Source organism: Pelodiscus sinensis, chromosome 15, assembly GCF_049634645.1.
Source record: "Pelodiscus sinensis isolate JC-2024 chromosome 15, ASM4963464v1, whole genome shotgun sequence".
Lineage (NCBI taxonomy): Eukaryota > Metazoa > Chordata > Testudines > Trionychidae > Pelodiscus > Pelodiscus sinensis.
The window spans coordinates 2723728-2794303 of NC_134725.1; the positions used below are offsets into that span (position 1 = coordinate 2723728).

Sequence of the window (70576 nt, forward strand, 5' to 3'; positions counted from 1 at the left end):
CAGCGCGGGCGACGACTCTGGACCCAGCAACTGCAAGAACTCCGGTCCGGCCTGGTCTCCTCCTTCTCCCTGGGGCCTCTCCGCCTGCGGGGCTCCTCCTGCCTTTATACCCGGCCGCTGTTGGGAGCATGCCCAGCAGGGTCGGAGGGGCGGGGCCTTCTCTGCCAGCTGGGCCTGGGCTATCTCCTGCTCGTTAGTGCGGGGCCTGTCCGCCCCGTCACAGCATATTAGGTTGCATTAAGAGGAGCATTTCCAGCAGATCCAGAGATGTCATTATTCCCCTTTATTCGGCTCTGGTGAGGCCACATCTGGAGTACTGTGTCCAGTTCTGGGCCCCCCACTACAAAAAGGATGCGGAAGCATTGGAGAGGGTCCAGCGGAGGGCAACCAAAATGATTAGGGGGCTGGAGCTTATGTCTTATGAGGAGAGGCTGAGGGACTTGGGTCTGTTTAGTCTGCAGAAGCGAAGAGTGAGGGGGGATTTGAGAGCAGCCTTCAACTTCCTGAAGGGAGGTTCCAAAGAGGATGGAGAAAGGCTGTTCTCAGTAGTGACAGATGGCAGAACAAGGAGCAATGGTCTCAAGTTGTGGTGGGAGAGGTCCAGGTTGGATATTAGGAAAAACTATTTCACTAGGAGGATGGTGAAGCACTGGGATGGGTTACCTAGGGAAGTAGTGGAGTCTCCATCCCTAGAGGTGTTTAAGTCTCGGCTTGACAAAGCCCTGGCCAGGTTGATTTAGTTGGGATTGGTCCTGCCTAGAGCAGGGGGCTGGACTTGATGACCTTCTGAGATCTCTTCCAGTTCTATGGTTCTATGATAAGGGGATGGTTTGATGAGATAACATGATCTTGGTAACTAATTGACCATTCATTATCAGTTGGAAATAGGTCAATGGAGGGATGATAGGAGTTACTATAGAGAACTTTCTGGGTGTCTGGCTGATGAGTCTTGCCCACATGCTCAGGGTTTAGCTGATCGCCATATTTGGGGTCGGGAAGGAATTTTCCTCCAGGGTAGATTGGCAGAGGCCCTGGAGGTTTTTCACCTTCCTCTGTAGCATGGGGCACAGATCACAGCTGGAGGATTCTCTGCATCTTGGGACCTTCAAAGTATTTGAAGGCTTCAATATCGGAGATATAGGTGAGAGGATTATTCTAAGAGGGGTGGGTGAGATTCTGTGGCCTGCACTGTGCAGGGGGTCAGACTAGATGATCATCATGGTCCCTTCTGACCTTAAAGTCTATGAATCTATGAAAGAGGCAATCAAGGGAACAATGGCAGGCTCTCAGTCCCAACTGCCACAGAAGCTGAAACTGAAACTGCTAGCACTCACCTGGAATCAGACTCTCAATTCACACTTCAAACTGTAAACTTCAAACAGTCAGGCACAGGCACACACTCACACCACAGCTTGTACTCTCACCGGGTAGCCTCTTCGGCGGTGGGATTGCTTTGCTCTCCCTCTTCAACTCCCCTGTCTGCAGTCCCCTGTCCGCTTCGACAAGTTCAGCAATATTGACAATTGAAAGTGCCTCTTTCCAAAATCGACGAGGAGTCCTGTGGCACCTTATAGACTAACTGAAGTGTAGGAGCATAAGCTTTCGTGGGCAAAGACCCACTTCGTCAGATGCATGTAGTGGAAATTTCCAGCGGCAGGAATAAATATGCAGGCCAGGATCAGGCTGGAGATGACGAGGTGGATCCAATCAAGGAGGATGAGGCCCACTTCTAGCAGCTGATCTGGAGGTGTGAATTCCAAGAGAGCAGAAGCTGCTTTTGTAGTTAGCGAGCCATTCACAGTCTTTGTTTAATCCAGAGTTGATTGTGTCAAACTTGAAGATGAACTGTAGCTCAGCAGTTTCTCTTTGAAGTCTGGTCCTGAAGTTTTTTTGCTGCAGGATGGCTACTTTTAGATCTGCAATTGTGTGTCCAGGGAGATTGAAGTGTTCCCCTACAGGTTTTTGTATGTTGCCATTCCTAATATCAGATTTGTGTCCATTGATTCTTTTACGTAGGGACTGTCCAGTTTGGCCGATGTATATAGCAGTGGGGCATTGTTGGCACATGATGGCATATATTACGTTGGTGGATGTGCAGGAGAATGTACCAGTGACAGTATGGCTGATCTGGTTAGGTCCTGTGATGGTGTTGCTGGTGTATATATGTGTGCAGAGTTGGCACCGAGGTTTGTTGCAAGGATTGGTTCCTGAGTTCGAGTTATTATGGTGCGGTGTGTAGTTGCTGGTGAGAATATGCTTCAGGTTGGCGGGTTGTCTGTGGGCAAGGACCGGCCTACCTCCCAAGGCCTGTGAAAGCGAGGGATCATTGTCCAGGATGGGTTGAAGATCACTAATGATGCGTTGGAGAGGTTTTAGCTGGGGACTGTAGGTGATGGCCAGTGGTGTTCTGTTGGTTTCTTTCTTGGGCTTGTCCCGTAGCAGGAGGCTTCTGGGTACACGTCTGGCTCTGTCGATCTGTCTCCTCACTTCCTCGTGTGGGTATCGCAGTTTACAGAATGCTTGTTGAAGATCTTGTATGTCAGGGGTCTCCAAACTACGGCCCGCGGGCCGGATGTGGCCCGCGAGGCCCTCTCATCCGGCCCGTGGAGACCTTTTTGTCTACGGAAAAAAAATTACGGAAATTTACGTGTATCCTGCCAAGATCAGCCGCCGCTTACGTGGACGTTATGTTTTTACCGAATTAAAATAGAGGCACGCAGTAGTGCGTTATGTTTTCCAACTGATCATTACATTGCAAAACCTTATTCGCTGCTTACTTTTTCTACTTCCGTTCACAGTCAATGAGATGATATAACGCCATCTAGTGGCGGAGTTTTTAAATGGTTTGCTGCTGGTTCAAGACTTGATTATTTTGATCACAGTTTGCCAGTTGCGGTTGACTGTTGCGATGAGGAGGTGTTGGTGTCAATTAGCGTCTGATTTCGAAACATGTTGCACTCTATTTTATTTAGTGATAATTTCCTTCGCGTAATTACTTATCAGTGTGTTTAAAGTATTGGGAATGTCGTTAGTTTAGTAAGAATTTTTCGAATATTCTGAAGAGGAAACATTAAAAGCAACAATCTCTCTACCATAAGTGGATATATTTGCACACTATATTCAGGTAAGTTTAACTTAAGAAATCATAAGAATTTTAAAAAATTGTTTCGGGTCATTTGCAGCTATTATTGCGACGAAATTAGTTCGCATAATCAGGTTTTTTGAGCGATATTGTGTGCAAGATACTTTCAGTTTCATTATTAAAAACAACATCCATGTTTTGATTGTTTTTTATTTGGACCTCAAGTGTGTAGTCGGCCCCCGAACTGCTGTTTGATAGTTAATGCGGCCCTCGGGCTGAAAAGTTTGGAGACCCCTGTTGTAGGTGTAGGTCTCTGTCTGAGGGGTTGGAGCATATGCGGTTGTACCTCAGTGCTTGGCTGTAAACAATGGATCGTGTGGTGTGTCCGGGATGGAAACTGGAGGCATGCAGGTAAGTATAGCGGTCGGTAGGTTTTCGGTATAGGGTGGTATTGATATGACTGTCACTTATTTGTATCGTGGTGTCCAGGAAATGGACCTCCCGTGTAGATTGGTCCATGCTGAGGTTGATGGTGGGGTGGAAGCTGTTGAAATCATGGTGAAATTCTTCCAGAGTCTCCTTCCCATGGGTCCAGATGATGAAGATGTCATCGATGTAGCGTAGGTAGAGAAGGGGTGTAAGTGGACGAGAGCTGAGGAAGCGTTGTTCCAGGTCAGCCATAAAAATGTTGGCGTATTGTGGGGCCATGCGGGTGCCCATAGCAGTGCCACTGGTCTGGAGGTATATGTTGTCACCAAATCTGAAATAGTTGTGTGTGAGGATAAATTCACAGAGTTCAGCCACCAGTTGTGCTGTGGCATCATCAGGAATACTGTTCCTGACAGCTTGTACTCCATCTCCATCTTGCACAAGTACAAACAGCTATCATCTTTCTCTCCAAATGCAAACGGATGGACATTATACCAAATGGACTGAAGGTGAAAAATCCATTGCTATCTACATACTACACAGACTACAGCGAGAGATTATGCCATATACTATCCAAAAAACTGAGGAACCACCTGATCAGCATCCTGTACAGCAAACAGGAAAACATCAAAAAAGAGCTCTCCAATCTGGAGTCTCTCATAAAACACCAACCTTCTGCACAAGTGGACTTTACTAAAATAAGACAGGAGATCTACATTACACACTTCACTTCTCTACAGAGGTGAAAGGACTGTAAGCTGTCTAAAATCCTACCTGCCACATGGGGCCACAACAATGGTACCCCTAACTCACCCAGCAATATCGTCAATCTCTCCAACTACACACACAGCCCGGCAGAAGAATCTGTTCTATCTCGGGGACTCTCTTTTTGCCCCGCCGCCCCCACTAACATGATACAGTTCTGCGGTGATCTGGAAGCCTACTTTCGCCATCTCCGTCTCAAGGAATACTTCGAACACGACACTGAACAGTGCACTGACACACAGATACCTTCCCACCAACAGCACAAGAAGAAGAACTCCACATGGACTCCTCCTGAGGGCCGAAATGGCAGTCTGTGTAGAGAATCAGCAAGCATAGTGCTTTGGCCGCATGACAGAGCGTCCCAAGGACGAAACCAAGCAAGAGTCCTGAGCCAACAATAACAACATCTGCCTGAGTCAATGACCTTCGAGAATGCTGTGTTTGGGACTGGGAAAAAGCAGTTTGGGAAAAAGCAGTTTGTAAACTTTTAAGAGTATAAAGGTAGTTGTGATCTTGCAATAAAATGATTTCGTGCTTGCACCGGCCGGAGTCCGTGCCTTCATACACCACAAATGGCGCCCGATACAGGGCTTGAACTGAATGAGTGATTCAAACCGGTGGTGTACCCGCGGCTGGACGGAGGATAAGTTGTTGAGAGGAGCTCCCGAAATTACTGACATCACCATTCGCAGGACGAACAGGTGAGCAGCCGCGGACAGAGTAACAGTATGGGGCAGTCTGCCACGAAAGAGCAAAAACTGCAGCTTGAGATCTTGCAGCGCATTGTGAAGGAACAGGGGTTTAAGGTTCCCCCTGTACAGCTGGTTCAGCTGTTGGTTTGGATACGAGACCATTGCCCGTGGTTCCAGGAAGGGGGCTCTTATGATTTGACCTTCTGGGAGAAGCTGGGCAAGGAATTGAGAACCTCTGAACATCTTGCATTATCCCTCCCAAAAGGGATCATAGTAACGTGGTGAACTGTTTATACAGCCATACGGGCATTGCATCCCGCCGAGCGGGTCCTGAAGGAAGCGTCGGCAACATTTGATCCCAGGCCATATCAGGACCCAGAGGATCCCTCGTCCCCTCCCCCAAAACCCCCCGGGGAGGATTGTGAGCCAGTGTACGCCACGGTCCCGGTCTCCCCAGAGCCTGATGACTTGTGCCTCGGCCCTGAGGACAGTGAATCTGAGGACGGCGGGCCCGAGGACCCCTTTGACACAGGGACAGCGGCGGTTGGGTCTGACTCGTACCCGTCGCTCGAGCCCGTCAAGGCCCTGGCGGCATCTGCACCGACGTCGGAGCAAATTTTACAGACCCAGAGGCTACAAGCTGTTTCTCGGTCCTTGATTGTAGCCCCTCCGCCTTTTGCCCCAGCATTAGCTCCCGCTTCTTCATACAGGTCTGCAAACCACACGGTCACTCCATATGGGCCCCCCTTGGCGGCACCCTCGCATAATGAACAGGCAGGGGTTTTATCTGAACGCCGACGTGAGGCTCTTCGGCGAGAAGATGTGCAGCTTCTACAGGCTTTTCCAATTGTATATGCGCCCCAACGGCCCGCCCGACATGAGGCTTTGCCATATGAACTTGTAAAAGAGTTGCGCAAATCTGTGAAGGATTATGGATTACAGTCTTCTTATACGATGAATTTGGTTGTGGCTATTTCGGAGTCATATGTTATGGCCCTGCATGATTGTCGCGAGCTATTACGCCTGCTACTTAGCCCGGCGCAGTATGCAGTTTGGGACACCGAGTATTGTGACGGTGTTACATTGCAAGTTATGGATAATATTACCAATGGGGTAAACGTTGGCATAGATGAACGCATAGGGCAGGGCCAATATGCTACTCCCCGTGCTCAGGCTCAGATGAATCGCTTGGTATTTACGCAAGCCACATCGCTGACCCTTCGAGCCTTACGACAGGTCCCTGATGCGGGCCAAAGGGACACATCTTTTGCTACGGTCCGCCAGGGCCCCCAGGAACCCTATGTGTAATTTTTGGATAGGCTCCAAACCGCCATACAACGATAAGTAGACTCAGAGGAGGCTCAGCACCTGTTGCTGTTTCAATTGGCTATTGAAAACGCTAATATAGACTGCAGGAAGGCTTTGGACCCCCTGCGTAACAAGGCGAAAACTCTTTCAGAATTGATAAATTTGTAAAACCTGCACCCTAAGGGTTAAATGTGTCTTCCAAGGAAACTAGTTATTGTTTTAAGAATCCAAACTCTGAAACTTCACTGTGTTTCTTTTCAAGGCTGAGTTGATAGCACTTCTGGCTTGCTTTCAGACCCAAGGTTGTGTGTGTCTGCAAACTGCCTGTCTGTTCTGGAAGGGGGGGGGGGGGCACTGTCCCCCATGAGTAAGCCTGTGACATTGCATGTGATTCTTTTCAGGAAAAGAAAACCTTTTTGCTTGCTGGAATAGTAATTAGCAAGCACCTTGTTCTGAGAGAGTTTCTGTGGCAGTAAAAAAAGCCTGGTCTGCAGTACAAGAGGGAAACTGAGGCATGCCACCTTTAACTTAATAATTAAACAATAAAGTAATTTATTCAAACCCTCTCAAGCTGGTGTTCAAAATAAAAGCATACCATTGGGTAACAGCAGGCTGATCAAAAAGTAGCAAAAATCTGTAAAGAAAAAGTGTTCTAAAATATAATGCACCACCCCAATGTGGGTAGAAATGTTTTCTTGTCTTTCAGATCATCAGAAAGCGCTGGTGCCAGCTGAAGAAAAACAACAACAACAAAAAACCATGGTTCTGTGTCATGACATAATAAGTTTGTGTTCTGTGTTCTGTCCAGATTTGTCTTGTGTGTCTTGTTTGTGATATATGTATTTCAAACGTTGTGTGTACAATATTGTTGTTTTAATGAAAGAATAATTTAAGTCCCTTGAATAATCTTAACTTTGTGCTTTACACAGACGGTTTTTTTGCTTTTATAATTCTAGTGGAGTTTTAATAGCAGGCTATGCAGTTTGTAGTGAAATCTGCTCCTCTACCTGCTGTTTTTCCCTTCTCTCCTACCATCGCCAGCTCCTTTGCCATCTCTTTCGGAACTGGCCCTCCTGCAAGACCAAGCCCCAGAATCGGGAAAGCAGGAGTGGAGACTGGCAGGGTGCACCTTGCACCCAGACCACTACTGGTGCAGCTCTGTTGGCCACATTGTTGCCCCAGTGGTCTTGCTACCTCACCTTGCCTCCGTGCTCCCTGGATTGTCGCACGTTGGCAAACATAAAACAAAATTGGTTTGCTCCCAAATTCTCCCGAGCAGTCAAAGATTACTGTTTGGCTTGCCCTGTCTGCCAAGCCCACAACGTGGGTAAACCTGTAAAGACAGTTCCGGCAACCAGACCTCTGCCTTTGGGACCATTTCTGAATTTACAAATGGACTTTATTCAATTGCCTAAATGTCAATTTTTTTGAATAATGTGCTGGTGATTGTTTGCTTGCTTTTGAGATGAGTAGAAGCTTATCCCTGCAGGAAAACTGATGCCATCACAGTGGCAAAGAAACTTCTAAATCATTACATCCCATCATGGGGAATACCCCTTGTGATCTCCAGTGAAAGGTACACACTTTACTGGACAAATTGTTCAAAAACTGGCAAAGCACTACTCTACCAGACAAGCACTGCACTGTGCGCGACACCTGGAGAGCGCAGAAGCAGTAAAAAGATGAAACAGGATTTTAGAGAACAAACTTGCTAAAATATGTGAGAACTCTGGCCTGTGTGCACTCTGGCTGCCCTCTGCGATGGGACCCCGGTCCTAGCAGTAAAGTCACGGACGTTAAACCTTTTCTCAGCACACACACACACACACTGCCCTGACCGTCAGCTGACACATGGGTAGAAGCACTCCCGATTGCCCTAATGAGCATGAGAGCCACTCCTAATCGGAAAACTGGACTCAGTCCACATGAAATTGCATGTGGCCGACCTATGAAATTGTTAAGCAACCCAAAATTAACCTGGCTGATGCCACACTTGTTAAAAGAAGCCTAGTCAAGTATTGTCAGGAACTTCTGAGGTGTGTACAGTCCTATCACTCACAGGTTAAGGACGCCTTCCAGGAGGACCCGACTGAGCCGCGCCATAAACTACAACCAGGAGACTGGGTTTGCGTGAAAGTTCACCAATGAAAGACTGCCCTGGAACCCAGGTGAAAGGGTCCCTACCATGTCCTTCTGACCACCCATACTGCTGTAAAGTGCAAGGGATTGCCCACTTGGATTCATGCCTCTCACTGCCAACTGGTTCCAGCGCCTACAGAGGTTGGCCCCAACAAGGATCACTGCAGACCTGGTACCGGAGACCCAGGTCCAGAAGTAGACAGGGATCAACGCAGGCTTGGTACCGGCAACCCAGGCCCAAAAGCAGACAAACCTGAGAGACCAAGGCCAAGGTACCAGCTGCAGCCCAGAAAAACCTGCCAGCGATAGGTGAAGCAAACTACGAAGTCCTGAAGAACAGCCAGCATGAGGCTAGACAAACAATTCATGTTGCGCTTATGCTTAATCTTGTTTTTAATATCTAGCAGTTATAACCTATATGGTTCAAATGTGTTATGATAAGCACGACTTTCACATGATTTTTTTCACCAGAATGCTAGATCATTAGCTCAGCAATTTTCCCTTACTAAACAGCAGGCGCAAGATATAGTTCGCGCCTGTCCGGATTGCCAGCGTCTATCCGCCATTCTGGTACCTAGCGGTGTTAACCCGCGAGGCCTACGGGCCAATGAACTTTGGCAGTCTGATGTGACCCATTTTTCCGAATTTGGCAGATTGCGCTATGTACATGTTACTGTTGATACCTTTTCCCACCTTATTGTTGCTACTGCCCACGCGGGAGAAAAGGCTCGTGATGTTGTTCGGCATTGGTTACATTGTTTTGCTGTTATGGGTGTTCCAGTTTCTGTTAAAACTGATAATGGTCCCGCTTACATCTCCCACAAAGTTCAGTCCTTTTTGCAGGATTGGGGTGTAAGCCACACCACAGGCATTCCACACTCCCCCACGGGCCAGGCGATTGTTGAACGCACGCACCGCTCTCTCAAGACCCTTCTTGATAAACAAAAAAGGGGGAGTCCAGTGGGAATGACCCCACAGGAGCGTTTGGACAAAGCTATGTATGTGTTAAACTTTTTAAATCTTTCTGATTTGTCTTTCATGGCAGCACAGCGCCACTTTGGGCAAGACTCTGCATGGCCGGAGCGGCCACAAGTTTACTACAGACACCTGGAATCCGGACAGTGGCAAGGTCCCGTACCATTAATCACGTGGGGACGCGGGTATGCCTGTGTTTCTCTTCCCTCAGGTCCCTATTGGCTTCCTGTGCGATTTGTTAAGCCAGCCAGGATTGGTACGCCATCGGCGCAAGAGATTCAACTCGAGAATGAAGGGACCGCTGCCGATCCGTAGCGACAAATCCATGACGGTCACCACTGCATTTTTGTGGTTCCTGTGGAGCGGTTTCTGTGTGCATACTGCGACAGCACATTTGTATTGGGCGCACATCATTGATCCCCCCGTATTCAGGCCTGTGACGTGGTGGGATCCCTCACCGCCCATCAGTAACAATGGTACCGACTGGGTGGGAGGGGTGTGGATACCCCCTACAGCGGAGCAAGAAACCGAGGTCATTAATGTTACCAATGTCACCTTTGTCACTGACCTCCCACCGCTTTGCTTTTCTACCCTTCATGACTCAAGTTTCATGCCCGTGCAGCCACAGTTGCACCTAGTGGCGCGGGAGCATGACGGAAGGGTTAACTATACCTTACTGAGCATTCCCGGGATGCACGGAAGCGGCAATGACTCTTGGGAGCCGTACGCCCCTGATTTGCCCCGCTGCATGATAAAGAGGATATCAGCGGACGCGGCACCAGTTTGGCAGGCATGTCATGGACGCAGCCCCCTGGTACTCCGGGGCGAATTCGGCACGGTTGTGGATTGGGGCCCGCACGGTATGCTGTGGGATAAAGTGGACAATCGCACTGTCCCCTTCGGCCGGTATAATCATAGCCTTTCATGGCATGGGGGAGGCTCTGCCGGTCCTGTGTTACAATTTATTACTAATGGGGATAAAGCCACAGCCTCCATGTTACATAAGGGGGTGTGGCGGATAGGGTTAGCATTTATGGGTTGTAGTTTAGGGAGTTTGATTTTAGAGAATTATACATCTAACTATATTAAGCAGCAAGATAATAGTGTTATGGTTTGTACTTCGCATCCATATGTTTTTGCCTTGGCACAAAATGCAAGTTTTAAGAGATGTAAATTTTCCCATTCTTGTTATTCTGTTATGTTGTCTGAGGTGCGATATAAGACCTGCATTTCCATGAGTGATAATGTAACCTTTGTGTTCCCTCTTCGACGACGCCCTGAGTTATGGATTCCTGTTAATCTCACACGAGACTGGGAAGGAGATAGTGGTTTTGGCCATCTTACAAGGTTGCTGAAGGAGGAGATTACTAACACTCGTAGACGTACGAAGCGATTTTTGGGGTGGCTGATTTTTGCTCTTGTGTCGGCAATTATTATTCTTGCTTCTGCCACTGCTGCTATTGCCTCTTTAACTCAGTCGGTTAAGACTGCAAAAATGGTAGGGGAAGCTCTAATAAACGTTACACGGGAGTTCCAAACGCAGGAGACCATTGATGAAGAGATATTGGCACGGCTTGAGGCCCTAGAAGCCGCAGTCATTTGGCTTGGTGATAGGCATGCAGCCTTAAAGACTAGGTTGTCTCTGCATTGTGATTGGGAGCACACTGCGGGAGGTCTCTGTGTGACATCCCTCCCCTGGAATTCATCAGTTCATGATTGGAACCTTGTTAAACACCATTTACAGGGTGCCTTTGATGTTTCTTTACGTTCTCATGTTAATTCTTTGCATGTTCAATTAAAGAACCAAATTCAGCAATTGCAAGAATTAACCACACAAAAGGCTTTTGCTACTTTGCAATCTGACTTATCTTGGCTTTATCCTACTACGTGGTTTTCTGGATTAAATTTGCGCATGTGGGTGTTTATTGGACTTGCTAGTGGGCTTCTTATTGTGCTTTTTATAATTCTTTCTTTACTTTTTTCTTGTATTCATTCTGCTCAGAAAGTTGAGGCTCGTGTAATGACAATGTTACTTATTAATGGTATTGCTTTGTATAAAAGAGGGGGAGATGTAGAGAATCAGCAAGCATAGTGCTTTGGCCGCGTGACAGGGCATCCCAAGGACGAAACCAAGCAAGAGTCCTGAGCCAACAATAACAACATCTGCCTGAGTCAATGACCTTCGAGAGTGCTGTGTTTGGGACTGGGAAAAAGCAGTTTGTAAACTTTTAAGAGTATAAAGGTAGTTGTGATCTTGCAATAAAATGATTTCGTGCTTGCACCGGCCGGAGTCCGTGCCTTCATACACCACAGTCTGGACCTCTACATAGAATGCTTCCACCGACGTGCACAGGCAGAAATTGTGGAAAAACAGCATCGCTTGCCTGGTAACCTCAGTCGTGCAGAACGCAATGCCATCCACAGCCTCCGGAACAACTCTGACATTATAATCAAAGAGGCTGATAAAGGAGGTGCTGTTGTCATCATGAACAGGCCTGACTACCTAAAGGAGGCTGCCAGACAACTCTCCAATACCAAATTCTACAGGCCTCTTTCCTCAGATCCCACCAAGGAATACACTAAGAAACTGCACCATCTGCTCAGGACACTCCCTACACAAGCACAGGAACAAATCGACACACCCTTAGAGCCCCGACCAGGGTTGTTCTATCTATTACCCAAGATCCACAAACCTGGAAATCCCGGACGCCCCATCATCTTGGGCATTGGCACTCTCACTGAAGGACTGTCTGTGTGACGGACCCAGCAGGGTCCGCACTAGGAGCGGGGGAGGCCCCCCCTCTCCGGCAGAAAGCGGCGGCCAGGGACGGCCAGAAGCCGCTCGGCGCGGCGCCGCCGGCTCCGCAGCGGCTAAAGGCGGGGGCAGGCGCGCACCAGAGGGGACGGGGGAAACCCCGGGGGCCCGGGAGGCGTCCGGCGCGGGCGCCCCGGTTCGCGCCCCGGGCGGAAGCCGCGGGCCCGCTTCGGCCGGAGCCGCACGGGGACCCGCTGGAGGGGGTGGGGTTGACGCCCCTGACGTCACCCGGCTGCGCCCATAACAGGGGCGCTGGGACGCCCAGGGAGGGGGAAGCGAGTGGGCAGCCACCCTGGCTTCCTGGCACCCCAAGCACCCGGCCTTCCGGGCGACTAAAGGAGACGACCCCGGCAACTGGAGGCTCGCCCTGGGACGAACCCGGCGTCTACGACGGGGTAAGTGACTTGACTCCGCACCGGCCCGGGGGGCCGGCGCAGCGGGAGTGGAAGGAGTCCGAGGCGGGGCCGTTCTGGCGCCCGTGGGCAGGCGAGTTTCGGGCGGCTGCCCCACCTGCCGTGAGGGGAGCGCTTTAAAGCACCCATCTCACTTAGGGCCTCGGGCTGGGACCCGGTGGTGAGGGCGGGCCCGGGTCCCCCACTCCCCCACGCCCCGACCTCAACGTAAGCCCCAAAGGCGGCGACGGTCGCGCACAACACCCCTCCCCTTCCCCGCAGAGAGGGGCAACAAGACAAGGGGGCAAAGACTAGAGGGACGGCTCAAGAACCCCGGTCGGGCCCCCGGCCGGGGGCCGCCCGGGAAGATACCGGTCCGGGTCCGCTGAGCCCCCTCGGCCCCATAAGGGGCGAGGGGTGATCGCACCCGGGGCCAGACTCGCCCGTGGACCCCGGAGGGCGGGGCAACTGGGCATTTGGAAGGCGGTGGGTTCGCGGAGCCCCACCCCACCCCGCTGGCTCAGCCCGGGGGATTTTGGGGGTGCGGGGCTCGCACCCTTAAAACCCGCCACACTGGTGGAGAATGTGGGTAGCGAAGTAATTCCCTCCCCATAGACGAACGTGAACAGGCCAACCGGCCGACAGAGCCCGCGTGGGGCGAAGAAGGAACGGGCGACCCGATGGAGCCCCGACCGTTTCTCGAATGGTTCAGCGAGAACCAGCAGCAGCAACGCCAGGCCCAGCAAGAGCAACAGGCCCAACTAGTCCAACAGCTGACCACGCAGTTCCAGGAACATCAGAGGCTGCTGATCCAGGAATTAGCAGCCCAACAGGAGCGGTGGCGGCAGACAGTGGAGAGGCGATGGGGAACCCCGGTCGGAGCACCGGGGACATCGGGCGAAGGACCCAACTTACCCCTGCACCTGACGAAGTTGGGACCTCAGGACGACCCAGAAGCATTTCTAACGACTTTTGAAAGGGTGGCGACGGCTGCCCAGTGGCCGCCGGACCAATGGGCGACACTGTTGGCCCCCTACTTAAGCGGACCCGCCCAACTCGCCTACCGCAGCCTGGCAGTAGTGGATGCCTTGAATTACCCGAAGGTCCGCGAGGCGATTCTAGACCAGGTGGGGCACTCCCCCGAGACTTGCAGGCAGAAGTTTCGGCAGGAGGTGTTTAGAGGGGGCGACCGGCCTCGGGCGGTAGCCCAGCGACTAAAAGAATGGGCCAACCGATGGCTAGAACCCGAGCACAAGACGGGCAGCCAGGTATCAGAAATGGTGGTGATGGAGCAGTTCATCCACATTTTACCGAGGGACGGGCAAAGGTGGGTCCGCCGGAACCAGCCTGCAACGCTGAACGAGGCCGTCACACTGATGGAAGCCCACCTCCTCGCGGAGAGGGAAGAGGGCGGCGCCGGAAGGGCCGCCCCGCCCGCCCCGAAGGTAGGGGGGTCCCGGCCCCAGGGGAAGCCTCCAGGGGGAGAACCCTCATCAGGGGGGCGCAGGGGACGCGACACCCCCCCCCGGTTGGCCCTGGTCTGGCCCCGGCCCACGCCCGAGAAAACAGACGCCGAGCGAAGACCCGAAGGGGGGCCACGGGAGGTCCGTCAAGGAGGAAGAGGGCCCTGCTTCCAGTGCGGGCAGGAGGGGCATTTTAAGCGGGAATGCCCCTTAATGGACTGCACCCTAAGCCAAGGGGCGGCAGCCGGGCCCCGGGAGGACGGGGGAACCAGAGGAGGTTCCTTGGTCCATCGAGTATGGCTCGAGGGCCGCCCCGTTCAGGCATTGGTGGATTCGGGCTCCACCGTCACCCTCGTGAGGGCCGACCTCGTCCCACCCGGGCACCCAGAAGGCGAACCCGTGTGGATGAGGTGCGTCCACGGGGACGTGAAGGCATACCCCACGGTCCAACTCCGCCTGACCGGAGGGGGACAGGACCGGGTATGGCCGATAGGGAAGGCCAAAACCTTGCCGTACCCCGTCCTCATCGGCCGTGACTGGCCCGGGTTCGAGCTGTTCCTAAAAGGACAGGACCCTCCCGCGGATGAAGGAGGCCGAGGGGGGGTGGCTGGCGACCCGACGCCGGCAGCAGCAGAGAACGAGAGAGCGATCTGCCTGGAGCTCGAGACGGCGCCGGATTTCCTGACCGAGCAACGGATGGACCCCACCCTCCAACATGCCTGGGACCAAGCGGGCACCCCGGACGAGCAAAGGCCGGGCGAAGAGAGGGCGCCGCAGGGACCGCAGTTCCAGGTATGGGGCGACCGCCTATACAGGGTCACGAGGGAGGCAGAAGGGGGGGTACGGAAACAACTCGTGGTCCCCACCCGCTTCCGTCGGGAAGTCCTGGAGTTGGGGCACGCCGTCCCCTGGGCAGGGCATCTCGGCCGGGAGAAAACCTTAGACCGGGTCCTGCAGCGGTTTTTCTGGCCCGGCGTTTTCAGGGCCGTGCGAGACTTTTGTGACTCCTGCCCGGAATGCCAGAGGACGGCGCCAGCCAGAGTACCAAAAGCCCCCCTTGTCCCCATGCCAATAGTGGCGGTGCCATTTGAACGGATTGCCATGGACCTGGTAGGGCCACTGGAACCCTCGGGGCGGGGGCACCGTTACATTATGGTAGTTGTCGATTATGCCACCCGGTACCCCGAGGCGATACCGTTAAGGAACACAAAAGCCCCGACGCTAGCGCGGGAGCTGCTCCGGATCTTCTCTAGGGTAGGGCTACCCCAGGCCATCCTTACGGACCAGGGCCCGAATGTAACCTCCAGGGTCATTAAGGAGTTGTGCAAAATGTTAAAGATCCAGCGGCTGCGAACCTCAGTCTACCACCCCCAAACCGACGGATTAGTTGAGCGGTTCAACAAAACGCTCAAGGAGATGCTGCGACGATTCGTGCTGGAGGATCCCCGGGGGTGGGATTTGATGTTACCTAGCCTTATGTTCGCAGTGCGAGAGGTCCCGCAAGCCTCCACGGGTTTCTCCCCCTTTGAGCTGCTGTACGGCCGCCGGTGCCGTGGGATTCTGGACCTCCTGAAGGAAGGATGGGAGAGCCAGGCTTCTACCGGACGAGGGACAGTGCAGTACATCACGCAGCTCCGGGAGAAGCTGAGCCGGCTGGGGGAGTACGCCCGACGGAACCTGGAAGACGCCCAACATCGCCAAGCCAGGTACTACGACGCTAACGCGCGACGTCGGGAGTTCCAACCAGGTGACCGGGTTATGCTACTCTTACCCACAAAAGAGTCGAAGCTCCTGGCGCAATGGCAAGGACCCTTCGAGGTTATCAAGAAAGTGGGGGAGGTCGATTACGAGATCAGACTGTCGGGCCGACGCCAGGGGACCCAACTCTTCCACGTTAATCTATTGAAGAAATGGGTACCCCGTGACACCCTGCTGATTGCACCCCCGTCCGAGGAGGAGGACCTAGGACCATGGGGAGGAACAGAGACGGGGCCCGTAGAGGCTAGCCTGAACCCCGACCTGACTCCCGCCCAGCAGGGGCAACTGCGGGGCCTCCTCCACCAGTACCAGGAGACACTCACATCGCGCCCGGGCCGAACCACGATGGGGGTCCATCAGATCGTCACAGAGGTAGGCCGAACCGTGCGGGAACCGCTGCGTCCCCTCCCCCGAAAAGCATGGGACACCGTGAGGCGGGAAATTCAGTTAATGCGGCAATGGGGGGTTATAGAGGAATCAGTGAGCGAGTGGCGCAGCCCCATTGTACTAGTCCCCAAGGCAGATGGCTCCACACGCTTCTGCATAGACTTCCGGAAGGTCAACGCTATATCCCGGTTCGACGCATACCCCATGCCGAGGGTGGACGAACTATTGGAACGGCTGGGACAAGCGGTCTACATATCAACATTGGACTTGTCTAAGGGGTATTGGCAAATACCGTTGGACCCCCAGGCTCAAGAGAAGACCGCCTTTTCGACTCCGTTCGGCTTGTTCCAGTTCCGGACTATGCTGTTCGGACTCCACGGGGCAGCGGCGACCTTTCAAAGAGTGATGGACCGGGTGTTGGCCCCCTACGCCGAGTTCACCGCCGCCTACATCGACGATATCGTCATCTATAGCCGGACATGGGAAGAGCACCTGGAACATCTACGAACGGTATTATCAGCCTTACAGAAGGCCGGCCTCACTGCCAACCCAAAAAAATGCCGCTTCGCGCAGCATGAGGTTTCTTACCTGGGGTACACGGTGGGGCGGGGGAGACTAAAACCTATTTTTAGCAAAGTGCAGGCATTGAGGGAATACCCCATCCCGGCGACCAAGAAACAGGTCCGCCAGTTCTTGAGACTCGCGGGGTATTACAGAAAGTTCGTACCTCAGTTCGCGTCGGTGGCGACCCCCCTAACTGAACTGATACGAAATTCAGAGCCCACCAAAGTACGTTGGAACCCGCAGGCGGAGCGGGCTTTTTATACGCTAAAAGAAAAACTAGCCGCCGCCCCCGTGTTAAGGCAGCCAAACTTTGATGAACCCTTCATCCTTTATACAGATGCCTCCGAGGTGGGACTTGGCGCCGTATTGACGCAGGAGGGACCAGATGGGGACCACCCCATCTTATACCTTAGCCGCAAGTTGCTGCCCCGGGAGCAAGCCTACGCAACTATTGAGAAGGAGGCATTGGCGGTAAAATGGGCGGTGGACTCCTTGCGATACTATTTGTGGGGGAATAAATTCAAATTGGTGACGGACCACGCTCCGCTGGTCTGGCTTAACTCAATGAAAGAGACCAATGCGCGTATTATGCGGTGGTACCTGCCCCTACAGCCCTATTGCTTCGAAATAGTGCACCGACCCGGGGCCACCCACCTTAACGCAGACTTCTTTTCCCAAATAGGAGGACCCCCCCCGGACGGCGACCTTTCCAAAGGGGGGAGGTGTGTGACGGACCCAGTAGGGTCCGCACTAGGAGCGGGGGAGGCCCCCCCTCTCCGGCAGAAAGCGGCGGCCAGGGACGGCCAGAAGCCGCTCGGCGCGGCGCCGCCGGCTCCGCAGCGGCTAAAGGCGGGGGCAGGCGCGCGCCAGAGGGGACGGGGGAAACCCCGGGGGCCCGGGAGGCGTCCGGCGCGGGTGCCCCGGTTCGCGCCCCGGGCGGAAGCCGCGGGCCCACTTCGGCCGGAGCCGCACGGGGACCCGCTGGAGGGGGCGGGGTTGACGCCCCTGATGTCACCCGGCTGCGCCCATAACAGGGGCGCTGGGACGCCCAGGGAGGGGGAAGCGAGTGGGCAGCCACCCTGGCTTCCCGGCACCCCAAGCACCCGGCCTTCCGGGCGACTAAAGGAGACGACCCCGGCAACTGGAGGCTCGCCCTGGGACGAACCCGGCGTCTACGACGGGGTAAGTGACTTGACTCTGCACCGGCCCGGGGGGCCGGCGCAGCGGGAGTGGAAGGAGTCCGAGGCGGGGCCGTTCTGGCGCCCGTGGGCAGGCGAGTTTCGGGCGGCTGCCCCGCCTGCCGTGAGGGGAGCGCTTTAAAGCACCCATCTCACTTAGGGCCTCGGGCTGGGACCCGGTGGTGAGGGCGGGCCCGGGTCCCCCACTCCCCCACGCCCCGACCTCAACGTAAGCCCCAAAGGCGGCGACGGTCGCGCACAACACCCCTCCCCTTCCCCGCAGAGAGGGGCAACAAGACAAGGGGGCAAAGAGTAGAGGGACGGCTCAAGAACCCCGGTCGGGCCCCCGGCCGGGGGCCGCCCGGGAAGATACCGGTCCAGGTCCGCTGAGCCCCCTCGGCCCCATAAGGGGCGAGGGGTGATCGCACCCGGGGCCAGACTCGCCCGTGGACCCCGGAGGGCGGGGCAACTGGGCATTTGGAAGGCGGTGGGTTCGCGGAGCCCCACCCCACCCCGCTGGCTCAGCCCGGGGGATTTTGGGGGTGCGGGGCTCGCACCCTTAAAACCCGCCACAGTCTGGCTATGTGGACTCTCTGCTCAGACCCTACGCCACCAGCACTCCCAGTTACCTTCGTGACACTACGGATTTCCTGAGAAAACTACAATGCATTGGTGATCTTCCAGAAAACACCATCCTAGCCACCATGGATGTAGAGGCTCTCTACACAAACATCCCACATGCAGATGGAGTACAAGCTGTCAGGAACAGTATTCCTGATGATGCCACAGCACAACTGGTGGCTGAACTCTGTGGATTTATCCTCACACACAACTATTTCAGATTTGGTGACAACATATACCTCCAGACCAGTGGCACTGCTATGGGCACCCGCATGGCCCCACAATACGCCAACATTTTTATGGCTGACCTGGAACAACGCTTCCTCAGCTCTTGTCCACTTACACCCCTTCTCTACCTACGCTACATCGATGACATCTTCATCATCTGGACCCATGGGAAGGAGACTCTGGAAGAATTTCACCATGATTTCAACAGCTTCCACCCCACCATCAACCTCAGCATGGACCAATCTACACGGGAGGTCCATTTCCTGGACACCACGATACAAATAAGTGACGGTCATATCAATACTACCCTATACCGAAAACCTACCGACCGCTATACTTACCTGCATGCCTCCAGTTTCCATCCCGGACACACCACACGATCCATTGTTTACAGCCAAGCACTGAGGTACAACCGCATATGCTCCAACCACTCAGACAGAGACCTACACCTACAAGATCTTCAGCAAGCATTCTGTAAACTGCGATACCCACACGAGGAAGTGAGGAGACAGATCGACAGAGCCAGACGTGTACCCAGAATCCTCCTGCTACGGGACAAGCCCAAGAAAGAAACCAACAGAACACCACTGGCCATCACCTACAGTCCCCAGCTAAAACCTCTCCAACGCATCATTAGTGATCTTCAACCCATCCTGGACAATGATCCCTCGCTTTCACAGGCCTTGGGAGGTAGGCTGGTCCTTGCCCACAGACAACCCGCCAACCTGAAGCATATTCTCACCGGCAACTACACACCGTACCATAATAACTCGAACTCAGGAACCAATCCTTGCAACAAACCTCGGTGCCAACTCTGCCCACATATATACACCAGCAACACCATCACAGGACCTAACCAGATCAGCCATACTGTCACTGGTACGTTCTCCTGCACATCCACCAACGTAATATACGTCATCATGTGCCAACAATGCCCCACTGCTATATACATCGGCCAAACTGGACAGTCCCTACGTAAAAGAATCAATGGACACAAATCTGATATTAGGAATGGCAACATACAAAAACCTGTAGGGGAACACTTCAATCTCCCTGGACACACAATTGCAGATCTAAAAGTAGCCATCCTGCAGCAAAAAAACTTCAGGACCAGACTTCAAAGAGAAACTGCTGAGCTACAGTTCATCTTTAAGTTTGACACAATCAACTCTGGATTAAACAAAGACTGGGAATGGCTCGCTAACTACAAAAGCAGCTTCTGCTCTCTTGGAATTCACACCTCCAGATCAGCTGCTAGAAGTGGGCCTCATCCTCCTTGATTGGATCCACCTCGTCATCTCCAGCCTGATCCTGGCCTGCATATTTATACCTGCCTCTGGAAATTTCCACTACATGCATCTGACGAAGTGGGTCTTTGCCCACGAAAGCTTATGCTCCTACACTTCAGTTAGTCTATAAGGTGCCACAGGACTCCTCGTCGCTTTTGCAGATTCAGACTAACACAGCTACCCCTCTGATACTCTTTCCAAAATATTACTTACCATAACTTCATTGATGATTTTGTAAAGAAAAAGTGTAGACGGAAAAAAAAAGTATTCAGATAACTTCCTCTGACAAAACTTATTCAATTAGAAAGCTAACTTGTATAGATGACGCATGAATGAAAAAATACATTTTATTTTTACACATTTTTCATGTTAGCTTAATGCAAATACAAGCTTTTATTTAGACTAAAAGTTAGCAAACTGTGCTCCGAGAACTCTATCCAGATGGACTGAGGAAAGGTTATTTTTTTTTATAAAGCGCTCTTATCCAAAGCACTTTCCAAATATTGTTTGTACCATGAGCTAGCCATTGGAAAGATCATTAAGTGGTCCACCGAGACCCTCAGCAATTTTCAAGTGGTCTGTTTTTGTAGTCTAACTTTTTTCCCCCCACAATCAAGGTACCTCGCTTAATAAGAAGTAAATAAAAATAACTTATAATATAGGAGGATGAAGAAAAAAGCATGAAAAATGGGACGGGCGGGAAGAGTGAATGTTCTTTTTCTTGGCTCATCCTCAGGGGGCCCCAAAAATGAAGCTGAGCACAGGGCCCACTAAACTCTAAATCCGCCACTGGGTCTGTCCATGGTAGTCAGAGGTTGCTCATCACCATTTTTTCCACCAGAAAATAGAGTTTCCCCAAGATATTGCTTACTCTTTATTCCTTTGTGACCCACAATCTTTAAATGTGCAGGAGACAGCAATCACCTTTGCTTTGATGAATAAGAAGGAGATATAGATTATTCAAGACCCCATCGATTGTGCTCCAAACCTCAACTAGAGCAGGTTGTTGGACAGCTGGCAAGTGACAGAGATCAGGCCAGGCAGGGTTTTTTTTTCCCCTCAGTGTATTCTGGGAGGATTTTTTTTAACCTTCTTCCTCTGAAACATCAGGGATGACCATGGCTGGAGATGGGACATTGGTGGAGTGGGCCAGGGCTCTGAGGTGGCATCAATGATAAACATTCGCTTTCTCAAGCATTTGGATGAATTATTGTTGCTCATATGCTCAGGGTCTAACTCAAGGGTGGGCAAACTTTTTGACTTGAGGGTCACATCAGGGTATGGAAATTGTGTGGAGGGCCACAAATGCTCTGTAATGAGCCTGGGACAGCAACATGACCACCCGCTGACCCGGAAGAGGAAGCGCCCTCTATGACCCCTTGGTGGGTGGGTCCAGCCACACCTAGTCCCACCCACAGGAGGCCAGGTCTGGGACTATTAGAGCCACGGGCTCAGTCAGAGCCAGGCAGCTGAGCTGAGCAGGCGCCTGGTCCTGGCTCCTGCAGTGAAGGCCTTGGCCGCGCTGCCCCTGGCCTGAGGACTGGGTTGGGCCGCCTGGACTCCTGCCAACGCCGGAGCCCTAGCCTGGACTGCGGAGACACCAGCTGCTGCCTGAACCCCCACCGGGACTCTCGCTGGGCAACAACGACTGGGCCAGCCCATCTGGAGCCCTGCCTGAACCGGAGCCCACGGACAGCCTTCCAGCACCGCTGTCACCCAAGGACCAACTGGAGCATCGCCAAAATTGGGTAGGCCCACAGGGGGGGTTGAAAAGTGGCCCAGGGATAGCTGACCTCAGGGCGGCTGAGGACATGGAGGTCAGGTGGGCAGTGTGTTGCAGCCTGGACCCCCACTGACCCTTGACCTTGTTGGCGTGTAGTGGCCTGGATCCCCACCAACCTAATGGTTGCAAGGCCACCACTGTCAGGGCCCCGGGCCAGGACGTGGTGGAGTATGAAGGTCCCGCGTCCCCCCTGCCACCCCTCCCTTTGGGTGGCAGGTTCCCCCTCTGTGGGGCAAAAACCCCTGCACTTGTTGGCTCTCCCAGAGTGAGGAGACCCGACCTCCCTGCCCAGTTGGGACCCAGCCAGAGCTTTAATCGCTGAACTGGTGATAGACACTTGTCGCCCTGACCCAGGGCTACACCTTAAATTAGGAACTGTTGACTATTTGTGTTACCCCCTTGTCTGTTTGTCCGCCCACCCTGACCCTGGGCTGGGCCTCTGTGACGGACCGGGCCGAGTCTGGGCACAGCTGAGGGTGTCCGCTCAGGGTGAATTGCTCAATTTCAGGGCTCCTTACAGTCCCCAGACTGGTGACTTCTCCAAACAGGCCACAAACCAGTCCCACAGAGCGCTTCAGCTGCCTGCCTGAAGCCTCCCGAGCAAAACCCCTCCGACACCCCAGCAATATCCGTGCCCCAGATGGCCCCGGGCCTCATACACAGGTGCGGGGTCCTAGCACCCAATCCCACCTACCCCGAACAAGTTCTGTCCGGTTCCAAGAAACCAGCCACAGATCCCTGGTCAATTTACCCTCTGGACCTTGCCCCCAAATCACGCTGGGCCAATCCTTTAGCATCTAAAGGTTTATTACTACAATAAAGAAAAGCATGAGAGTAAGGTTGTTAAAGGATAGTACATTACATGCACCGAATCTCCCAGTTCTCGATGCAGGCTCTAGCAGAGATGTTACAGCTGCTGGCTTAAAAGTCCTTGTTGCGCATCCTAGGATCAGGATGGGTCCACAGTTCTTTCCGGCTCTTCAATCCCTGCACTGCTGCCTCTGGGATGAAGTGCTGAGCTGAGTGCAAAAGATGGAGTCCACCACATGGCCTATTTATACATCCTTCCTGGTCTCTTCTTGGCTGCAGCAGGTCACCTGGCCAGCGGCCTATCCCGGTGTTCCCTGCTGGCAGCCCTCGGGTGTCAGCCCTCATTCTTTAGGTGTGTCCTTGGCCCATTGAGTGCCATTGTCCCACAGGGCCTCGCTAATTAGCATGTCCATAGGCTGGGCTCTGCCCAATGCTCAACCACATGCAGGGAAATATTCAGTATCCATACAAAGTACATGCTTATAATTTCACACACAGGCATTATACAATCACATGACTAGCGTACATAGGATTAGCAGACGGTAAGCTTCTATTCAACACCTCACATGGCCCCCTTTTATACCATTTTTGGGGCCGACACCCCCCCATGGGTGCAGCAGTGATCTGGCTGCTCCCCTCAAAATCCATTAACGTGACACCCCCAACGCAAAATTGATGCAGGAAGTGATGCCAGTAACATCACTGAGGGCATCACAGGCCTCCCCACACTTTGGCTCTGGGTCATCACATGTTCTAACCCAATGGCAGAAACAACAGTACAGAGCTCGATGAGAGTATGAGAACCCAGTGTGCCTAAAATAGGCTTAATTACGGCAAGGTCTGTCCTAGTGACAACCACGTCCTTGCACTGTCTCACCAACCCAAGGTAGAACTTGATAAGAACCACAGCTACTTGGATCTGCTTTTGCAATATGATCCCTAAGGGTACGTCTACACTACAGCGCTAATTCGAACTAACTTAGTTTGAATTAGTTAATTCGAACTAAGCTAATTCGAACTAACGCGTCTAGAACTAAAAACTAGTTCGAATTAGCGTTTTGCTAATTCGAACTAGCGCGTCCACACTGATTGGACGCAGGGGGGCATTTAAGGGCAGCTGAAACTGGTTCTGGCAGGGCATCAGGTCAGTAGTTGCTTTGTGTGGCTGCTGTCTGAGGCTATCTGAAGCTCGAGCTTAAAGGGACCCCCCTGGACAGCCGGTTCTCAGCTTTTCCTGCTTGCTTGCCAACCTCGCCGAGGGACAGCAAAGCGTTGGTCTCTGTGCCCGTCTGTGTCGGTGCTTCCCTTCGGGGGGGGCCGCCGCAGGTGGCAACATGGAGCCACGGCTCGCCCTGCACCTTCTGGTGCACTTTCTGGACTTGCTGCTGCAAGCCTGCCACCAATGGCTCGAGGCTGCCTGGCACCTTCTGGTGCACGTCAGCCCCCTGCCTCTCCGCCTGGCCGCCCTGGGGGCCATGGAGGAGCCGCGGCAGCGCCCCGGCACCGGCGTGCCCCGCCGCGTCTGGCGTCTGGACACCAGCACCGACTGGTGGGACCGCATCGTCCTGGAGTGCTGGGAGGACCGACAGTGGACCCAGAACTTTAGGATGAGGAGGGACACCTTCCTGGAGCTCTGCGAGTGGCTCACCCCTGCCCTGTGCAGAAGGGACACTCGCATGAGACCCACCATCCCCCTCCAGAAGCAGGTGGCCATCGCCCTCTGGAAGCTCTCCATGCCCGACAGCTACCGATCCGTCGGGAACCAGTTCGGCGTGGGGAGATCCACCGTCAGAGCGGTGCTCATGCAGGTATGGCACTCGTTGGCCATTGAGCCGGCGGGGAGGGGGGCTGCAAGGAGGGGATGGGCCGCCCCAGGGACAAAGGGGGGGCAGGAGGAGGCAAAAGCGCCCCGCACCGGAGGGGTCGGTCTGTCCCGGCCGTACTACACGCCGCCAGGGGGGTTGCTTCCGGGAGTGGGGCGCGGGGCACTGCCAGGGCACAAACGCTCCCAGCCACCCGGGCGCCCCACTGATTGGCGCTTTGCTGTGTCTCTCTCCGCAGGTGGTCAAGGCCATCAACCGGGTGCTGCTCCGCAGGGTGGTCCACCTCGCTGACCCAGACGCCGTCATCCAGGGGTTCGGCGCCCTCGGCTTCCCCAACTGCGGGGGGGCCATCGATGGGACGCACATCCCCATCTGTGCCCCGGAACACCAGGCATCCCAGTACGTCAACCGCAAGGGGTACTTCTCCATCCTCCTGCAGGCCGTGTGTGACCACCGGGGACAGTTCACGGACATTAATGTGGGCTGGTCCGGCAAAGCACACGACGCCCGGGTGTACCGCAACTCCTCCGTGTGCCAGCGGCTGCAGGACGGGACCTTCTTCCCCGACCGCCACATCACGGTCGGGGACGTGGACATGCCCGTGTGCCTGGTGGGGGATGCCGCCTACCCACTGCAGCCGTGGCTCATGAAGCCCTACACGGGGCACCTCAATCCCTCCCGCCAGGCCTGCAATGCCAGGCTGACCAGGGCCCGCATCGTGGTGGAGGGGGCCTTTGGGCGACTGAAAGCCGCTTTCGATGCCTCCTCACCCGTCTGGACCTGGGCGAGCACAACATCCCTCCCGTGGTGGCAGCATGTTGTGTGCTCCACAATTTGTGTGAGCGAAAGGGGGAGGCTTTCCTGCCAGCCTGGATGGCTGAGGCTGACTGCATGGCTGGACACTACGGTCAGCCCCGCACCGCCGCAATCCGGGAAGCCCAGCGGGGGGCCGTCCGGATCCGGGAAGCCCTGCGGGAGAGCTTCCAGGTGGAGGAGGAGGACTGACCTCTCCCTTGCATGCCCCACTGGGGCCTTCTTCCACCCTACCCCCCTTCCCCTTTCCCCTCCCTACCTACTGTAAAATAAAGACGCCTGTTTTTCAAACAAAAACGTATGTTTATTTCACATAACTGGGGTGGGGGAAGGGAGGAATGAGGGTGGGAGAGGGGAGGGGGAAACCTGGGACGAGGGAGCTGGAAGGGGAGGGAAGGGAGGAAGGGAAAGGAAAGCTCAGGGGTGGGAATCCGGCTGCCTCTCCCGTCTCGCCACACTGCGGGTTCGGGGGCGTCGGTGGGGAATGGTTGTGGAGGGGGTGGCAGGAGGGACGGGGGTGTGGAGGAAGCAGGAGCGGGAGCAGGAGGGGGAGCAGGGGGAGCAGGAGGAGCAGGGGGAGCAGGGGGAGGAGCAGGGGGAGCAGGAGCAGGAGGAATTGGGAAGCGGTCGAGCAGGCTCTGGAGGTGGCCTCGCAGGGCACGGCCCTGCTCCTCCAGGGCCTCCAAACTCCTCTGGCGCAGCCTCAGGTCCTCCTGGACCCAGTGGTCCTGGGTGCGGAGCTGGTGATCCAGGAACCGGAGGTGCCGCCTCTGGTAGTCCTCCTGGTTCCTGGCTCTCCTGCTTGCCCGGGCACGGGCAGCTTCTGCAGGCGGGGTGGTGCGCCCTGCAGTCCCAGGTGCTGCGGCTGTGGTGCAACAAGACCAGCGGTCAATTACCCCAGGGGCCCAGGTGTGTGAAACCCAGCTCCCCTCTGCAAGGCCAGGGCCCCTGCAGGATCCCCAGCTGCTGCTCCGTGGTGGGCAAGGCCCAGGCGCACGGTCCCAGGGCTCCCTCTCACCCCAGCCCCCCGTACACATAAGGGGAGCACGATGGTACTCACAGGTGGACGCCTCCCCGGCCTCGGACGACACAGGCGAGCGGCTCTGTGGGGTGCCTCGGGGGTCCCGGGTCCTGGGCAGGCTGCCGGCAGGCTCCTGGCTCTCAGAGCCCTCCTCCTCCTCCTCCGTCTCCAGGAGCGGTCCCTCTGCTCCGGGGTCTATCACGTCCCGGGGGGCAGGGACGGCATGAGCCCCCAGGAGGCGGTCCAGGGCGTGGAAGTGGGGGCAGGCCTCCGGGTCGGCCCCTGGCAGGCAGGCCCGGGAGTAGGACTGCCGCAGGTCTTTAATCTTGCAGCACACCTGCTCCCGGCTGCACTGGTGGCCCCTGGCGGCCAGGCTGTCAGCCATGCGGCTGTAGACGGCCGCGTTCCTGTGGCTAGTGCGGAGACCGTGGACATTGGAGGCTTCCCCCCAATCCTCGATGAGGTCCACGATCTCCGCACTTGACCAAGCGGGTGCCCGCCTCTTGCGTCCCCGGGCAGGCTCCTGGGAGCCGCCAGGCTGGTCCTGGGGAGCAGTAGAGGGCTGGGTGTCCTCGGATGGCTGGGTCATGGTGTGGCAGGCGCAGGGTCTGCTGGCTGGGTGCTGGCAGCCTTGCAACTGGCACAAACTGTGTAGCCAGCCCGTGGCCCTTTAAGGGCTCCGGGGCCGGGAGGGGGGCAATAGAGTTTCCCTGGTGTTGGCCAGAGTGGCCACCAGGGAAACCTGGGAAGGATTAGCCTCCCACTAGTTTGAATTAAGGGTATACACAGCCCTTAATTCGAACTAGCTAGTTCGAACTAGGCTTAATCCTCGTAAAATGAGGTTTACCTAGTTCGAACTAAGCGCTCCGTTAGTTCGAATTAAGTTCGAACTAACGGAGCGCTAGTGTAGCGCCTAGGAAAGTTAGTTCGAACTAATGTCCATTAGTTCGAACTAACTTTGTAGTGTAGACATACCCTAAGTGTGTCAGGTGATTTTGCCCCGAGCTGAAGAAAATAGTGCCTTTATCCAGGCCAGCTCTGGCAACTCTCTGAACAACAACTAACATTGTGTGAATGCAGGTATTCCAATCCCTAATAGTGTAGGCATTTTTGCTCTTTCCCTCAAAAACAAAATGGTGGCGTGCCTCAGTTTCCCTTTTCACACAGCACCTTCTGGCTGGAACCCTTTTTGTCCTGTAAGAAGTTCCAAGACCAGTTACAAGTGTTAACCACGAAATAGCAACATCACAATGTCCCCTTACATACCGTCTGTCGTTTGGTACATCTCCAGACAGATTACATGGTATTTCCATAAGCTCATGCACACTGTATACCGTTACAATTCTCTGCAACAATAATACATTGGTTACAGGAATTAACATCAGTAACAAGAACAATCCTATACCAGGTGTATACTGAAATTCTCCGTCAGGCCCCTTCTCTGGCCCCACACCATTGCAGTTTTGGCCCCTCAGGTTTAAACTGCAAATCTTCTTGGCCAAAGCAAGTCCTGCCCCTCCCCCTTGTCCTCTGGGCTCCAGGCCTGAAACCTCTGGCCAGACCAAGACAAAGGGCTGGCTGGGCGTGACTCCCTGGCTCACAATGGCCCTGGAATTCTCCCCCTTCCCCCACTCAGTGGGGTAACAGCAGTAAGCTGTAGACTCCCAAGTCTCTCCTCTGTCCACCTCCAACCTCTGTTTCCACATGGAACCAGATATCAACCTCCCTGATTGAGTATGAGTGTCCACCGTGTCCAGAGATGGGAGCGTAACTGCCATCTCCTGCATCCTAGGGAGAGTGACCACACAGCCGTTCTGCTCTGCATACTTAGCTACACAGTCCTTCTCCTGAATCTGAGACACTAACTTCCCACTCTCCTCATTCACCTGGGAATATTCCTGTACCATACACACTGACTTCCCAGCAAGCTGGTCACACATAGTCCCTTGTTCATCAGACTGCTCCAATTCTCTGGCTGTTCCTGCCTCATCTGGAACAACCCTCAGTCCCTCTGAGATCTCTCCATAACCATCCACACTGGGTTTCTGTGACAGGGCGCTCGCCCTGCACTGGCCCTTTAAGGCCAGACCCCCGGCCTGAACCAGGGCCGGGGAATTTAGCCCAGCTGAGGCTGTACTAGCCCATTAGGGCCCAGCTGGGCGCTATAATAGAGAAGGGGCTGCTGCTGTGGGGGGAAGCAGTGAGAACCTGGCTGCTGAGGGAGGAGGAGGAGGCGGCGGCGGCGGCGGCGGCGGCGGCGGCGGCTCCGGCTCCGGCTCCGGCTCCCTGGAGCTAGGGCAGAGCTGGGGAGGCCAGGCAGGGCTAGGGGAGCTCTGGCCCGCAAATACTCGGACTGCAGGGCTTGAAAGAAGGCCCGCTGGAGGAACATTGACCCCCAGAAGGGGGGCTCAGAGACAGACTTGGGCACTGCCGGAGGGCAGTGTGGCAAAGGGGACGCCGCAGCCAGGAGTAAAGAGGGGAGGCACCACCCCAGAGAAGACACCCTACCTGCCAAGGGAGCCAATTCTGGAAGACAGACGGCAGGGGGATACGGTGGTGAGTGCGAACCCCCTCACAGTTTCCCTAAAGCCAAGTCAGTGGAGTCACTGCTAACAGACAAATTCTGTCTGTCAGGCACCGAAACAAGTGCCTCACACAAGAAGCTGCTGCCTTTTACAGGCAGAGCTTTCTCCTGAATCCCTTCTTCAAGCCAGGCATTGGCACCTCTCTCAGCTACAGCAAATTGCTTGCTACAAGCACTGCCAGGACTCTCCTCCCTATGAGCTTCCTCAAACAACAGTTCAGAGCCAGAGAAGGGTGCAGCAGCATTGCCCTGCTGAGCCCCAACCAACTCCTCCTGCAATTCCCTTACTCCCAGAGTCATCTCTGGCCCCTCCGGTGGATTCACAGACAATCCCCTCTCAGGCACACAGACAGACTCACAAGATACAAGGTCAGAGGCACCTTGGGTATGTCTACACTACCCTCCTAGTTCGAACTAGCGGGGTAATGTAGGCATACCGCACTTGCAAATGAAGCCCAGGATTTGACACGAGGTGTACCGGTAGTTCGGAATAGGAAGCCTAGTCCGAACTACCTAGTTCGAGCCCCATGTAGCCGCGTGGCACGGGGTTCGAACCAGCGGGGTTTTAAAAATGGCGGCTCCCCGCTTATGCAAATGAAGCCCGGGAAATTCAAATCCCGGGCTTCATTTGCAAGTGCGGTATGCCTACATTACCCTCCTAGTTCGAACTAGCGGGGTAGTGTAGACATACCCCTTCTCTCCCTTTGCAGCTCTCTAGATGGCCATCTTCTCTGCATGCTCTGCCATTTCCTTAAGCTGACGTCTGGCCCTCTCTGCCCATCTCTCAGCATACTCTGCTTTTCTCTTTTCAAGTTCCCGATCCAGCTCCTGCTTTCTCCGAGCAATTTCTTCATCTGCCTTCTTTCAGCAGCTTCCTTGGCTCGCTTCTGCTCCCTTTCAGCCACATCTCTGGCTAGTAACAGCACTACCAGATCTAGTTTAGAGGCCCTCTTCCTAAAGGCAATGCCTCTCCCCGATCACAAATCCTTCAGAGCCTCTCTACTTAGGCTCTCATACTGGTGCTGAGTCATTTCAGCTGCCCTTTACCCAACTGCACTCTCAGTACCACAAATCAAATTTAGACAGCGTGGGGTCCTGACCCAAAGCTCAATTGACCAAGATCTGTGGATCCTGCCAACTACGCCACTGTGACGGACTGGGCCGAGTCTGGGCACAGCTGAGGGTCTCTGCTTAGGGTGAATTGCTCAAATCTGGGGCTCCTTACAGTCCCCAGACTGGTGACCTCTCCAAACAGGCCACAAACCAGTCCCACAGAGCGCTTCAGCTGCCTGCCTGAAGCCTCACGAGCAAAACCCCTCCGACACCCCAGCAATATCCGTGCCCCAGATGGCCCCGGGTCTATACACAGGTGGGGGGTCCTAGCACCCAATCCCACCTACCCCGAACAAGTTCTGTCCGGTTCCAAGAAACCAGCCATACAAAGTACATGCTTATAATTTCACACACAGACATTATACAATCACATGACTAGCGTACATAGGATTAGCAGTCGGTAAGCTTCTATTCAACACCTCACATGGCCCCCTTTTATACCATTTTTGGGGCCAACACAGTGATCTGGCTGCTCCCCTCAAAATCCATTAACATGACAGCCTCACAAACTGTTGCTCAGCCAACGACGAGGCCGAGGTGTGCCCCAGTGATTTGTGGGCACTCTAGGGAGTCAGCGGTGCTCCACCCGCTGATGGACCCTTTACATGCTCACAAAATTGAGATCAGGGTGCTAAAGGGGGCTCTGGACTGGAACCAAGGGTTTCAGAAGACAGGAGGGGGATTAGGACTAAAGGAGAGGGTTGGGCCACAGGGGGATGAGGTCTCTGGATGAGGTTTGGGCTCTGGGGTGGGTCTGGGGATGAGGGTTTGGAGTGCAGGAGGGGACTCCAAGCTGGGGTCAAGGGGTTTAGAGGGTGGGAGGGGGGTCAGGGCAGTTGGCCCTAGGAGGGCTTAGGGGTGCAGGCTCTGGGCAGCACTTACCTAAAGCAGTTCTCAGAAGCAGCAGCACATCCCCCCAGCTCCTATGCAGAGGTGCTGGGTGTGTGCTGCCCCATTCAAAGGTTCCGCCCCCACAGCTCTATTGGCCGCCTTTCCAGCCAATGAGAGTGGCAGGGCAATGCTAGGGGCAGGAAGGAATTTTCCAACAGGTCACATTAGGAGTGACCACGGAGGTATTCTGCCTTCCTCTGCAGCAGGTCAATCACTTGGCAGGATTATCTGAATATATCTCATTTAATCATTTCCCTGTGATGGTGTACCTTGGTCCTTTCTATTTTCTGTCTGTGGCGTGTAAGACTAGTATTCTATGGATGCTAACAGGGTCATCCTTACCCATACGCAGAATATGCAGATGTGTATGGCACCTGAAAATTTGGGGGCACCACTGGGTCTCAGTGTCCACCCACCCACCTCTTCTTGTTCTGTGACTCTGCTTCCTCCAGAGAGGATCTAGCTAACTTTCACATGTACAATGTTCTACTAAGAGGTCTTTCACTTTGTAAGAGCCAGTCAAGTGGTAATGAAGCCATTTCACAGGCATTTACTAACCCCAGGTAAACATTGTCACTTTGGGTATGTCTACACTGCAAAGTTAATTTGAAATAAGAGCCGTTATTTCTAATTAACTTCAATAGCATCTATACATGCAAACCGCTATTTCGAATTTAATTCGAAATAGCGGAGCGCTTATTTCGAATTTGGTAAACCTCATTCTACGAGGAGTAATGCCAAATTCGAAATAGCTATTTCGAATTAAGTGCTGTGTAGACACTTAATTCGAAATAGGGGGCCTGTCGAGGGGTACGCCCCTGGCGTGGGGTATCTGCCTCAGAGTCAGTACCTGCCGGGGCCGCTGTCAGGGTTGTGGGTGCGGCCCTGCCTCCCCGGGGTTGGCGGCTGCTGGCTCTGCCTCTGGGTTGGGCACGGGCAGCGACTCCAGTCTCAGCTGCTGCAGAAACACCAGCACAGCCTAGGCTACTCCTTCCCCCTGTGGCCTCCCTGGCTGCAGGGCTCTCTCTGATTTTATACCCAGGCTTTGCTGGGAGCATGCCCAGCAGGGCTGGAGGGGCGGGGCCTTTTCAGCCAGCTGGGTCTGGGCTACCCCCTGGCCTTCAGTGCGGGGCCTGTCCGCCCCGTCACACACCTTCCCCCTTAAATGGGTGGTTATGGTCTGATTTGACCTGGTTTCCTCCTCCCCTACCCGGGAAAATAAATCTGCATTCACGTGAGTCTTACCCGGGCGGTGAGCCACTTCAAAATCGTATGGCTGCAGCAATAAGTACCAACGCATTATCCGGGGGTTGGCGTCTTTCATGCTGTGCAGCTATCTCAAAGGAGCATGGTCAGTTACTAGTTGGAAGTGGCTACCTAATAGGTAGTAATGGAAGGCATCTACAGCCCATTTCACGGCCAGTGCCTCCTTCTTGATTGTGGAGTACTTCTGCTCCCTTGGGAAAAGTTTCCGGCTCATATAGAGCACCGGGTGCTCTTCCCCCTCTACTTCTTGGGCTAGTACGGCCCCTAGTCCCCTCTCGGAGGCGTCTGTCTAGAGGATAAAGTTCTTATAAAAGTCTGGGGGAAACAACACTGGTGCCTCTGTCAAATGTCTTTTCAATGTTTGGAAAGCCCCCTCGCACTCCTGCGACCACTGTACCTTTGTCGGCATGGAATTCTTAGTTAGATCGGCTAATGGTGCCGCTAGGGCTGAAAAGTTGGGCACAAATTGGCGATAGTAGCCCGCTAGTCCCAGGAATTGCCGGACCTGCCTCTTTGTCATTGGCCTTTTCCACTCCTGGAGGGCTTGAACCTTGTCAATTAAGAATAGTGATAGAAATGTAGCCGTGTTAGTCTTGTGTAGCTGAAACAAAATACAGGACTATGTAGCACTTTAAAGACTAACATAATTAACTCACTGGCATTCACCTTCCTTCCCCCCCCCACATCCCCCTTCTGTTCTGTAATGTGATTTGTCCTTTTCATGTGTGTTCACTTTTTTTTTAAATTGTATCCTTTGGTATATATGGTTGACTATTTTCTTCCACTATTTGATCTGAGGAAGTGGGTCTGGCCCACGAAAGCTCATCATCTAATAAACCATCCTTGTTAGTCTTTAAAGTGCTACATAGTCCTGTATCTTGTCAATTAAGGGTTTCAAAGTGCCTCTCCCCACTGTGTATCCCAGGTAGGTCACCTCTCTACGTCCCACGTGGCACTTTCCGGGGTTTGCCATGAGGTTCGCTTCCCCTAGGGTCTTCAGTACTGCTTCCAGGTGTTGGAGATGTTCCGGCCATGTGTGGCTGTAGACCACTATATCGTCTATGTACGCGGTGGCATATAGCTGGTGAGGGCGTAATAGGCGATCTACTAAGCACTGGAAGGTGGTGGCTGCCCCATGTAGGCCGAAGGGTATAGTGATGAATTGGTATAGCCCAAACGGTGTGGAGAAGGCAGTCTTTTCCTTGGAGGCAGGGGTCACCGGGATCTGCCAGTACCCTTTAGTTAAGTCCAGCGTGGAGACGTACCGTGCTTTCCCTAGCCTCTCTAATAATTCATCCACGCGTGGCATGGGATAGGCATCAAATCGTGACATGGCATTGACCTCCCGAAAGTGAATACAAAATCGTATCGATCCATCTGGCTTTGGGACGAGCACAATGGGGCTGCACCAGTCACTGTGTGATTCTTCGATTACCCCCATCCCCAGCATCACCTGGAGTTCTTTCTGCACGGGCTCCCACATTTTCCTGGGTAGTGGATGGTGATGGTCCCGAACTTTATGGCCCGGTAGGGTGCTTATGTGATGACTCATCACATTAGTCCAGCCTGGCTGCGTAGACAAGACGTGGGCGTACTTCTGGACTAAGCGGAGTGGCTCCTCTTTCTGGGCAGGGCCCAGTTCTTCTCCCAGGGTGATCGGTCGGTTAGTGGTGAGGTCGATGGCCGAAGGTCCCAAGTCGTCATCAGGTGGGCAGGGAGTGATCAAGAGTCCTTCTTGCGATTTCCATTTTTTTTAGCAGGTTCATGTGATATATCTGCACTCCATTCTTCCTCCCCGTCAATCTCACCTCGTAATCTACGGGCCCCAGTCTGCGCACCACCTCGAATGGGCCTTGCCATTGGCTAGTAGCTTTGACTCTTGCGATGGTAAAAGCAGGAGCACCCAATCGCCGGGCTCAAACATCCGTAGTTTTGTCCCCCTGTTGTAGTACTGGGCTTGGGTCTCCTGAGCCTGTAGTAGGTTGGTTTGTGCAAACTCTCCTAACATCTGCAGGAGCTCCCTCAGCTGCAACACATAGGGGACCGACCCCAACACCTGGGTCTCCTGTGTCTCCCAGTCTTCCTTCAGGAGGTCGAGTATTCCTCAGGGTTGCCGCCCGTAAAGAAGCTTGAAGGGAGAGAAACCTGTCGATGCTTGCGGCACTTCTCACATGACAAAGAGTAAGGCTGGGAGAACTTTGTCCCAGCCCCGGGGGTCTTCTTCTACAACTTACGGAGCATTGATTTCAATGTCTGATTAAACCGCTCCACCAAGCCGTCGGTTTGGGGCTGGTATACGGTCGTTCGCAGGGCTCGTATATTCAACAGTCGGCAGAGTTCTGCCATTGATCTAGATGATACATTGGGGTATGTCTACACTACCACCCTAGTTCGAACTAGGGTGGTTAATGTAGGCAACCGGAGTTGCAAATGAAGCCCGGGATTTGAATTTCCCGGGCTTCATTTGCATATTGCCAGGCGCTGCCATTTTTAAATGTCCGCTAGTTCGGACTCCGTGCCCGCGGCTACATGCGGCACGAACTAGGTAGTTCGGATTAAGCTTCCTATTCCGAACTACCGTTACTCCTCGTGGAACGAGGTGTACCGGTAGTTCGGAATAGGAAGCCTAATCCGAACTACCTAGTTCGTGCCGTGTGTAGCCGCGGGCACGGAGTCCGAACTAGCGGACATTTAAAAATAGCGGCGCCTGGCAATATGCAAATGAAGCCCGGGAAATTCAAATCCCGGGCTTCATTTGCAACTCCGGTTGCCTACATTAACCACCCTAGTTCGAACTAGGGTGGCTAGTGTAGACATACCCCTGGTGCCCTGATCAGTCAGTATCTCTTTTGGTATCCCTACCCTGGAGAGCACCTTAAGGAGTTCCGCAGCTATAGTAGCGGCCGTTGTATTTCACAGGGGCACGGCCTCGGGGTACCTAGTAGCATAATCCACTATAACCAGGATATATTGGCAACCCGAGCTGGCCTTCTCGAGGGGTCCCACCAGGTCCAACCTGATGCGCTCAAAGGGGACTCCCACCACAAGTATGGCCACCAAGGGGGCTTTGGGTACACCCTTTGGGTTGGTGTGCTGACATTCTGGGCAGGACTCGCAGAACTCGCGCACCTCCCGGTGGATCCCCGGCCAGAAAAACCTCTGGGCCACCCACTGTAGGGTTTTCTCGTGACCCAGATGTCTGGCCCAGGGGTTGGTATGGCCCAGCCGCAACACCCCCTTTCTATACCTAGTGAGGACTAGGAGCTGCACAAATTCCTCCTCCGTCTGCGGGTCACGGACTACCCGGTAGAGCCGGTCGTTTCGTACCTCAAACCTTGAGCCTTGCCACCTCCGTGCGTCTCCTGGCTCATCGCCCTCTGCCTCCTGGACCTGCTCCCAGGCTCGTCTTAATGTTGGGTCTTCCCGTTGGTCCCGCAGAAAGTCTCCTCTGACACCCAGCCACTCTGCCTCGTTCCCATCTGCTGGCAGCTGCTGGGTTCTCACTTGGCCTGCTGGCTCTGCTTCGCCACCTGGTTCTTTATTTGGTTCCACGTAGTCGCCCTGGGCCACCACCATCCCCCCACAGGGCCTCCTTCCTATGTCTGACTGTTCCTGCTGGGCCCAGGCTTGGAGTAACCCACGGAGACTGGGCCAATCTTGCCCCAATATTACTGGGTACGCTAGTCGGGGGGCCAATCCCACCCGACATATCTTTTCCCCGCAGGTATCAGCTATTCACACCCAGGCTATTGGGTATGATGTTATGTCCCCATGCACACACTGCAGCAGGACGGGACCCCTGGCGGGCTCGGGGTCCGTCACCAGGTTCTCCTGTACTAGAGTTTGGCTAGACCAAGAGTCTAGGAGGGCCTTGACCGAGGCTCCTTCCACCTGTACCTCAGCCACGGCTTTGTCCAGCCCGCTTCCCTGAGCCTAGTGCCCCTCCATCAGTACCTGGTTGTATCCACAGTCCGCCATCACCCACGGTCGCGATCGCTCATCTCGTTGGGCTTGGCACCACTCACCCAACTTCTGGAACAGCTTGCGTTGGTGCTCCAGTTGTTGAGCTGTCCCTTGCTGCAGCGTCTGGCTCAGATGTAGGAGTTGCTCCCGCTGTCTCTCAGCCATCACGTCCAGCAATTTCGCGGGTTCCATCCCGCTGTCTTTAAATCCCTATCTTGCCCTATTACTCGCACGCAGGTCCCCTCGCCTCCCCTAGGTTCAGGGGTGGTCGGGTACCCTCATTCTCCACCAAGTTGACAAGGGGTACGCCCCTGGCGTGGGGTATGCCCCCCCTCCTAAGGTCTCTTTGCCCCCGTTCGGGCCCCTCGACCAGGGCATCCACGGTACTCCCCCAGTCTCAATACAATGTCCCGCCCCTCTATCAGGGCAGCTATGGTACCCACAGTTCCAATACAAAGTCCGAGCCCCTCTATCGGGGTAAATATGGCTCTTGAGGCCTAGCTACCCAGCGAAGCCTCTCCTGGACCAGGGGTTGATTGTCCAGGGAAGGGAAAATGGGTGGTGGGGGGACCCGGGCCCTCCCTCTCCACCGGGTCCCAGCCCAGGGCCCTTTAGGCAGGGACTATGTCTCCTGCCCGCTGGGTGGGGAATCTGGCTGATACATGCCGAACCAAGCTTTTAGTCCTTTGCCCTGGGCCGCTTCCTACCACGCCCTGGCTCCCCTGTGGTCCATCTGCCTCACAGTCAGTATCTGCCGGGGCCGCTGTCAGGGTTGCGGGTGCAGCCCTGCCTCCCCGGGGTTGGCGGCTGCTGGCTCTGCCTCTGGGTTGGGCACGGGCAGCGACTCCGGTCTCAGCTGCTGCAGAAACACCAGTACGGCCTAGGCTACTCCTTCCCTGTAGACATAAAAGGTGCAGTGCACAAAAAACAAGGGGTTGCAGTTTCATAGCTACATGCATCACAGGTGGGTTTTGTAATGAAAACAAAAGCTTTCCAAACTTACAACTGGGTCTCAGACTACTGAATGCTGAATTTGAGGCTGGGTTCCAAGATGTCAGGTTAGCCACATTCACCTTGGTCTCTGTGAGGAAGTGGGGAGTTTGGGGGGGGTTCAAAGGGGGGTGTTGCATACAAGGGGGCACTCAGTGCCCAGCAGTTACTGGTCTAATGTGACAAAGGTGGGGAGTTTGTTGTTTCAGAGAACAGGCCAGAGTTGGAGCCGTGGTGTCTGGGACCCTGGTGACCCCAGCCCTGCTTAGAGGACACAGCCGGTTCTGGCCAGATGACAGACAATGAGCTGCAGAGAGGGACCCCGACAACCGGCCCAGCTGATCCCACGAGGGGAGAACATTGGATGGAGGAGAGGAGGCGGAGACGAGAGAGGCCAGGCGCCAGATTAAGGGGGGGGCTAGCTGCCTGGGGTGCCAACCTACTGGGGGATCCTGATGGCAGCTGTAAGGGGCATCGCGCGCCTGGCCATACGACGCCCCTTAGAGCTGCCATCAGGCGCCGTGTGCCTGATTGCATCTGTAAGGTGCACAGTGCGCCAGGGGCCGGGGCTTTGCATGCACCATGCGCCCAGGGGCGGAGCCGCGCATGTGTTGCGTGCCCGCTGCCTGGGGCGCAGGAATGGCTCGAGCCAGCCCTGGCCAGGTGACCCTCTTACCTAGGGAGAAGACAATGGACTGGGGAGGGGCTGTAGCTGGGGATATTGGAGGCTCTGCTGGGAGACTGGGGGCTGTTTTGGGGGACTGAGCAGAGCAGGCAGGACTCAGCTGGCTGCAGGAGAGACTGACGTGTGGGCTGAGGGCCCAGGCCTACTGGCCTGAGAGATCCGTTGGTCTGTTCAAAGCTCAATAAACCCTCCTGTTGGGTGCTGGCTGAGAGTCGCTCTGGGCTGGAGAACAGGGCTGCACTATTCCCTCTGGGAGTGGAGGCCCCAGGGGTCCAGAGGGAGTGGACCCCCCCGAAAGGGCTCACGGCGGAGGCAGGCTGAAGGCCCTGAGAGGCGCCATCCTGGAGGCGAAGGGGCAGACCCCCCAGGTGAGAGTGGGCCCCCCAAGAGGGGGTTGCCGCACTGGAGTGGACTCCCTGAGAAAGGGCTGTCTCACTGCCGCCGGAGTGGAGTGGGCTCCCTGATAAGGGGCTGCCGCACTGGAGAGGGGGGTTCTGCCCAGGAGCTGAGGGGCCAAGTGTGGGGCACGACCTGTGAGCTGTGACAATGGTAGCAGAGGATAGTTTAGAGGTGCACCCTGTAGACCGTTGGCTGTGCAGGCGCAGTGCAAAGAGTGATTGGCAGAAACGAACGAGGGTGTTGAAGGAACCAGTGGGGAAATGGCCTATGCCCAGCTCCATAAGAGCGACCTGGCACGTCTGTGCAGGGGAAGAGGGCTGAGCGTGGGGAGGCTCACTAAGGAGTAGCTAATAGCTCAGCTGGTGGAGAATGACCAGTTGGAGCTACAGGCTCCGGGTCCCAGCGGGGCTTCCAATATGCCTGGAGAGCCAGGGAATAGCTGGGGGGCAGGCAGTCAGTATAGCAGCCAGGATTCTGTCAGAGCTGACTCCCCAGCTAGCACAGGGGAGCCCCAGTCTGGGTTCTCCCCGGGGGAACTGCGGAGGCTGGAGCTGGAGCTGAAAGTGAAGCAGCTGGAGGAGTAGAGGTTGGTGGACAGGCAGAGAGCGAGAGGACCATGTCCAACAGCGGAAGCATGAGCTGGCGTTGGAGGAGAGATGGGCCAAGAGAGCCTATCCAGGGGTAAGTGGGGAAGGGCCCCGCGATGGCAGCTCTGGGGGGAAGCTGGACTCCAAGCTGCTTCCCCCATTTAAGGAGGGGGATGACATGGATGCCTCTCTCACAGCCTTGGAGAGGGCTTGTGATCTGCACCGGCTTGACCCTGCAGACAGGCTCCGCAACCTGACCCCCCTGCTGGGGCCCAAGGCCACAGTGACATTCGGCCAGGTGGATGGGACTGAGACCGAGGACTATGAGCTGTTCAAACAGGCCTTGCTGCTGAAGTTTGAGCTGACCCCCGAGGCGTACCGAACACAGTTCTGGGGCGTGTGCAAGTCCCCTGGCACCACCTACAAGGAGGTGGCCAACTTGCTGGGGTAATGTCTCCACAAGTGGGGGAAGGGGGTCGGGGCCACCACCACTGAGGACGTGTACAAACTGGTGGAGCTGGAGCAGCTTTGACATTTGCCCCCTAGACCTCAAGGTGTAGTTGGCTGACCAGAAGCCCAAAGACCTACGCAGTACGGGGACATTGGCGGACGAGTTTGTGGCCAGCAGATCAGGGACAGGTGGGAGACCCACACCAGGGTCCCTGAAGGGGAGTCACCCGGAGACCCCTCGAAAGTGGGACTCCAGGAAGCCCAGCCCAGGGGGGCCCCAGAATGCCAGGCCAGGACAACCCCCACCATGGGACTTGAGGGACCTGAAATGCAACTTCTGCGGCCAAAAAGGGCACAAGGTGGCACAATGCCAGAGGGTGAAGGAGATGGCAGCCAGACAGGGCCCTAGGAGCATCAACTGGCTGGGAGTGCACTGAGGGGGAAATCTCACTCCCCTGGGGTACAGAGCCCCCAGAAGGGTTCGAGGCCGGAGGTCAAATCAGTGAGGCAGGAAAGAAACCTAGAAGAGAAAACTTTATGATGCATGCATGCAGGCTGTCACTTCCAAGAGTGAAGCAGCAGCCCTGACAGACAGATTCAGGGAATCTTTATACAGTATGTTCAGACAGCTCAGGTGTGGATTGTTTTTCTTTAACATATCAAAGTCTCAGCAGAAGTACTCTGAGACTTCTGTTCACCCCAGGAGTGCTAGAAGTAAGTTTTTACAGTACACAAAGCCACATGAGAACTTGAGTGGAGGAGTCTACAAGGCAAACTGTGACAAAGATAAGGGTTTACATGACAAATTGTGACAGACTAGGAGTATCCATGAATTTGAGATAGGCATTGTAAGGGTCTTTGATTAGAGCTAATTTGATTTCTCTCTGTTACAGGGAGAGAGGCCTGGAAAACTTTTAACCCTTACAGCAGTTTTCTTTCAGAGAGTTTTGATTTCTGCACAGTCCCCCCTTTGACACAATTGGAGTTATTGGATTTTCCCCACAATTCCCCCCTTTAATACTCCTATTGGAGTATTACTCAAAGTTATTCTAGACATTCTTAGGTATTCTTCTTCTGCTAGGATGAATTCTCATCTTAGAGGGAGGTTTTCTTTATCAGTTGGGTAAATGACCCACTGCCCATTCACCCCCAGATCTTTACCAGTGCCAATATTGCTTTTAAAACAGAAGGGAAACATAAGGGAAGCATTCCCTGATGGATGTAATGCTTGAGTAAGGGGAATCCCTGAGGCAATCAGATTTTTATGCCAAATCTGCCTGTTCCCCCCATGACTATGTACTCCTGGCACAGTGTTATCATTCTGGGCATCTACCCACTCCCGCTCTCCTGTAGAGTACTGACTACCAGTAGATCTGAATTTTAGGGGTCTGGTCCACAGGGAGGCAGGAGTTGAGATAAACTGTAATGGTAAAAGGCCTTCAGAGCCTTTTATAAGCTGTTCACATATCCAACAGTCACTTGCATTGGTGAGGGACACAACCTTCTGCAGGGCTTCCCAATGAGGGTGGGGAAAGTTATACACTAAGGCTACTCTGACTACTAAAAGAAGGAGAACAATCCCCATCTTATTATAGTATCTTAAGTCTCTAAAGTAGAAGGATAATAATAATAATATAGTAATTAGCTAGCACCTAGCAAAGCAGTCTCTTTAACTAAGCTTAATCAGTTAGTATTGTTTGGCTTGCCTCTGCAGGCACTCGTTGAGATTTCGTAGTCTCTCAGTTCGCTCAATACTGGAATGGATTCCCCTTTGTGAGAGCTACGGGGCGCCAGGCTCACCTGTAGGTCTGTTCTGGCACAGTCCTACCTCTCAGGTTGTACCTCGAAGCTCCTGGTGGAGGCCGGTTTGGTAACAGTCTGGTTTGAGAGTCTGCCGCCTCGGTCCGCTGAACCTCGTCCTCAGGTGATTCCTCCGGGGAGGGGTCCTGGGTGACGGGGTCAATCAGCTCTGTTGGATCTGCAGTTCGGCGTACATGACTTGCGTGGATCCACGAGGGGCGCTCCTTCACCTTTACTGCTGTGTGGGTGATGAGCAGCACTTGGAACGGTCCTTCCCACCGGGCTGTCAGGGAATTCTTTCTGCGATGTTCCTTCACGAACACGTAGTCGCCTGGTTGGATGTTGTGGCACGGTACATCAGTAGGTACTGGGAGGGCTTCCTTCACCTGCAGGTGCAAGCTCTCCTAACCGTCATTTTATGTCTAGGTTTCTTCTTTCTGTGTGGCTGCTAGCCTGTGGGCCTCCTGCAACATTAAACTGCTTACAAATCACACATGAATTAGATATGAATTAGATATTCTTGACAGCTTCTAGGTGCACGCCTGGGGCATACCATTGTTTTGGGATTTGTGAGGCCACCCCCCTTTTGCTCATGTGTGTCATTTGATGAGACACCTGAGCAAGCTGCTGTGTGAGATCTTGGGGCGACTGGGCGGCCATCAGGCGCAACCATTATCCCAGCTGGGGATAAGGAGCAGCCTGCTTTCTCCCAAAGGGTTTTCTCCACAGGGTGAGTAGCTTGCTGTAGTTCTATCAGGTCCTGCAAAGAAACAGGGAGGGAAAGAGAGACCAGAATCTGAAAGGGAGCCAGAGGTCCATGTGCTGCTGCATGTCTGGCCGCTGCATCAGCACTCCATTACCCAGAGAAACAGGATCAGTGGCACCTGTGTGGGCCGGGCAATGGGTAATAGAAAGGGATGTGGGTAGCTGAATAGCATCAAGGAGTTGGGAGATAAGGGGACCATGTGAGATAGCAGAGCCAGAAGAGGTAAGGAAACCTCATTGTTTCCAAATTTGTCCTGTGGCATGACAGACAGAGAAAGCATACTTTGAGTCAGTATAAATGGCAGCAGACTGTCCGGAAGCTAAAAGGCAAGCACGAATTAAAGCGATGAGCTCAGCAGCCTGAGCTGATTTTGATTCCTGGAAGAGAAAAGAACCTCTAAAACATTATTATCTGAGACCACTGCATATCCAGCCTTTAGTTTACCAACTGAATTTCTTTTACATGAGCCATCAGTATACAATACAAGATCTGCATTTTCCAGCGGTTGATCAGACAAATCTTGGGGAGGCTTTACACAGTGCTCAAGCAATTCTTCACAGTTATGGGTATGTGCTTTACCAGTAGAGGGTAAAGGAGAAAAAGTAGCTGGGTTAAGTACATTACATCTTTGAATTACCACATTTGGGGAAGAGAGGATAACATTCTCATACAGGGTTTGTCTCTGAACAGATAGGTGCTGGGTGCAGTGTTGCTGTAAGAGAGCAGAGACAGCATTAGGGACCTGTAAGATAATGCTGTGGCCTAATGTGACAGGTTGGGCCTTTTTAAAGTAATTCAGCAGTAGCTGCAACTGCCCTCAGACAAAGTGGGAACCCATGGGCTACTGAGTCCAGTGTTGCAGAAAAATAAGCTACTGGACGAGGTGTGGGTCCAAGGGGTTGACAGAGAGCTCCAGCTGCAATTCCATCCTGTTCATGACAAAACAGAGTAAAAGGCTTGCTATAATTAGGTAAGCCTAGAGCAGGTGGCTGTGAAAGAAGAGTTTTAAGGGAAAGGAAAGCAGAGTCACATTCTGGGGACCAGGTCACTGGGTCAGGAGCTAAGATTAAGAGTAGAATAGTAAGGATCCTGGTGAGTCCAGAAAAATTAGGAATCCATTGTCTGCAATATCCTGCAGTACCCAGACATTTGTGTACCTGACTTTGGTGAAAGGGTGAGGAATGAAAAAAACTTGAGATTCGCTCAGGTGTTAACTGGCGGCCATCTCCTGAAAGTAAATGTCCTTAAGTACTGAACTCTTTGTTTTACAAATTGCAATTTGGCTTTGGAAGCCTTGTGAGCCTTTTCAGCATGACACTTTAACACATATGAGGTATCAGTTTTACATCTTTCCTTAGTTTTACTAGCAATTAACACATCATCAACATACTGAACTAACACAGAACTGCAGGGAAGAGAGAATTAAGGTCAGCTTTTTAAAAACTGAGAAAACAGAGTAGGGCTTTTACAATAACTTTACAAAAACATGTCCAGGTTAATTGATGACCCTGAAAGGAAAAGGCAAAGAGAAATTGGGAATTCTTATGCACTGGAATAGAAAAGAAGGCAGAACATAAATCTATTACAGAAAACCAGGTTAGGTACTACTGGAAATCTAGGGATTACAAACTTATTAATGGCTCTTAGGTCTTCTTCAAATCTATAGATTTGCTTTTTCACAGGTAGTATAGGTGTATTACATGGTGAAGTTGTATAAACAAGTATCCTTTGTTCAAGGAGGGAAGAGATTACAGGCTTAATGCCCTCTTGTGCCTCCCTAGACAATAGATACAGGGCTACCCTTGGGAAAGGCTTGTGTCTGTATGGGTATGTCTACACTACAAAGTTAGTTCGAACTAACGGACGTTAGTTCGAACTAACTTTAATAGGTGCTACACTAGCGCTCCGCTAGTTCGAATTTGAATCGAACTAGCGGAGCGCTTAGTTCGAACTAGGTAAACCTCATTTTACGAGGACTAACGCCTAGTTCGAACTAGCTAGTTCGAACTAAGGGCTGTGTAGCCCTTTAGTTCGAACTAGTGGGAGGCTAGCCCTCCCCAGGTTTCCCTGGTGGCCACTCTGGCCAACACCAGGGAAACTCTATGCCCCCCTCCCAGCCCCGGACCCCTTAAAGGGGCACGGGCTGGCTACGGTGCCCGTGCCAGGTGCAAGCCTGCCAGCACCCAGCTAGCAGACCCTGCACCTGGCACGGCACAGAGCCACCCACCCGATGCCCCCCAGCCCACCCCCTCTTGCCGGGACCAGGCTGGCGGCTCCCGGGAGCTTGCCCTGGACCGCAAGAGGCGGGCACCTTCCTGGGCTAGTGCGGACATCGTGGACCTCGTCCACGATCTCCGCACTAGGCACAGGAAAGTGGCCGTCTAGGGCAGGAGAGCTGCCAGCCTGGCCACCCAGGACCAGGTGTGCATGAAAATCAAGGGGGTCCACTGAGACCCCCGACACTGAGCCCTGAGCTTACAATGGCCGTACTGGGTCAGACCAAAGGTCCATCTAGCCCAGTAGCCTGTCTGCCGACAGCGGCCAACCCTAGGGACCCTGGAGGGGATGGACCGAAGACAATGACCAAGCCATTTGTCTCGTGCCATCCCTCTCCAGCCTTCCACAAACTTTGGGCAGGGACACCACTCCTACCCTCTGGCTAATAGGACTCCATTGACCCAACCTCCATGACTTGATCTCACTTCCCTTTCAACTCTGTTCTAGTTGTAGCCTTCACAGCCTCCTGCAGCAAGGAGTTCCACAGGTTAACTATTTGCTTTGTCAAGAACAACAACTTTCTCTTACTAGTTTCAAGCCTGCTACCCATTCCTTTCCTTTGGTGTCCTCTAGTCCTTCTTTATGGGAACTCAGGAAGAACTTTTCTGAATGCACACTCTCCACCCAACCCCTGCTTTTAGAGACCTCTATCCTGTCCCCCCTCCGTCTCCTCTTTTCTAAGCTGAACAGTCCCAGTCTCTGTAGCCTTTCTTCATCTGGGACCTGTTCCCAACCCCTGATCATGTTAGTTGCCCTCCCCTCTCCCAGCCTTTCTCTTCCCCTCTCCCACCTCCTTTTCCCAGTCTCCCCCAGTTTTTTTCAATAAAGACAGAGTCAATGTTGGAAGAAACGTTATCTTTATTTTGTACATCAATAAGAAGGGGGGCTAGGGAAGGGTAAGTGGAAGGAGGTGAGGGAGGAATGGGGTACGAGCCCCCGATGGGGAGGACTGGGCTGGCTCTGTGGGCTTCTGAGGGTGGAAGCTCTCCTGCAGCCCCCCAATTACTCCCTCTCCCCAGATGGCAGCCTGCGGCAAGTGCAGCCGGGCTGATGGCCGAGTGGTGTGATGTGCCCAGTGTGGGCACTCAGGGCACTCCAAGCCAGAACTTCTTTGCAAGCGGGGCACCCCTGAGAACTGTGTGTCCGGGGTGGGGGTCGGGACCCTTTAAGCGCAGCCCTCGGCTAGCCTGAGACAGCATCTCCATGCTCTAAGTCCTCCTTTTATGCCCTGCCAGCACTGCTTCCGGCCATCCTTAAGCCCTGTTCAGAGTCCACTCAATGTGGACTTACTAGTTCGAACTAGCAAAACGCTAGTTCGAACTAGTTTTTAGTTCTAGATGCGTTAGTTCGAACTAACTTAGTTCGAATTAACTAATTCGAACTAAGTTAGTTCGAACTAACTTTGTAGTGTAGACATACCCTATGTTATTTGCACTGGTGTTGCAGAGGCTAGCAACCCCACTTCATTCACAATGGGCTGCCCACAATGTCTCTGGGACATCTGAGAGGTCCAGGAGGGGTGTATGTCCTGAGGTCTCAGCAGATTCCTCTGAGAGTAGTAATGCCATCAATTTTGGGGTCTGATGGGGGGGAAGGTCAACAAATATCCCTTCCTCTCTACAGAGAAGGTTTGCACCCAATTTACACAACAAGTCAGGTCCCATAAGGTTTACAAGAGAAAAGGGAGATAACAGGAAAGAATGTTCAGCTGACAAGGGTCCAAAGCGGGTGGGGGTGCAGATGGCACATCTGGGGAATCAAGCTGTTTCTTTAGAGTAGCCATTTCTTGCTGCAGCTTTTCAATAGAATCTTTTTTGCTAGCCATAATGCTCTGATTATTTTTTTTTACTGCCACATCCTCCCAGAGGCACCAATATTCCATCTGGTTAGGATGTTTTTCCTCGAGGAAAACTCTAAGATAAGCAAGCTTTTGTAAGTCAAAGTTCTAGTTGTCATTTATTCTGGGAATTCCCCTGAGTATAGCCATTCCAAATGCTCAATAATTCCTTAAGTCTCCTTAGTTTCAAACCTGCAGGCAATACCTAGCTGACTGATCATCTGAGACAAGGGAGTCCCAGGCTGTGAGAAACCTTTTCTCTCAGTAGGAGACAGACTTGAGGGAGCAATCTTATCCATGTTAGCACTGTCCTGTCCAAGGACAGCGCAGGAGCCCAACAGTACTACCCTCTCCAAGGATAGCACAGGCGTCCAGCAACACTACTCTCTCCAAGGATAGTGTGGGAGTCCACACAAACTGTCAACTTCACTCACACTCCTTATGTGCCGGGGGAAACCGCCCTTGCTTTCAGCAGCTGTGCAGTGACACTGACAGCACTGGTGCGGCTGCGGTCCCATTCCGGACTTCACTCACTCAAAACCAAGCGCTTGGACTCGCCACCAATCAGTCAGCAACAACAACAACAAAATCCAACCCCTATTTGGCTATACCCAGTGTTTTCGTTTTAAGTTTCCCTCAAGCCTCTTAACCAAAAATTTTAAGTAAAAGATGACTCTTACCGCCAGCCGGTCCAGCTGGTGACGAGAACAGGGAGGCGGACTGGGGGATTTTAAATGGATCCCTTACCCTCCAGATGCGCACTGTAGTCTGTTCCCATTCCCCGTCATCAGCCTTTCCAACTGGAGTTCCAAGCCATCCCACTTCTGACACCAAATTGAGGGGGAAATCTCGCTCCCCTGGGGTACAGAGCCCCCAGAAGGGTTCGAGGCCGGAGGTCAAATCAGTGAGGCAGGAAAGAAACCTAGAAGAGAAAACTTTATGATGCATGCATGCAGGCTGTCACTTCCAAGAGTGAAGCAGCAGCCCTGACAGACAGATTCAGGGAATCTTTATACAGTATGTTCAGACAGCTCAGTTGAGGATTGTTCTTCTTTAACATATCAAAGTCTCAGCAGAAGTACTCTGAGACTTCTGTTCACCCCAGGAGTGCTAGAAGTAAGTTTTTACAGTACACAAAGCCACATGAGAACTTGAGTGGAGGAGTCTACAAGGCAAACTGTGACAAAGATAAGGGTTTACATGACAAATTGTGACAGACTAGGAGTATCCATGAATTTGAGAGAGTCATTTGTAAGGGTCTTGATTAGAGCTAATTTGATTTCTCTCTGTTACAGGGAGAGAGGCCTGGAAAACTTTTAACCCTTACAGCAGTTTTCTTTCAGAGAGTTTTGATTTCTGCACAGTCCCCCCCCTTTGACACAATTGGAGTTATTGGATTTTCCCCACAGCACCCAGAGGCCAGCCCACCAGCCCAAGGGGATGCAGTTAACTGGGCTGTGCCGGGGGAGGAGCCCGACAGGACAGGACAGCTGGGGAGGGCGAAACGCCAGCCCCAGAGCAGTCGTACTCAATCTGCCGGGTGAGTGTGGGACAAGCCGTGGGGAACAATCATCATGTCGTCCCCATTGAGGGGGGAGGAAGGAGCATCCAGGGGTTCTGGGATACGGGGGCGGAGGTGACACTGGCATGGCCTAGCTGGTGCCTGATGCCTACCTAACCCTGAGGGGAGTGTTCGGACCCCCGGTCAAGGTGCCTGTAGCGAGGATACCCCTGAAATGGGGGGCCAAGGAGGGGCCCATAGAGGTGGGGGTTCATGATCAGCTGCCCACGGAGGTGCCAATGGGTAACGATCTGGAGGACTGACCAGAGAGCACTCAGAATGCCCTGGTCCTCACTCGGAGCCAGAGTCAGCGAGGGTGCAGGACCTTTCAGAGAGGGAAAGGGAAGCAACGCAGGTAGGGCTGGACAGTGGCAGCCCAGAGCCTCCATCCCAGGGCAGGGAAAATGAGGCACAACTCTCCGGGGCCATAAACACCAGCTCAGCAGCCGAGTTCCAGATGGAGCTGCATAAGAATCCCTCTTTAGAGAAGCTGAGGGCCCTAGCTGACCAGGGCAGTGCCGGGTCCTGGTCCCTGTGGGAGGACCGCAGGGAGAGATTCCTATGGGAGAAGGGATTCCTGTACCGGGAATGGACCGGCCCGGGACAAACTGAATCCTGGGAGGTGAGGAGGCAGCTGGTGGTGCCCCAGAGGTACCGCCACAGGCTGCTGTTCCTAGACCACGACATTCCCTTTTCGGGGCACCAAGGAGTCCGGCGCACCAGGCAGAGGCTGTTGCAGAACTTTTATTGGCCCAAGGTTTTTTGACGCTGTTCACCAGTATTGCAGGTCCTGTGACTCCTGCCAGAGGGTGGGGAAAGCCCAGGACAAGTGTAAAGCCCCTGCCCATCATAGAAGAGCCCTTCCAGAAGGTGGTGATGGATATAGTGGGGCCCCTGAATAGGGCAACCTGGTCGGGGAAGAAATACATCCTGGTGGTGGTGGATTTCGCTACTCGCTACCCCGAAGCCATGGCTCTGCCCTCTATCGAGGCAGACACGGTAGCAGATGCGCTGCTGACCATTTTCAGCAGGGTGGGGTTCCCCAAAGAGGTCCTTACAGACCAGGGGTCCAACTTCATGTCAGCCCTGGTCTGGTGTTTGTGGGAGAAGTGCGGGGTCCAGCACACCTGGACCTCAGCGTACCACCCCCAGTCCAACGGGCTGGTGGAGAGATTTAATGGGATGCTCAAACAAATGCTGAAAACCTTCATGGACCAGCACCCACAGGACTGGGACAAGTACTTACCCCACCTGCTGTTTCCGTACAGGGACGTGCCCCAGGAATCCATGGGGTTCTCCCCATTTGAGTTGCTGTATGGGAGAAGGGTGAGGGGCCCCCTAGACTGATGAGGGGTGAATGGGAGGGGAAGGCCTCTCCGGATGGTGAGTCAGCGGTGGAGTATGTACTGACCTTCCGGGAAAGGCTCACGGAGCTCATGGGCCTGGCCAGGGAGAACCTAGCCCAGGCCCAGAGGAGGCAGAAGGCCTGGCATGATCGCTCGGCACGTGCCCACTCCTACGCCACTGGGAATCAGGCGGCCTGGGACGGTCCCTTCAAGGTCATCAGACAGGTAAACTATGTAGTGGAGCTGTCCAACCGGGGCCACCACCAGCAGGTGCACCATGTCAACATGATGAAGCCGTACTGGAACAGAGAGGGGTTGGTGCTGGCTGTGTGTGGGCAGTGGGAGGAGAAGGGGGAGGATCTCCTGGTGGGTCTCCTCCCAGAGGCCGAGGTTGGTGCCATGCTGGAGTCAATTCCCCTCTCGGACCAGCTAACTCCGGCCCAGCAGGCAAAGATCAAGGAAGCGCTGCATTCCTACCAGCAGCTGTTCTCCTCCCGGCCCGGGCTCACTAACCTCACTGTGCACTGGGTGGAGACGGGGGTCCATGCTCCCATCCGGTGTACCCCATCCAGGGTCACTGGGAAAGCAGCCCAGGGTCTGGAGAGGGAGGTTGGGGACATGCTGGCTCTTGGGGTGATCCAGCCCTCCTCCAGCCCTGGGCTTCCCCAGTGGTGCTGGTCCCCAAAAAGGATGGAACAATCTGGTTCTGCGTGGACTATCAGAAACTCAACGCCATCACCGTGTCTGATGCCTACCCCCTGCCTCAGACTGATGAGATCCTAGACAAGTTGGGGGGGGGGAGCGGTTCCTCACTACTATGGACCTTACCAAAGGGTACTGGCAGGTGCCCTTGGACCCGGGGGCCAGGGTGAAGTCGGCCTTCATTACCCCAATAGGGTTCTTTGAGTTCCTGGTCCTGCCTTTTGGCCTCAAGGGGGCCCCGGCCACCTTCCAGCGCCTCGTGGATCAGTTATTGAGGGGGATGGAGGACTTTGCTTTGGCTTATATTGATGATTTCTGTGTCTTTAGCCAGACCTGGGAGGATCACATGGTCCAAGTGAAGAAGGTGCTGGGCCGTCTCCAGGATGCCGGGCTGACTGTAAAAGCTGGAAAGTGCAGGATGGGGATGGCCGAGGTGACGTATCTGGGCCACAAGGTGGGGAGCGGCTGGCTGAAGCCAGAGCCGGCTAAGGTGGAAGCCATCCAGGACTGGCCCACTCCCCAGACTAAGAAGCAGATCCAGGCTTTCATTGGGATGGCCGGGTATTACCGAAGGTTCCTGCCCCATTTTAGCACCCTGGCCGCTCTCCTGACAGAGCTGTGCAAGAAGGGAAAGCCTGACAAGGTGGTCTGGACCGAGCAGTGCCAGAGGGCTCTCAGTGCACTGAAACAGGCCCTCATCCAGGGCCCGGTGCTGGTCAACCCAGACTTTAGCAAACTCTTCCTGGTGTTCACTGACGCCTCCAACGTTGGGCTAGGTGCGGTGCTAATGCAAACTGACTCCAAGGGGGAGAGACACCCCATCGTGCACCTGAGCAAAAAGCTGCTGCCCCATGAGCAGCACTACACGGCCATAGAGAAGGAATGCCTGGCCCTGGTGTGGGCCCTTAAAAAGCCGCAGCCCTATCTATTTGGGCGACATTTCACAGTGTACACCGATCACTCCCCGCTGACCTGGCTGCACCAGATGAAGGGTGCCAATTCCAAGCTGCTAAGATGGAGCCTGCTCCTGCAGGACTACGACATGGAGGTGGTCCATGTTAAGGGGAACACCAATGTCATAGCTGATGCTTTGTCCCAGAGCGGGGCGCCTGAACTTCCCCAGGTCACTGGTGGAGTGACCCTGCTCAGTTCGGTCTCGAAGGAGGGAGAGATGTGAGGAAGGGGTTCCTCCACCCCCACCCCCTTGTTCCCTCCCCTGGCACTTTTGTCCTCCCCAAATTGTTTCCTGTTCTTCCCTCCCCACCCATGACTACAATGGAGGGGTTGGCTGGCGACACTCCTGCTGCCCCTTCCCCATCCCTCCTCACATCTACCTCTATAAACGCTGACCCCTCTGAGGCTGCCAGGCTCTCTATCAATACAATGGAGATGGCGGACGGGGACCCCGGGGCCTCGACCGCTCCTGCCGCCGTGCGTCCAGTCACCACCAGGAAGGCCCCTCTGAAGGGCAGGAAGGGCTAGGGGACCAAGAAGGGCAAGTGCCCCACCTGGAAGGTAAAACCTCCTGTGGCAAGGGCTCACCCCCCTGGCTGCAGCCTCGGTGTCAGCCATGGCTTCCCCTTCTTCCTGCCCCCCACCAGCTCTACCACCAGCTCTACCATTTCTCCAGTTTGTCCAGATCATTTTGTAGGGGTAAACTGAGGCAGTCCATGGTATTCTGCTAAGAACTCACTTTCAAATCCTAAATTTGAGGCAAGTCCTGGGAACACACAGAACAAGCAGTAACATGACCCTGGTTGCCCTGGCAACCATATTCCAAGAAGGCCTCACTCCGATAAGACCCTGGCTGGTACCAAAACAAACTTCACGGAAGTCATTCTCACTGTCTCCTTAATTCTAGATAATAAACCTGGATCCCAAGGACCACGCCAATGCGAGGCAGTAATCATCCTACAGTAGACGCATCATAATTTCAGCGAACAAAGTTGCCATCAACATGTCTTTTGTTTATGTTGGCTTATTTAGCTTGTTAGGAATAACTACCTGTATCATTGATAAGATGTTTAATTGGCAGTGGGCGTAGATACTCTGTAACCTTTGTAGTTTATTGGCTTATGTGCTCATTACGTCTTGCCGGCAGGACCTATGGAATTGCTTCCACTCCGCCCACCTGCTGCCTATATAATTAATTGTAATGTTTTGATTAACTAGTGCGCTCCAGGTTAGCCCCTGGTTGGTACTCCACCAGCGCTGGTGTACAATAAATCCTCTACTTGTTTTCACCTGCATCCAGTGTCCAGAATTATTCCCTACAATTTTGAATTATGACACTATCCTCAAAAGCAGTTGCAACCCCTCCCAGTTTCGTATCATCTGCAAACTTAATAAGCGTCCTCTCTATGCCAATATCTAAATTGTTGATGAAGATATTGAACAGAGCCAGTCCCAAAACAGACCCCTGCGGAACCCCACTTGTTATGCCTTTCCAGCAGGATTGTGACCCATTAATAACTACTCTCTGAATACGGTTATCCAGCCAGTTATGCACCCACCTTGTAGTAGCCCCATCTAAGTTGTATTTACCTAGTTTATTGATAAGACTATCATGGGAGACCATATCAAATGCCTTACTAAAGTCTAGGTATATGACATCCACCGCTTCTCCCTTAGCCACAAGACTCGTTATCCTATCAAAGAAAGCTATCAGATTGGTTTGACATGATTTGTTCTTTACAAATCCAGGCTGGCTGTTTTCTATCACCTTATTATCTTCCAGGTGTTTGCAGATGAATTTCTTAATTACTTGCTCCATTATCTTCCCTGGCACAGAAGTTAAGCTGACTGGTCTGTAGTTTCCTGGGTTGTTCTTATTTCCCTTTTTATAGATGGGCACTATATGGGCCCTTTTCCAGTCTTCTGGAATCTCTCCTGTCTCCCATGATTTTCCAAAGATGATAGCTAGAGGCTCAGATACCTCCTCTATCAGCTCCTTGAGTATTCTAGGATGCATTTCATCAGGCCCTGGTGACTTGCAGGCATCTAACTTTTCTAAGTGATTTTTAACTTGTTCGTTTTATTTTATTTTATCTTCTAAACCTCCCCCCTTCCCACTAGCATTCACTATGTCAGGCATTCCTACATCAGACTTCTTGGTGAAGACCGAAACAAAGAAGTCATTGAGCATCTCTGCCATTTCCAAGTTTCCTGTTATTGTTTCTCCCTACTCACTGATCAATGGGTCTACCCTGTCCTTGGTCTTCCCCTTGCTTCTAATATATTTATACCCTTTATGGCTGTAGCTAGTTTGATCTCATTTTGTGCCTTTGCCTTTCTAATCTTGCCCCTGCATACCTGTGTTTGCTTATATTCATCCTTTCATTCAATTCCACCTGCTTACTAGAAGATCTGTATCTTTACTGATAACCCCTGGATTTTGTAAATAGGTCCCTGAACTAAATTTCTTTTTCACCCTCTTCAGTTAGTTATTAGCTTTTGCCCAGATGCATGAGACTTTTTATCTCCTGAACATAAACCGCTGATTAATACATGGCATAATATGTTTAAAAGTGTCAGAGGGGTAGCTGTGTTAGTCTGTAACTTTAAAAACTCCCCGACCAGGAGCATTCTATCTGCTGCCCAAGATAGATAAACCTGGAAATCCCAGATGACTCATCTCAGGCATCAGCACGCTTATAGCAGGATTATGTGGTTATGTTGACTCTTTTCTCAGACCCCATGCTGCCAACACACCTAGCTATTTTTGAGACACCACCGAGTTCCTGAGGAAACTGCAGAACATCAGTGATCTTCCTGAAAACACCATCCTGGCCACCATGGATGTAGAAGCTCTTTGCACCAACATTCCACACGAAGACGGATTACAGGTGATCAGGAACACTATCCCTGATGATGCCACTGCACACCTGGTTACAGAGCTTTGTGACTTTGTCCTCCCCAACAACTACTTCCAACTTGGGGATAATTCATGCCTTCAAGGCAGCAGCATAGCCATGGGCACCCACATGGCCCCACAATATGCCAACATGTTTATGGCTGCGCCTCCCCCCCTCCCCCCACCACCCCAAGCAACAGCAAGCTGTGGGTGGTGGCAGCAGTCCAGGGAGGGAGTGGCCCAGCAACAGCAGGAAGGCAAGCAGGCACAGAAGAGAACTGGCCAGGGAGGGTTCCCAGCAGCAGCCAGGCAGGCAGGGCAGGGGAGAGAGAGAGAGAGAGGGAGGGAAGGGTGCTCTGGAGCACAGGAGAGGAGAGGAGGAGCATCCGTACCCTGCTCCTCCTCCTTCTCTGGAGTGGGATGCCTATTTGAACCCAGGCATTAGCCCGCCCACTCCTAAAGCCCCTCCCCCAGCCTTGTAGGAGGGATGACTAGACCCTGGCTCAACTGATTGCTTGGGACAAATGATGAAAAAAGGTCAAGGAATGTGGTTCAAATGTTTAAAACTAGGGAAGGGGACAGGGACACCGAGCAGAGAACCCCGGACAGCGCCCACTGCTCCTCAAAGCTGTCGAAGGAGCCAGTGGACGCCGCCCAGAGGAACTCTGCTCAGATACGTGAGACCAGGGATGAACAGAAGTAGGCCCCACAGTCGCAGAGACCCCCCCCTCATCCAGCATCCTCCTTCTGGTGTTATATATAGCAGCTTGGGCCAGGAGGAGGTTGATGAGGAGGTCTTGCGACTTTGTGGGGCCACGGATGCCGTGTGCCTAAATAAAAAGGGGAGGGGAAAAGTGCAGCTATAGAACCTCAATATGAGGTTCTGAAGGAGCTGGAAAAGAGGCTGCAACCTGACGCATTCAAGGTAGGCGTGTGCCAGGTTTTCCCTCACGCCGCAGAAAGGACAGGTGTTTGGGATCCATGCCAGGTACACGCCCGTGCTCACGGCTCCATGAACGAGCCACCAACTGATGTCCCTGATGGACCGTGGGATTAAGTTGGAATAAGCGCTAGCCCATCGGGGTTCCCCACCCTCTACAGGTCTAAGATAGTCCCGCCACTTGGTATCGGGGCGGGACACGAGGGTAGGGAAATAGAGAGTGCGAAGCACGAGCATGTACAGATGTTTCCTAGGCACGGTTTGAAAACAAACCGGCTGCAAATCTGGCAGCTGGTTGGGGGGTCCAGGGGTGGGGAAGCTGGGGGGGCCGCGGAACAAGGGCCCCATAATGAGGGCTGGAGGGCTTGCAGTGGGGGGCAGGCCATACCCTCTCGCAGGGAGTGCTGCAGGAAGTCAAGAGTGGGCTACGACAAGGCTGCCTTCACCTCCTGGAGTAGGTGCAGGGGGCTTTGGGGAGTGGAGAGCCCCATGCGCTGAGCGAGTGCTTGGGGACTGGGTGGAGCCCCCTGTCGTAGTCCAGGAGGTCTCTGACCTTGGTGGCTTCTACCAGGATCAGCCTCCGGCGCACCGAAGGAGTCTCCGCCACCTGCACACACAAGGCTGGATTGTGGAGCAGGAGCTCCGCGAGCAGGTCTGCTCCCTCGGTGGCCACAAGGGACCTGGTTGCTGAGAACAGCTTCCAGGTCTGGAGGAGGTCCTGGTAGAATTCCGGCAGCTCTGAGAGGTCTCGCGGAAGACCCCTTGGGTGGATAAAGAAGAGCTGCCGGTCGTATCGGAGCCCTCGGAGGCGGCGGAGGAAGGCGCATGCCAAAAGGCTCCACGCTGGACTACCTGCACTATAAAGGAGTCTCTGCAGGGCCTGGAGGTGGAAGGTCTGGACCTGTCTGCACATGCAGACCACGCCCTAGCCCCCCTCCTCCAGGGGAAGAGACAGAACCCCTGCAGAGACCCAGTGCAGTCCTGGGACTGCTCTGGAGTCTGGCTAGGACCTCTGAGGCCAGGCTCAGAGTGTTGAGCCGGTGTCAGAGCATGGACAGGACGAGTTGCTTCAGCACCAGCACCCTCCCACGCATGGAGAGACACTGGAGCAGTCCTGTCCATCTCCGCAGCCACTCACCCATCGTGGCCTCCAAACCTTGCCAGTTCTCCAGCAGGGAGGGATGGGTGACGGATAGAAAGATGCCCAGATAGAGCAGCGGACACACGCTCCACCGGATGGCCTGAAGCACAGGTGGGAGGGAGCTGGCCTGCCATGCGTCCACGACCACCAGGCCAGAGCTCTTGACCCAGTTCACCCGGGCGGAGGAGTCCGCCTAGTAGACGGCTTGGCAGGCCTCCACCCGCTCCAGGTCGCCTGGGTCTTGGATCATGAGGAGCATGTCATCAGCGTACGCTGACAGGAACAGCTACAGCCCTGGCTCTCGGAGCACCAACCCCGTCAACCTCCTATGGAGGAGAATGAGGAAGGGCTTGATCGCCAGGGCATACAGCTGGCCCTACAGAGGACACCCCTGACGTACTCCCTGCCCGAAGCTGACCGGCTTGGTCAGGATCCAGTTGAATCTGACCAAACACTCTGCGAGGGTGTACAGCACCCAGAGAAAACCCAGAAAAAGGGGCCTGAAGCAGAAAGCCTGCAGAGTACCCAGGAGATACCCGTGGTCCATCCTGTCGAACGCTTTCTCCTGGTCTAGGGACAGGAGGGCGAACGACAGACCATCCCTACACCCAAGCTCTAGGAGATCCTGGACCAAGTACAAATTATCAAAGATGCTACAGCCCGGGACAGTGTAGGTCTGGTCGCGGTGGACCATGTCCACCAGCATGGACCGCAGCGAGATGGCTTTTGCTACGACATTGTAGTCCATGATGAGGAGCGATACGGGACGCAAGTTCCGAAGGTCGCAAAGGTCCCCCTTCTTCGGAAGCAAGGTGAGCACGGCTTGCCTGCACGACAGAGGGAGGACCCCGCTCTCCAAGGACTCGGCCCAGACGGTGACGAGGTCTGGACCGAGGACATCACAGAACACGTGGTAGATCTCCACAGTCAGCCCGTCCATGCCTGGGGTTTTATTGTTGGGCATGAGACGGAGGGCTTCCTCATCGGAGCGGGGAGATTGAGCCCGTGAACCACGGGCTCGGTGCTTCTGTCAGATGAACGAGGTGGAGGTGGAGGGCTGGTCAGCAGGGGCGAGGCCAGGGGGCACATATTTTGTTAGGGGGGGTGTGGAGGCAAGGGTGGGAGAGAGGGGGGTAGGGAAACCTCCCCCTGGGGATAGCCCTCTCCCTCACCCAGCAGTGACTGCGCCACCCTTTCCTCCTCGGGCCCCGCCAAGTCGGGATTCACAGAGGTGGGGCCCGCCTGCTCACTCGGCCATGCCAGGGGGTGGTGGGAGGTGTGCCTCCGGCACGCGAGCAGAGCCGTCGGTCGGGGGAGGGGCAACTGCAGTGGCCAGACTACCAGGGGGTCCAGCAATTTTAGGGCCAGTGCTCTCCTGGGCCCCGGGGGGTCCGGACACCTCCTCCGACCGGGCCAAAGGGCAGTCCCGCCAGACGTGCCCCATCGTCCGGCAGAGGAACTACCGTGTTTCCCCCGAGGAATAGTGGAGAGGAGAGGAGCAGCAGCCACACCCTGCTCTTTCTCCTTCTTTGTAGTCGGGCATGGAGGGGGCACCCATGGACCCGGAGGTAGAGGAACCCCTCCGGCAGCCATGTTGGTCCGAGCCTGAGCCTGCCCAGCCACCAGACAGGAAATAAGGAGGCGGGGCCAGAGCTATAAAAGCCCAGCCAGAGGGTTCAGTCAGGGCACAGCTTGTGGAGGAACCAGACGGGAAGATGCAAATAAAGCCCGGGATATTTAAATCCCAGGCTTCATTTGCAACTTCGAATGCCTACATTAGCCTTCCTAGTTAGTCTATATCTCTGAGGGTATGTCTACACTACAGCGCTATTTCGAATTAACTTATTTCGAATTAGTTAATTCGAAATAAGCTAATTCGAAATAACGCATCTAGACCAAAAAACTAATTAGAAATAGCATTTTTCTACTTCAAAATAGCGCGTCCACGTTGAGCGGACCCTGAATCGAAGGTAAGGCTGGCCGGAAGCAGTGCTGGCAGGGCATCAGGGTCGGACTTAGTGTGTGGGGCTGCTGCCTCAGGCTAGCCAAGGGCTGTGCTTAAAGGGACCCAACCCCCCCATCCCGGACAGACAGTTCTCAGGTTTCTCTGCTTGCTGGTCTACCTTGCAGGGGGACAGCAAAGCGTTTGTGTCTCGGAGTGCTCTGCTTGCCCTCACTCGGGACACCACGGCTCTCTGCAGCATGGAACCAGACCTGCCCTCGGGGACTCTGCTGCGTCTTGTGGACACGTTGCCGGCAGCCTGGCTGCACTGTCTGCAGGCTGCCATCCGGGAGGACCATCGAGGGGATGTCAGGATCCAGGGGGCCCTGTGGGAGAGCTTCCGCCCTGAGGAGAGCTAACAGTCTCCCCGGTCTGCCCCACTGGGGGCTTGTGCCCCATTCCTCCCTCTCATCCTTCCATTTACCCTTCCCTAGCCCCCGCTTCCTGATGTCAAATAAAAGACACGTATTTTCAAAAATACAAACTGTCTTTAATTAACACAACTGGGGAGGGGGAATGAAACTCTGGTGAGACGGGGGAAAGGAGGTGGGCGAGGGGAAGAGAGAGGGTGGGAGAGGGGAGGGGGAAAACTGGGAGGAGGGAGCTGGAAGGGGGAAGCAAAGGAAAGAAGGGGGAGGGGAAGCTCAGCACTCAGGGCTGGGGGTCTTGCCGAGCCAACCGCCTCCCAGCACAGCGGGGGAGGGGGCCTCGGCGTCCCCGGGGGGGTGGGGAGGAGGGTACGGAGGATGAGGTGGGGGGTATGGACATTGAGGAGGAGGGTGTGGAAGTTGAGGAGGAAGAGGTGGGGAGGGCAGGAGTGGGAGGAGGAACAGTAGTTAGGGGGGCAGCAGGAACAGGACCGGCACAGGGCACCATGCTCTGCAGCAGGGCCTGCAGGTTTGAGTTCAGCCCTCAGATCTCAGCCAGCTGCTCCTGGCGGAGCTGGAGGTCTTCCCGCATCCAGGCCTGGCGGGTGCGTTGCAGGGCTCGCAGGGACTCCAGGTCCTGGTTCCGGTACTCCTGCTGCGTGGGGGTGGTCCGGAGCAGGCCGCGGTTGCGGGAGCATGTCCTGGGCTGGGTGGTGCACCCTGCACGAGCAGCCAGGGCCCGGCCTTAAGCCGATTCAGCCGATTCGGCCGAATTGGGCCCCACGTGTAAGGGGGCCCCGTGCCCCTGCACCCGGAAGTTGGCTCCCTCGGGTTTGCTCAGCTCCCCCGCCCTTACCTGCACACGCTGCCAGCTACTCCTGCTGTGTGTGCCATTCGCAGGTGAGCGGGGAGACGCCCGGGTGTGACGTGACGTCACGCCCGGGATTTTAAAACTGAAAAGTGCCACGTTGCCGTGGCGCACACGGTTCGCAGACCAGCCCCGCAGAAGGCAGAAGGTAGGGGACCGGGAGCGGTGGGAGGGACAAGGGCTTGGATGGGGTGGGAGAGGAAGAGGCTTGTGTGGAGGGGGAGGAGGAAGAAAGGGGAAGGTACCAAGGGACAGCGTGGAGGAGAGACAAATCCCATGGGGCGGGAACGGGGCAGAGAGTGGTGAGGGGGTGGGCATCAGGGAAAAAGAGGGCAAAGGGGGCAGGGGCAGTGAGGGAAGGGGGAGGCACCAGGAGGGTGCAGGGCTAAGGGAAGTTGCAGGTACCAGGGGATTCTGGGGTGAAGCAGAAGGGCAGACACCTGCAGGGGAGGGACCAGCACCAGAGGAGAGAGGCAGGGCAGGTGTGCAGAGGGAGGTGTTAGGAGAGGGGATGAGGAGGGGTAGCTCACATGAGCAGAGTGGGGCTACTGGAGGAGTGGGCATGGGGGTAGAGAAGGGCTGGTGGAGGGGGGCTGGTCGCAGGAGGGCTGAGGGCAGTGAGAAGGGCAGGAGTCAGGACAGCAGAGGAGGGTGAGGAGTTGGGGGGCAGCAGACACCAGGGGAGATGATGGAGCAAGGAGAGGAGACATGGCAGCAGAGAGAAAGGGGAAAGGTTTATAAGATATTTATGAATAACTTGGTATGCTGCCCATGGCCAGTTTGTTTGCGCCCCGCACTGCAGTTTGGGTTTGTGTGGGGATCAACACGTGGCCGGTGAGTGGGAGCCAAACCAAAAGTAGTCAGTGTAATGATCTTCTGTTGATGTGTTTTAGTAGTTAAATTCCTGGACTGTCATTGCTCATGAAAAGTGCTGTCACATGGGTAGAAATCGGGGAAATGTTGCATTTTATTAATATCAGCAGAACTGACTTGAATGGGGCCTGCGTGTTGTGTAGTCTTGCCTTCATCTTTGTATTCATGCCTGTCAGTGTGAGAGAAGTTATTTGCATATATTTGCTTGCATAAGCAACCACTCTTAAGTTGAGGCCTCAGCATGTTCTGTAAGTATCAGTGTGGCCCCTGGGGCTTCCAAAGTTGAGTTCCCTAGCTCATCCCTGACAGGTGTCTGTCTAACCTGGTCTTAAATATCTCCAGTGATGGAGATTCCGCAATCTCCCTGGGCAATTGCGTTTAACCACCCTGTTTAACCACCCTGACAGGCAGGAAGTTTTTCCTAATGTCCAACCTAAACCTCCCTTGCTGCAATTTAAGCCCATTGCTTCTCATCCTAACCTCAGAGGCCAAGGAGAACAATTTTTCTTCCTCCTCCTTAGGATACTCTTTTAGATACTTGAAAGCTGCTGTCATGTCGCTTTTCAGTCTTCTCTTTTCCAAGGTAAACAAGGCCAATTCCTTCAGCCTTGCCTCTTAGCTCATGTTCTCTAGACCTTTCATCATTTGTGTCGATCTTCTCGGGACTTTCTCCAGTTTCTCCGCATTTCCTGAAATGTGGCGCCCAGAAGTGGACATGATACTCCAGCTGGGGCCTAATGTAGATGGCTCATTCCCTGCCTAGGGGACGTGAGACTGGGCGGGTTAATTTCCATCCTCCTGTTTATTCTTTTCCTAAGCCAGGAGGGCACAGTAGTTCTGTTGGGGGTTGGAGAGGGGATGGAAGCCAGATCCAAGATCAATGAGCCCTGGGAAGTAGGCCCATTGAAAGGAGACTGGACCTGTGGATGCCTTGGGGGTCAGCAACAAGGGCCTGCTTTGGGAAGCCCCCTCTTTGGAGGTGAATGTGGAGCATTGAGACACCACCCAGAAGCAGGCGCCACAGACACTAACTGCAGATTCATGGGACGGCTCTCACAGATCTTGCACGTGCATAAGATGATAGATCTGCGGTGGGGGGGGGGGGGCAGTGGCATAGTGAGGGGGCCGGAGGGCTCAGTTCCCCCTGGGAGAAAAATAATATAAAAGGGATCAAAATTACAGGTGCTTTGTGAATATGCTGACTTGAGAGTGCAAAGATTTCATATTGTCGTGTATGATTCCTGGTAACCCATCTCAAATATGAAAAACCAGGTTGATACCTGTTCATATCAGGAGCTGTTGAATTCAGTTCGCCATTTGCAGTATCTCATTAGGAGGTTTAGTGGCGAAGATATTGGGGGGTTTTTTATTTATACGGTGGGCAAAGCATGGGCTCACAAGAATTCCTCCATTGTTTTACCATGAGTCTCAAAACATTTGGTGTTTTTCTAAAGGCCTGGAGTCAATTGAGTATGTAGGAATCTCAGCTTTCATTTAAAAAAAGTTCTCTATTTCTGGGCCTTACAGCTAAGGAGGAAAGCTTTAAAACATGAACCCTAAATACTCCAGAAACAAAAGGCCAATACAAATCCAACATGTTTTATTTTTAAAAAATCTTAGGACTTGTAGACCATTCTCATAACTTTGTGTAGGCGTTCCTTGTGATTTTGGGGTTGGCAATACTGCTCTTGGATTGGTGAATTTAGAGAGGTCTCTCCCTTCAGTTTCCTTTTCCACCCTCCTTTTTTGTCACAGGTCATCAGAGAATCCTAGAGACAATGGAGAGCAGGGTGAGTCCATGACTCTGGTTAATGACTGGTCAGGGTGACTAACTGTTACCAGCCAGTGGTCTGAATGAGCTATCTACTGCCGTCTGTTAATCAACTGTAGGAAAAGGCTTCACGAGCCGACCTTATTTATATAGACAACCTACTTTGCCACAGAGATCAGGAGACACACTTGCTGTGTCAAGGTGATCAGTTTTGGCTCTTTTGGGTTGAAATTCACTTAAGACTTGGAGCTGGGAGAATGAAATGCTGTTATCCATATTGTAGGATTAAAAAACCTGAACTTAATATGACCTGGCTTAGGGTCTACCATAACTTGAACACTAAGCAGAGGATCGTGAGTCACACCTAAGTGAAAGTCACAGACGATGGAACCAGGTTTTATTTCTGGTGGTGTAGAGTCTATTTGGGAGTCCTCAATTATATCTGACACTTTACATCCAGGGTTTAAAGGCAGAGCTGACTAGAATCAATTGAGAGTCCTTGTCTTGTCTCAGTGATCGCTTGAGCAAAAATCATTGATAAAATCTTGTGTAGACTGACCTTGGACTCAACATGCAGGCAGTGTGTTGAAGGGCAGTGCAAGGAGGCAATGGTGGGGAGGTACCATATTACCTAGGGAAATCAGTGGTGCTGCAATCACTAAGGACTGGAATTTGAGCACAGAACTGACACTTTCTTTCAAAGACTCCATTTTTGCTATTTAAAACGTAAATCAATGTAACCGAAACCTGCAACGCTCTCTGGTACCTTTTTAAAAATCAAACTTTAAACTTTATTGAAAAAATTGGATAGTTTGCAATTGAAAATATTTGACCTACACTTAAGGCAACTGATTTAATTTTGTGTAAAATTTTGCATAATAAAGGATGGCTTTTTTTTTGAAAATGTTCAATTATATAGATATACATTTTGATCAGATCTACTTGATGTGATATTTGTGTGTGGCTGTGGTTTGGGTTTTTTGTTGTTGTTGTTCAGCAAAAAATCCGGGGTGGGGGTGGGAGGGGGCCCCACCAAAACGGTTTGAATTGGGCCCCGCACTTCCTAAAGCCGGCCCTGCCAGCTGGAGTATCATGTCCAGTTCTGGGCGCCACATTTCAGGAAATGCGGAGAAACTGGAGAAAGTCCCGAGAAGATCGACACAAATGATGAAAGGTCTAGAGAACATGAGCTAAGAGGCAAGGCTGAAGAAATTGGCCTTGTTTACCTTGGAAAAGAGAAGACGGAAAAGCGACATGAGAGCAGCTTTCAAGTATCCAAGGGTATGTCTACACTTGCCCCCTACTTCGAAGTAGGGAGGCAAATGAAGCATACCAAAGTTGCAAATCAAGCCTGGGATTTAAATATCCCGCGCTTGATTCGCATGTTCCCGGCCGGTCGCCATTTTAGAAATTCACTAGCCCAGAGTAACTACACTAGCCCGTGTCTACATGCGGCAGTGAAACGGGATTCCGATTTAAAGCCCCTAATTCGAATTAGCTGGTAAACCTCATTGCAGGAGGAATACCAGCTAATTCGAGTTAGGGCTTTAAATCGGACTCCCATTTCACTGCCGCATGTAGACACGGGCAGTTACTCTGGGCTAGTGAATTTCTAAAATGGCGACCGGCCGGGAACATGCAAACCAGTACCATAGAAAAGTAGCCCTTGTGATTTATATATTAGGCCGCTCGCTGCTCTGGTGCGCAGATTGGAATATGGGTTCCATAATGGCTCCACCTCAGTTCGGGAACCCCAGAGCAGCAAATCTGGCCACAATGGGGTCCAGGTCTTCCAGGCAGATGACCCTGCGCAGCAGGACGGAGTTGATGGCCCTCACAACCTGCAGAAGGAGACAAACAAGCACACAAAACAGAGAATGACAGAGGGAGTGCCTGACCCCCTCCCATCCCCTCCCATCCCCTCCCCCCTCAAACACCCCAGGAGCCACCCCCATGAGGCTGTCCCCCCCAGCAGCAGGGCTGTGCGAGGATGGGACTGCAGAACCCCCCGGGGATGGGGTTTCCCCCCCACACCTCCCAGCCCTCCTTTCCCGAGGGTTCCCCTTTTCCAGGACTCCCCCCGCCCAATGCAGGGACTGCAGCCTGAGAGTGTCTTACCTCCATGAGGAGGGCCCCGACGATGGACTTCCCCACAGTGAACTGGTTGCTCACCGACCAGTAGCTGTCTGGGGTGGTGAACTTCCAGAGGGCCATTGCAACCTGCTTCTCCAGAGGGATGGCGGGCCACAGGTGGGTGTCACGTCTCCGGAGGGCAGGGGTGAGTCAGGCACACGTCTCCAAAAAGGTGGCTGTCACAGGTTGGGCTCCCCCTCAGGCTTACAGCCCGGTCATCATCGGGGTTGTCCACCCGTGCACCTTCCCCCCACCCATGTTTCCCTTATTAGTCTAATTAGAACGTAGAGTTCGTGGCTTGATGGGGAGTCTACAGAGTCTTGGATACACGCAATCCTGCGTGAGGAAGGAAGGGGACTCGGGTCCACCCCCTCTCCGGGTCCCAACCCAGGACCCTAAAGGCAGCAATGCACTGGCGCTGCCTAGTTGGAGGGGATTCCCCTGTAACTCACCAACCCTCTGGGACTTACAAGGTGGTGGCGGTGCCGCCGTCTCCAGCCCCCGTCCTGGGCCACTTCCTCCTCCTCGCCCATCTAGCTCTTCCCTCGGCGTGCAACGTCATCCCCTACGCCAACCGTGGTCATCTTGGCTGCATTCAGTTGGTTGAGTTCTGGCTGGGGCAACTCTCCCTGCTCCCTCGCCTCCTGGCTGCCTTCCTCTTCCACGTCGGCCCTCCCTGGGCGTCTTTTGAAAGGCCCGCCTACCGAAGCCCCGCCCCTCACCCCGAGGCGCGGGCTGATGACGTCAGTGGCAGGGAACCCCTCGTCCGTGACGTCCGAGTCCCCGGCCACCCTCGTGCAGGCGGGGCACGGGAGCCGGAGGGCTGTCCGCGCGCCGCCGCGTTTCCGGCTTCCGGCGCCTTCCGCAGCCGCAGCTGGTCCCGCGGTGTCCCCACCGGTGCCTCCCTTGCCCGCGGACTGCCGGCGAGTGCGGGGTGCCGTGTGCTCCGTGTCAGCGGGGACCGGCGCCCCATCACAGTGGCCTTCTGCATGCTGAAGTTGTGGAGCCACTGCTGGTTGTCCCACCGCTCCATCACCAGCTGGTCCCACCAGTCTGAACTGGTGTCCAGCCTCCAGAACCGTCTCTCGACCGTGGGGTGCCAGAGTGTAGCTCCCACACTCAGGGAGAGGGTTCCAAGAATGAGCTTGGGGTCGAGCTCATGCAGGACCAGGAAGGCAGCTGGCACAAAGTGCTGCAAAAACTGCAGCATGACTGTGTGGGGCCATCGCATGCCCAGGGGCAGCTCTGGCTCCATGGCACAAGAGAAAAGCTGTGGCATCCAAAAAAGCAGCGCAACCACAGCTTTGCTGTCCTTCAAAGAGGTAGCAAGCAGGCAGCAGAAGCAGCGAAACGTCTGTCCAGGGGGGTCCCTTTAAGCGCGTGTCTCTGCAAGGCTCTGGAACCAGCACTCAGAAGCAACTGGTGACCTAAAGCCCTGCCTGAAGTGGTTCCAGGTGGCCTTTTATGCGAGAGAGCATCCAATCAGACTGGACGCTCTCTTTCGAAAAAGCAGATCGAAGTACTGAGATGTGTTATTGCCATGGTGAAACTGCTGTCTTCTTTGGGACTACCTCTAAGGCTATGTCTAGACTACGCTGAAGTTTTGAAAGAGGCTATGCAAATTCCGAGAAAGTGAAAGTAGTCGAGATGCGGGTTTTTTTCGGCAACCCCCCCTTTTTTCAAAAATCCACTTAAACCTCATCTTTCAAAACTGCAGTGTAGTCTAGACGAGCCCTGAGAGAACATGATGAGTCATCAGTGTCACATCGAAAAGGTAATTTTTTAACCTGCCTTGAACATCTTAGTGAATTTGACAATTTTCTCAATGAACATTTGAAAAATTATCAGTACTGTGGCACAGGGAGGACCAACTTTTTAACACACCAAACCGACAATGAATTGATTACCATAATGGCAGAGCAGCTCAGAAACCAAATCACTGATGAAGTAAAGGATGCCAAGTACTATTCCATAATAGTTGATTCAACACTAGCTGTGAGTCATGTAGACCAATTAACATGAATTTTAAGATATGTGACCGGCAATGGTGAAGTTGTAGAGCGATTTCTTTGTTTTGTCCCACTAAAAACCTACACTTCTGAATGTCTAGTGTGACAGGGTCAGGCTGGAGGACTACAGCAAATAGAGAGAAAGGCAGCAACAGCCCTGGTCAATCAGGAGCAAAGGAGATAGGGCTGCTGCTGCTGCCAGATGATCTCACCTGAGGCTGCCCTGGAGCCTTTTAAAAGGAAGCCCTCCTTGCAGGGAGGGAGAGAGAGAGAGTACGTGGAGGGAGAGGAGACAAGAGCAGACTCAAGAAAGGTAACAGCAACATTGCCAGAGATAGCAAAGTGGGGGTGAGGAGCCCCAAACAGGGGTTTTAGCCCCTCCTTCTCCTGGCAGCCTGAGAGCTGGAGAGGACTGTTTTCACAGCCCAGGCTGACCCTGGGGCACTGGCCCCAATGCCTTTGTGGATGAGAGACCAGAGCTTGAACCCTGCCAAGGGCTAATAGCACAAAACTGAGACTGCCCAAGGAAGGACTGAGCAGGGTACTGGGACCCAGGAGTGGGGTTACCCTGCCACACTAGAGACAACGATTTTGGAAATTATTGCAAATTTAGGTTTGGACATCAAAAATTTGTGGGCAGAGCTTTGATAACGCTGAAAGTATGTCAGAAAATATTCAGGTCTACAGGCAAGTCTAAACAATGCAAATCCCTCTGCTTTTTTCATACAATGTTCCAGCCATTCCTTAAATTCTACCTTCAACGCTGCAGCCGCAGCTTGTGAGGGAGCTACACATTTTTTGTCTTCTTTCATAACATGTATGCTTTTTTTTGTTTGTTTCCACACATTGGTGGAGTACGCTACAATCGTGCTTGGAGCAGGCAAATGGAAAACATTTGACTGTCAAAAGAATTTGTGACACCAGGTGGCCTGCTCGTGCAGATGCTGTTTTGGCTTTGAAAATGAGCTATGATGTTATAAAGAGAACCTTATCAGATATAGCCACATCAAATTCTGAAAACCCCCATGCAAAAACTGAAGCAAAATCCTTAGCAGAAAAGCTTGAAAAGTGTGATATTGCTGTTTTTACTATTTTGTGGAATCATTTACTTCAAAGAATTAATGTTGTCAGCAAATCACTGCAAAAAGTTGATATACATTTATCGAATGCGGTGCAATTGTTAGCTTCAGGTACAAGTTGTGTCATGGAATTTCAAAATTACTATAGGCCTGTGGAAACAGAGGCACTAACATTAACAGCAAATATAGATTCCTCTGTTATATCTGATGAGAGGTGTAAAAAAAACCCAGGAAGTTATTTTTCTATGAAACTGGTGACAATGAAATCAATTCAAAAGGGAAAGAGAAGATCATCATTGAGACAGTCTGTCAGGGTTGTTCCCCACTCTGGCACTCCAAGTGCAGAAGGTGGGGGCCTACAAAACTTTAAATATACCTTGCTACTATAGGCACTGGTTACAAAAACTTCCCCCAGAATCACAAATGGACAGATTTTGGTGGGGGTCTGTGACGGGGTGGAGCAACCCCGTCACTCGCCGATGGCGCAAGGGGCGGACGGTGAGACGGGAGCGGGCGCCTCGGGCCGAGCGGCCCCGGGAACGCCGAGAGACGGGGACGGAGTGCGTCATCAGCAAATGCCCAGACGTGCTGACGACGTCATGGGCACGACGGGGAGCTCTGGGACGGGAACCCGGAAGTGCGGGGGAGAGGAGAGCAACCACGGGGGAGACAGTATAAAGGGCACGGGGGCACCAGGGGAAAGAGGGTGGAGCGCGGAAGGGGAAAAGCGGCATGAACCCGGAGGGGGCTGCAAGGGAGGCGAGTGGAAGGGAAACACGGAAGGCGAAGGGATAACAGGAGCAGAGGGTAACTATGCCGGGTGGTAACCGGCGGCGGAGTGGACCAGACCCAGGGCGGGCCCAGAGCAGGCGTGTTTGGGGTCTGTGCCCCCCCTGCTACCATTGAGAGTCTCACTCTTGGTGTTAGGGCCCTGGGTCGGGGTTCAGAGAGAGGGTGGGCCCGGACCCCCCACTCCGCCCAGGAGGCCCAGAACTTAGTGTCACCCCGCGTTGCCCCGGAGGGGCCTGCGAAAGCGGGACGCACGGACTGGACAACCCGTGACACGTGGTGGAGAATGTGGGCACCCGATCGGGGCCCCGTGTTAAGGGGCACGTGAAGGAGGGTATCCATGGTCTGTATGTCGCCTGCTTTATTTCTTTATGATACACGTTTAAACCGGCAGACGTAATGGATGCGGACAAAATTGTGGAATGGCTGGTGGACAGCCAACACCAGCTGCAGAAGCAACACACGGAGGCGTTACAGCAGCTGACCACCGATTTCTGTGAACAACAACGGCAGCTGGTCCGAGAACTGAGGGACGGGACAGCCGTGGTGGGACCCACCACGGAGAGGGATGAGGACAGTGTGGTGAACCAATGTCTACCCATCAGGCTGGCCAAGCTGGGGCCCGAGGATGACGCGGAAGCATTCCTGGTAACTTTTGAACGGGTAGCAACAGCCGCATGGTGGCCCCAGGAACACTGGGCCACGATACTCGCCCCCTACCTCTCCGGCCCGGCGCAGTTAGCCTACCGGGGCTTGTCCGACCGGGACTCCCTTTGTTATTATAAGGTCAAAGAGGCTGTACTTGACCAGCTAGGTATCTCGCCGGAGACCTATAGACAGAGGTTCCGGGCGGCCAAATACATGGCAGGCGAGCGGCCCCGGGCGGTGGCCCAACGGATTAAGGAAACGGGCCTGCGGTGGTTGGAGCCTGCCACCAAAACGGCAGCTCAGGTGGCCGAGATGGTGGTATTGGAGCAGTATTTACAGGTACTCCCCCCAGAAGGCCAGCGCTGGGTGCGCCGCCATTTGCAGGGGACTCTAGAAGAGGCGATAACTTTGATGGAACACTTCCTGGTGGCCGAGGGGTTAGAAGACCGCAGCAAGGGCATGATGGGGACCAACCTGGTGGGACGTGGAGGCCTCAATCCCCGGAGCAAAGAGGGCCGAAGCAACGAGGGCACAAGCACGAGGACGCCCCCAGGGCGAGGCCCAGAACGGAGGCTGGCCCCGGTGTGGCATGGTCCCGAGGGGCACGACAGGAGGGAGACAAGGAGCAATGAGGAACGGGGACTAGAAGTCAAGGCAGGCCCCCCGCCAAAACCGACGTGCTTCCAGTGTGGGCAAGAAGGCCACTTTTGCAGAGACTGCCCCATGATGGACTGCACGTACGGGCAGCCTGCCCCTAGGAGGGGCCCGTGGCAAGAGGTAAGCCGAGCCCGTATCACGAGGCGAGTGCGCTTGAACGGGGAAATGGTAGAGGCCGTATTGGATTCAGGGTGCGGACAGACATTGGTGAGAAGGGACGCCCTAGGAGGGGTAGTGTCCACACAGCCCCAAGTATGGATTAAGTGTGTACACGGCGACACACGGCCATACCCGACAACCCGAGTTAGGTTGCATGACGGACAACGGGGTGGAGAGCTACGGGTGGCGGTAATGCCGCGGCTGCCCTGTCCTGTTTTGCTGGGTCAGGACTGGCCCGGGCTGAGGCGACTCCTAGGGGGGAGAGACCCCAACGGCCGGGGGGACATAAGGGAAGTATGGGTAACCCAGAAAGGGGACGAGGCGCGGCCACCCCAGCAAGGGACGGGCCGGGAGGAGCCCCACGGGCCAGTGACAGCCCTGGAGGTCGATATGGGAGATTTCCTGGTCCTCCAGCGGGAGGACCTGACGCTGCGACACGCGTGGGAGAACGCACAAGTACCCGGGGAAGGTGGCGAGGGGGTAGACAAGCGGCACGGATAGGGCCCCTATTTCGAGATCCAGGGGGATAGATTATATCGAGTCACAGGGGCGGAGGACGGAGAAACCCAGTTGATCGTGCCCAAGGCGTATAGGTGGCGAGTGATGGAGTTGGCCCACAGTAACCACTGGGCCAGGCACCTGGGAACGGAGAAAATCCAACAGCGGGTGCTCCAGCGGTTTTATTGGCCCGGGTTGTATCAAGACATTAAGAATTTTTGCATGTCTTGCCCGCAATGCCAGCGGACCGCCGGAGCCCGGGTGCCCCGAGCGGCCCTGGTGCCCATGCCATTGGTAACGGAGCCGTTTGCACGGGTGGGCATGGACCTTGTAGGACCCCTTGAACGCACTCGAAGGGGGCACCAGTATATATTGGTGGTAGTTGATTACACAACCCGCTACCCAGAGGCCGTCCCCTTGCGTAAGACCAATGCCGCCACCATAGCGGACGAGCTAGTGAAGATGTTCGCACGGGTCGGTCTTCCTAAAGAGATCTTGACCAACCAGGGCACGAATCTGGTGTCTCGCCTAATGAAGGAATTATGTAAGTGGCTACAGGTGAAGAAGATCCACACAGCGGCCTACCACCCCCAAACGGATGGATTAGTTGAGTGCTTCAACCAGACCCTAAAGGCGATGCTGCGGAAGCTGGTACAGGACGATCCCCGAGACTGGGATAAGTTATTACCACCCCTACTCTTCGCAATACGTGAGGTACCACAGGCCTCGGTGGGGTTTTCCCCGTTCGAACTGTTGTATGGTCAGCGGCCTCGGGGAATACTAGATCTGGTACGAGAAGGGTGGGAAGAGCAAGCTTCGACCGCACTAGGGGCGGTCCAATACGTAATTAAATTGCGGGATAGAATGCAAATGATAGGAAAGTGGGCCCACGAGAATTTGAAAAAGGCACAAGAAGCACAAGCTCACCATTACGATGTGGGAACGCGAACGAGGACCTTTAGTCCAGGCGACCCAGTATTAGTACTATTACCAACGGGAGAGTCTAAATTATTGGCCAGATGGCAAGGGCCCTACCGGGTAACCAAAAGGATTGGGGAGGTGGACTACGAAGTCCAAGTGGGAGGTAAACGACGACAAAGCCAGGTTTACCACGTCAACCTGTTAAAACGATGGATACCCCGGGAGACCCCCCTGGTAGAGGCCCTCACGACAGAGATCGAGTTCGGGCCATGGGGAGAGGAAGAGGTCACCTGGGCGGCTAGCCCCATGGGTACG

The 70576-nt window shown here is 53.9% G+C and overlaps 2 protein-coding genes across 3 annotated transcripts; one reads left to right on the forward strand and one right to left on the reverse strand.

The window, feature by feature from the left end:
- Nucleotides 1–4594: 4594 nt before the first annotated feature.
- On the forward strand, nucleotides 4595–21460 carry LOC142818413 (uncharacterized). Its single transcript, XM_075897782.1, has 3 exons — nucleotides 4595–4977; nucleotides 9461–17835; nucleotides 21315–21460. The coding sequence occupies exons 2-3, from the start codon at nucleotides 13278–13280 to the stop codon at nucleotides 21458–21460; spliced, it is 4704 nt and encodes a 1567-aa protein (XP_075753897.1). The 5' UTR covers nucleotides 4595–4977; nucleotides 9461–13277.
- Nucleotides 21461–22657: 1197 nt separating this feature from the next.
- LOC142818434 (uncharacterized) lies at nucleotides 22658–27872 on the reverse strand. Of its 2 annotated transcripts, none has more exons than XM_075897837.1 (2): nucleotides 26375–27872; nucleotides 22658–26179 (listed from the first exon to the last, which is right to left on the reverse strand). In XM_075897837.1, the coding sequence occupies exon 2, from the start codon at nucleotides 25096–25098 to the stop codon at nucleotides 23857–23859; it is 1242 nt and encodes a 413-aa protein (XP_075753952.1). In that variant the 5' UTR covers nucleotides 25099–26179; nucleotides 26375–27872; the 3' UTR covers nucleotides 22658–23856. Both variants share the same exon structure in this region, with proteins under 2 accessions (XP_075753952.1, XP_075753953.1).
- Between the last annotated feature and the right edge of the window lie 42704 nt (nucleotides 27873–70576).

What these genes read in the sequence shown, in the direction of transcription:
- LOC142818413 (XM_075897782.1), top strand. Translation starts at nt 13,278, where the DNA reads ATGGAGCCCCGACCGTTTCTCGAATGGTTCAGCGAGAACCAGCAGCAG. An exon ending in GCCCAGGGAGGGGGAAGCGA is followed by an intron (nt 17,836 to 21,314) that starts GTGGGCAGCCAC and finishes TCATATGCTCAG; the next exon opens with GGTCTAACTCAAGGGTGGGC.
- LOC142818434 (XM_075897837.1), bottom strand. Translation starts at nt 25,098, where the DNA reads ATGTCCACGTCCCCGACCGTGATGTGGCGGTCGGGGAAGAAGGTCCCG.